The 72,089-nt window shown below is 36.0% G+C and overlaps 2 protein-coding genes across 2 annotated transcripts; one reads left to right on the top strand and one right to left on the bottom strand.

Annotated features, from left to right (window-relative positions):
• Positions 1–36,876: 36,876 nt before the first annotated feature.
• On the bottom strand, positions 36,877–37,428 carry LOC114404949. The gene has a single exon (XM_028367664.1). It carries the CDS (start codon positions 37,426–37,428, stop codon positions 36,877–36,879), a length of 552 nt encoding a protein of 183 aa, XP_028223465.1.
• A 12,459-nt stretch (positions 37,429–49,887) lies between these two features.
• LOC114406167 (auxin transporter-like protein 4) lies at positions 49,888–56,319 on the top strand. Its single transcript, XM_028368764.1, has 9 exons — positions 49,888–50,177; positions 50,419–50,644; positions 50,777–50,962; positions 51,758–51,870; positions 52,007–52,190; positions 52,311–52,408; positions 53,527–53,734; positions 54,440–54,697; positions 55,878–56,319. Exons 2-9 carry the CDS (start codon positions 50,462–50,464, stop codon positions 56,166–56,168), a joined length of 1,521 nt encoding a protein of 506 aa, XP_028224565.1. The 5' UTR covers positions 49,888–50,177; positions 50,419–50,461; the 3' UTR covers positions 56,169–56,319.
• The last annotated feature ends 15,770 nt before the right edge of the window (positions 56,320–72,089 follow it).

Below are 72,089 nucleotides of genomic sequence, written 5' to 3'. Positions count from 1 at the left end.
CGTGCCATGGTGGCGTTGTTCCATGACATGATGCATAAGGAAATAGAGGTCTACGTAGATGACATGATTGCCAAGTCTCGAACTGAGGACGAACACCTTTTCAATCTGCGTAAGCTGTTTGGAAGGTTGCGGAAATACCAACTAAAACTAAACCCAACCAAATGCACCTTCGGGGTAAAGTCGGGGAAGTTGCTAGGATTTATCGTAAGTCAGAAAGGGATAGAGATAGATCCTGAGAAAGTAAAGGCCATTCTTGAGATGCCGGAACCACGCACGGAGAAGCAGGTTCGAGGTTTCTTGGGTAGGTTGAATTATATCGCGAAATTTATCTCGCAACTCACCCCTACATGTGAGACCATTTTCAAGCAATTACGTAAGAATCAAACAGTCCTGTGGAATGGCGACTGCCAAGAGGCCTTCGAGAACATCAAACAGAGTCTCGCAAACCCCCCGATGCTCATGCCACCTGTGACAGGGAGACCTCTTTTCCTATACATGATCGTGTTGGAAGAGTCTATGGGGTGCGTGTTGGGTCAGCACGATAATTCTGGGAAAAAGGAGCAAGCCATTTACTATCTAAGCAAGAAGTTTACCGCATGTGAGATGAATTACTCAATGCTGGAAAGGACGTGTTGTGCTCTGGTATGGGCATCACATCGGCTTAGGCAGTACATGCTCAGCCATACCATGTGGCTTATCTCCAAAATGGATCCCGTGAAATACATCTTTGAGAAACTGGCCCTCACGGGACGAATCGCTAGGTGGCAGGTACTACTATCTGAATTTGATATCGTATACGTCACCTAAAAGGCGGTAAAGGGAAGCGCCTTGGCGGATTATTTGGCCCAGCAACCCCTCCAGGATTATCGGCCGATGCACCCCGAGTTCCCAGATGAAGATATCATGGCCCTGTTCGAAGAGAAGCGAACGCACGAAGACATAGACAAATGGATTGTTTGCTTCGATGGGGCATCTAATGCTTTGGGCCACGGAGTAGGGGCAGTCCTGGTATCCCCGGATGATCAGTGTATTCCTTTCACGGCTAGGCTAGGTTTTGATTGTACCAACAATATGGCCGAGTACGAAGCATGCGCCCTCGGGGTTCAGGCGGCCATTGATTTTGATGTAAAACTACTCAGGGTGTATGGAGACTCAGCTTTGGTGATACGCCAGTTGAAAGGAGAATGGGAAACTAGGGATCCGAAGTTAATACCCTATCAAACTCACATCTTGAGGTTAGCCAAGTACTTTGACGACATTTCTTTCCACCACATACCTCGGGAAGAGAATCAAATGGCTGATGCATTAGCCACCCTGGCATCCATGTTTCAACTTGCCCCACACGGGGATCTGCCGTACATCGAATTCAAATCTCAGGGCAGGCCGACATATTGTTATGCAATAGAGGAAGAGCGGGATGGGAAACCGTGGTATTTCGACATCAAACAATATGTCGAGAACAAAGAATACCCACCAGGGATTTCTGACAAAGAAAAAAGGACGTTGAGGAGATTGGCTACTGGTTTCTTTGTAAGTGGTACCATCCTGTACAAACGAAACTACGACATGACCCTCCTACGATGCATAGATGCCAAAGAGGCGAACTTCATGATTGAGGAGATCCACGAGGGTTCATTTGGGACACATGCCAAGGGGCATGCCATGGCCAGGAAGATCCTTAGGGCCGGTTATTACTGGCTCACCATGGAGAGCGATTGTTGCGCCCATGTAAAGAAGTGTCATAAATGTCAGGCATACACAGACAATGTCAATGTTCCGCCACATCCTCTGAATGTTATGTCCGCCCCTTGGCCTTTTTCCATGTGGGGAATAGATGTCATTGGGGCCATCGAACCCAAAGCGTCGAATGGTCACCGCTTCATTCTTGTGGCGATATATTACTTCACCAAATGGGTCGAAGCGGCTTCTTATACTAATGTCATGAGAAGTGTGGTAGTCAGATTCATAAAGAAGGAGTTGATTTGTCGATACGGACTCCCCAGGAAGATCATCACTGAAAATGGCACCAATCTGAACAACAAGATGATGCAGGAAATATGCGAGGATTTCAAGATCCAGCATCATAACTCTACCCCTTATCGGCCAAAGATGAATGGGGCTGTAGAGGCTGCAAATAAAAATATTAAGATTGTTCAGAAGATGACCGTGTCATACAAAGATTGGCATGAGATGTTGCCTTTCGCCCTACATGGATATAGAACTTCAGTGCGAACTTCTACTGGGGCAACGCCGTATTCCTTGGTTTATGGGATGGAAGCAGTACTCCCATTTGAGGTAGAGGTTCCTTCTCAGAGGATAATAGAAGAGTCAGGCCTAGAAGAGTCAGAATGGGCTCAAGCACGCTACGACCAACTCAACCTTATTGAAGGTAAGCGTTTGATGGCCATGAGTCATGGGCGCCTATATCAACGAAGGATAAAGAACGCGTTTGACAAGAAGGTACGCCCGCGCAAGTTCAACGAGGGGGACCTTGTGCTGAAGAAAATGTCCCATGCCGTTAAGGATAATCGAGGCAAGTGGGCCCCAAATTATGAAGGACCTTTTGTGGTAAAAAGAGCTTTTTCTGGGGGTGCTCTGATACTCACCAACATGGATGGCGAGGAGCTGCCCTCGCCTGTGAACTCCGATGTCGTTAAACAATATTATGCTTAATGTCTGGGGCAATCCAGAGGACCGTTGCATGTTTTTATTTTTGAGTTTTTTCGTTCTTCTTGGTTTCCTCTAGGGATTCCCATTCACTGTATTTGTCTCGTTTCATTAAAAAGAAAAGATGGGCGAGGTTTCAGTACTCCCTTTGGTTTCAAACCTTGTGTTTAGTTTGTAGTAACCTGAGCCCTCTTTGCACGGTTCATGGGGTGACCCAAACGCTTATTTAAAATTGAATTTAACCAGCCTTCACTAAGAAAATCATCGCATTAGAAACATTCATACATGCACATGCACATGCATATCTTGTGGTAGCAAGGAATAGAATCGTCTCAGGCCACGGTCAGAAGTCAAGACAAGTCAATGGCAGAAATCAACCAAGGTAAGACGATGACCGGTCATGATTGGCTACGTATTGTTTGTCTCCTACTTGCAGGTACTTAGGGATGGAGGCAAATAGAGGATAGGGTCACGGCCGACCGTCGTCTCTTCCCGGCACTAGACAAGCAGAGAACGTCACTGCAAGGCAGCCCAGTATCCTTTGAATTCACAGTATTTTATTACTATTGTTTGTTTTAAATAAGTAATCGACGCCTAACTCTAACTTAAGTAGGTTCAAGTAGGCAAACGCTAAACCTTAAAAAAAAAATTGTGCAGGTTAGCTCGCCTGGGCGAGCAACCCCTGAACCCAAAATATAAAAACGAGGGAGGGGAACGTTTTTATACCCAAAAACATTCCCCCCCCCCCCCCTCATTCAAAAGAGAGAATTCACGAAGGCTTGCGGTTTTTGCTCCCTCAAGTAACTTTTGGTTGCATTTTGCTTTCATTTTTGGTGTTTCTACTCACTCCAACAAGTAAGTATTCAATCCTTGAGTTTTTAGCTTCCCATTTGTCATACCCTAATTTCGTCCGGAGATTATTATTTGATGATATACAACCTTTGATTGGCCGCTTCGAGATACTTGACACCCTTTGTTGCAGAATATGTGAAGTCCCGAGACGTGCCGAAAATCAAAAGGAAGCAGGCTTACACAATCCGTGAAAATTCCGTAATGTGACGGAAATCGAAAGGAGGTGTTTTTCGCAATCCGTGAGTTTTCGTAACTTCTTCGAAAGCTAAAAAAGAGTAAATACATAATCTATGAAGATTCATAACCTTGCGGAAGGAAAATAAGTATCGTTACGAAATTCGTAAAGTTTCGTAACGTTACGGAAAAAGAATTACCAAAAAAAGGTAAAGGGGGTGCATTTAGTAAAATGGGGGTGCAAATAGTAATTTTTGAATCTAGGCCCTTCTAGAGGTTTCTGGGCAATTTCTTGCTTAAGGTTGAAGCAACCTATCTCGCCTGGGCGAGCTAGGTGGCCACCACACCCCCCATTTTGTTGAAAAATGGGATTCCGGGGCTTCCGGGACACCCGTAATGCTTCCGTAAAATTCTCATAACCCTAAATAAGAATATTTAACTTAATACGGGTGAGAGGGAAGAGAAAAAAAGGAAAAAATCAAGTCCTATATGCTTCCGTAACTTTTCCGAAAATTACGAAAGAAGGGGGTGAACTTATCAAAATTGTGGGGGTGCATATAGCAATTTCGTAATTTTAAATTGGGCCTTCCAGAATGTTTTTTTGAAGCTGGATTGCTTCTGGAGGAAGCAACCCAGCTCGCCTGGGCGAGCTGGGCGGCAACCTCCTCCCCCTTTTTCCTATAAATAGGCTGAAGGGGGCTGTTATAAGGATCCCGGATGCCCCTGGTGAGGTATTTCAGCTGTTTTGGGTGAAAAAAATTGTTTTCGTGAAGAAAATCCAAGTCGAGGTGTTTCCGTAACGCTTTCGAGAGGTTTCCGTAAGCAAATCCGTGAAGGTTTTCCTCCGTTATTCACCGTTCTTCATCCATTCTTCGTTCTTCAACGGGTAAGTTTCCAAATCGAGCTTTTCAATTCATTCTATGTACCCGTGGTGGTCCCCATTTGTTTTGTGTATTTTTATTCTTGTTTTCATTCGCTTTCTATTCCCCCTTTTGACGTGCTTCATTCATTTATTTGAGTTGTTTCTCGCCTAATCTAAAAATAAAATAAATTTCCACCGATCATTTGAATTGTATCATTCGTTAATTTCTGTTAAAATGAATTCCGACCGTTTGGTCATGCTGTAACCACGTCGGAAATCAAAAAAGAGGTAAAATAATAATATAATAATCGGAAAAAATACCTTTTAGTAAAATGAAGCACAAAAATCAATTGGACGTTTTCTCTTTGGGATTTCTCATTCTTAATTGAATTGACTAATAACTAAAGCGAAACTAAGGCTAAAATCAATTCGCCAAGTCAAGCTCGTCCACCAAAAAAATCACTAAAAAAGGATTTGAAAGTTTTATCTCAGATTTTTCCTTATCAAGTAAATGGATCATTTTTAAGGTCCAACGCCTTAAAATGATCACCTTTCAAGTAAAAGAATCGCTTGATTCATGCTTAAAGAAAGAACTACGTAGGTCTGATTTCCTCTTTGATGGAGGGTACGTAGGAGCAAGAGCCCCGCTTTTGTCGACCTCAAAAAATAAAAAGAAATAAAGTTAAGGCAACACAATTTCCACAATTCTAAAAAATAGGCTGTTGTCCTTTGAGACAAACGTGAGAGGTGCTAATACCTTCCTCAAGCGTAAATACAACTCCCGAACTTAGAATTTTCATTTTGACCGATTTCCTTCTGTTTTTCCGACGTTTCCCACAAATAAACGTTGGTGGCGACTCCGCGCATCTTTCCTCCTTTGGAAAGCGCACCCGTGAGCCTCGCCTCGCTCGCCCGCAAAAGGGCACGTTGCGACAGTTGGCGACTCCACTGGGGACTATTTTTGTGAGTTAGGCCTATTTTAAGGAATTGTGGATTTGTGAAACTTCGTGTGTGCATTTGTTAAACTGTGTAAAATGTAAATAACTGTTGTCTATTTCTCATTCTTTACACTGCATTCTAAGCACCCACGGGTTTGAGTAAAAAAGGGGCCCTATACCCGGGTTCATGGGAATTTAAGGAGTGGAGGTGAATCTATCATCATGCTAGGTCTCCGACTTGCTTGATAATAGTGAAACCTCGTCTAGAGCTTTCTCTCTTTATAATGTGTTGTCGCTGGTATTCCATACCGCCACAATATTATTATCTTGAGTGATGATACCTCTAGAAAACAGCCGTGTGAGTTATGAATTGTTGGGGAGTAGTTATTAGAGACCCCTAGATATTGTCCTATAGGTTCCCAAATAGGGGCAAAGAGCAAACACGCTCCGTGCCATTCGTTCTCATGCATTTTTTGGTAAATAGCACTAGTTTATAGTTTTGCTAGTGATGTTTGGTTTCTTTAGAGTAATACGTAACCTTTTTAATACTACGTTGAGGCGCCATCATGCCCAAAACGTAGCATTAAAGTTGGATCTCTGCAGTCTCGTATGTGTGAATTACCCCTTTGTGTTGTTTTCTTTCTATTTCATGCATGCGCATCTGCATCATACCGTCACACATGCGTTGTATGTGGGTCTCGTCTTTTGTCATGGGAAGCCGGAAGATCCATATCGTCTTCTTAACTGCACACATGGGGCACTGCGCCCCCCAAATGCGCAATAAGGAGAGATAATTTTCCGGGCTCTCGTGTCCGTAAATGCATTCATATCATGCACCGCATAAACATCTCTTCAGCATCATAATGAACATATCGTTCCTGCATTTGTCCGTTATCACATTCACATTTTGCATGAGTCATTGCATCATCATGCATATGCGTTCAACAAACTTTTTTGATCTACAAATTGCATACTATTTGTTTTCATGTTTGCTCATGCGTGACCCTTGCGTTTTCCCCTGCAAGACAAAAACAAAAAAGAAAGCGCGAAAATTCACACTGCATTCTTAGTTGCATGTGTTAGGTACCATGAGCCAACCATGTTGGGATCATAAACCCATTTCTAAAATTGAAAAAAAAAACACAAACAACAAAACAAAATGATTGAGCATGGTACCTAATGCGTGGTTAATTAAGAAAGGATGTCTCTTCGAGCATCTCAATCTCATAATTACATTTTCCATGCATAGCATGCGTATTCTCGAGTCTTTCATCCCTATGAAATGTTGTTGAAGTATTGGCGATCAAAATTGCCATTCCCTGGGTTATGGGGTTGAACCAAGCTCGTGCTTTTATGAAAAGATTCATCGAGTCAAGTTGAAGTATGGAAGTAACCATCTTGCAAAAGTTGGGGCAAAAGGTGGATTGTGTTACATCATTGCTTCGGCTACTGTCAAACACGTTTAGGATTGTTAATATCCTTGTTACTTCCAGTTTAACCTTGACAAAGATGTCATGGACCAAGTTGAAAATCTAAATTGATTCAACCCCATGTAAAAATTCGCAATACTTCAACTATGCATCATTCGCATACATCCATGCTTTTCATTGGTTGCATTGCTCATTGCATTCTTTCCTTGAAAAAAAAAGAACTTAATCATTGTTATAAAAAAGAAAAAAAAAACATGCTTTACGGTGCCCTCACCGAACTTGTGCTAGAGCTAGAGTAATGGGTGAAGTAAAGGAGATACAAGAGAAGATGAAGGCCGGCATGGAGGCCATTAAAGAGAAAATGGCCACAATGATGGAGGCCATGATGAGCGTGAAGAAGATAATGGAAGCCAATGTGGTTGCAATTGCTGCTACCAGCGTTGTTGCTAAGGTGAACCCAACGTCCCCATCCGGCATCAATGAATCATCCAACCTCAGATATGGTAGGCAAAGATTTGGGAAGTATGGGCGGCCCCCATGATGTGCAAATTCAAAACGAGCATGCCTTCTCGCCATATGGCTTGCCTCTCAACTATACGCCACCCAATGTGGCGTACACTCCCAATAAGAATGTCAATAACTCCACTCCTATACCCATTGAGAGCCAGCAACCCCAAACTGATCATGCACATGTCTCTTAAAACCGTGGGGGAGACACATGAAATTCCCCATCACAATCTAGCCGACTTCGAGCCTTGGCTCGGATATGCCACTGAAGGGCAAGCAGTTGCTGGTATACCCCTACAAAACCCTTTGGAGGGCCCTCAATATCACCCACAACTACACCTCTTGCATTCCACGATAAGTAAAAACCCTCATGCTATGGCAGAAATAGGAAAGATGGATCATCTAGAGGAAAGGCTCAGGGCCATTGAAGGAGGTGAAGATTATTCCTTTGCTAACCTAGAAGAGTTGTTCCCAATACCCAATATCATCACCCCTCTCAAGTTCAAGGTGCTAGACTTTGACAAGTACAAGGGGATTACTTGCCCCAAGAACCATCTAAAGATGTATTGTCGGAAGATGGGGGCATACGCAAAAGATGACGAATTGTTGATACATTCCTTCCAAGAAAGTCTTACTGGGGTAGTTGTTACCTAGTACACTAACTTGGAACCTTCCCGAGTCCATTCCTGGGAGGACCTAATGGTTGCCTTCGTTAGGCAGTGTCGGTATAATGGCTTCGGATAGGATGCAACTACAAAACATGTGCAAAAAAAGGGGGCACGAATCTTTCAAAGAATGTATTTTGTAGCGAGAAAGCCTGTAGAATTTTGCAGCGAGAAAGCCTGTAGAATTCACCCCAATTCCAGTGTCCTATGCTGACTTGCTCCCATATCTACTTGATAATTCAATGGTAGCCATAACAGGTTCATCAATCTCCATTTCTCCTAGAATACGACTCGAACGCAACGTGTGCTTGTCACGGAGAAGCCCCGGGGCGTTCCATTGAGCATTGTAGGGCTCTGAAGCGTAAGGTGCAAGGTCTAATTGATATGGGCCGGCTGAAATTTGAGGAGAATCGCGTGCCAATCCTGACATTGACAAGAGATGCCACACATGGGGCAATTTTGAAAGCTGTTGTTAGATGTCTCTAATGACTCATCAGGATTTTCAACTTTCACCGGAAGTGGGTGCAAGCCATTGGTCTGTTTGCTCAAGCGACCTGTGCTCCTGAGTTTGGACTTCCAAGACCATTTGATCAAGGCCGTACCCGAATCAAATAAACATGAAAATGCAGTAACTAGGAAGTGATCCTAGGTCGTTTCCCAACGAGCAGTGACAAGCCAAATGTTCATAATATACTTGCAGTAACAGTAACGATGGGGGGGTTTGGTTGTTTGGTAATTAAAGAGCAGAACAAATAAAATGGAATACGAAACTACTAATATTAAAAACGGGTTGTTTCCTCTGATTCAGAAGCCACTCTCTTATCCTGGGTTATGGAGAATTCATCCCTAACAGTCAACCACTTAATCCAACCCTATTTCAATTTACTAAGCAAAAATCAACTTAGGGTTTTCAATACGTGATTAGGCACCACATACACCAGTTAGCCCTTCGTCCATTAAACATGAACGCAAGTTAGGCTCAGAGGCAATTAATCGAACACGAAGCGTGCACTGATTAATATTCACGAAATTGGGATAACTGGTGAAGGGAAAACTGCCAGGAAACCACATTACAAACGAAATCTCAAAGAGAGTTGGGCTTCGTTCTCAAAAGGAAAAAACACCAGAAAATCTAGCCTTCCGTGGATTCAAACAGAAAACGCAAATGAAGCATGAAGCAGAAACATAAATGAACAAGAACGTAAATGAACAGAAACGTAAATGAACAGAAACGTAAATGAAAGTAGAAGAAGAAGCAAGAATGAACTCGTAATTAGAAGCAGAAAACGGAAATTTGCATTAAGAACGAAAACTGTAACAAGGGAACAGAAAAACGTGAAAACCTAAAACCAAAGCTCTGAATAATGAAAATAGCATAGCAGAATAGAATGCCCTGCACGAATCCCAAGGCATCTATTTAAAAAGAGTCACTCAAAGTCACTGGGCCCTATTACAATACTCTGGCCCAAAACGAAATAAACACTGAACAACATAAAATAAAATTGCGAAATTTCCTAATTAGAAATTAACTAAGGTAAGCGTTGCTTTATTTGCCCTCTTCAAGTCCACAACCAAAATCTGGATTAAGCCCAATGTTTCATTAATTCCTGAAATTAGATTAAAAACATCAAATTAGCTAAATGAGCCCAAATAATAAAACTGCCTAATTAATTGACAATTAAGACCAATCAATAATTAAAATGGTGCAAAAAGGGTTTAGAAAATAGAAGAAAATGATGGCACATCACCGTTCAATCAGAGATTACTCGTCTTGCACGTTGGTGGGGCTGTCGTAAAACAACAAATAAAGTTCAAAACAAATAAGTTTCAGAATAAAAATAAAAATAAAAATAAAGAGAGGTTCAAAAAAAAAGGAGAGCATTTGATTGACTGTGTTTTCAAGACATTCATGTGAGCTCATTTTATTATTCCGGAAAGTTTGTCTTTTTTGAGAGAAGTGAGTTATCAAGAATAGGATGTTGGATAAATGGCCTTAGTTACCTTAAGAAAAAGGGGGGTTGAATTAAGATACGAAGACTATTCCCCAATTAAACTTTCACTCTCTTCGGATTAACAATGCACCCTTAACATGAATTACTCAAAAGACAATTCAAAATAAACTTCTTTAAAGCAAAAGATAAATAGCTATAAATAAAAGAAGTTTAAAGGAAGAGAGGAATGCAAACTTGATTTATACTGGTTCGGCCACTTCCCGTGCCTACGTCCAGTCCTCAAGCAACCCACTTGAAATTTTCCATTCTCTTTGTAAAACTCTTTTTACAAAGTCTGAACCACACAGGGACAACCCTTCCCTTGTGTTCAAGAATCCTCTACAACAAGAAACCCACGGTCTCTTAATCCCTTTTCAGAAATAAGAAGAAGAGAAGAAGAAATCTCTCTTAAAAGAGATAGATTGTACAATGAAGGTCAATCAAAATTCCTTATTGAATATGCAAGTGGTTGACCAAGGAATCTTTTTGAGATGATAAGACAGTTCAGTTCAGAAAAAACTCTTAATCTTTTGAAAGGATAAAAATTTTTTTGGCAATGAAAACTCCCTTTAAGTTCGTGTTTCCAAGTCACCTTTGATGGTCATTCATAAAACATTTGAATAGGTGTGACTCTTGGCAATTATTTTCTGAAAATCCCCTCTGGTAATCAATTACACATTATAAATTTTGAATTCAAATTTCTAGTGACTGTGATAAACATTTTCAGCTGCTGGTAATCGATTACCAGAGAAAAAATCTCAATTTGAAATGATAGAATTCTTTGGTCAAACCTTTTGTTTGGAAACTTCTTCCTAAAGATTCTAGAGATCAACTTGATCATGTATCTTGATTTTTCTTGGATTCTTGTCTTGAATAAAACTTAGAAGCACTTGATCCTTTAGCATTATCAAGACATCCAAACATCTTGCTTCTACATAGGAGTCATTTGACTTAATCCATCAACTGAAAAATCCTTCAACTATTTCTCGTCCTTGGAAAATTCTTTTTGCAAGAATCAACTACATCTTTCATTCTTCCTCACTACGAGGTTGTGAAAACAAGACAACGATTGTACCTTAAAGCCCTACACTGGGGCAATGAAAGGCACCATGCATAAACCTCAAACGAACCTAGGGGCAGATTAGAAGTTCTCACCCAATAGGTTCCTTGCTACAAGGTCATGATGAAAGACAACGATTGTACCTTAAAGCCCTACACTGGGGCAACGAAAGGCACCATGCAAAAACCTCAAGCGAACCTAGGGGTAGATTAGAAGTTTTCACCCAATAGGTTCCCAACTACAAGGTCATGATGAAAGATAACAATTGGTACCTCAAAGCCTTACACTGGGGCAATGAGGGGCATTGTGCATGAGCCTCAAGTGAACATAGGGGCAGATCAAAAGTTCTCACCCGTCGATATTTTTAAACAAGAAAAAAAAAGGGGGGACAAGCCCTGGAATTTCAATAAATTGATTAAACGTCAAACGGCTCCATTCCCGTCACTCCAAAATGGTCAAGTGACTAAATCAAACAGAACATACACTCTGAGGGAGTTCCCGGAGAGATTTGCAAAAGATAGGATAGGGTTGCATGAATTATCACCTTTTTCAAAAGGACAGTCAATCTGTGTTTTCCAAAAAGATTAAATCAAAATCAAAATCACAAAATAGGGAAAGAATGTCATGAAAATTGTACAACTTTCCATTGCATTGCATTGTTTCATATGAGGTCAGCATTACCAAATTTCACAACAAAGGTTGCATGCGTCCGTATCCCTAAAAATCATGTTAACTGCATAGATTTCCTACATCTCGTGTCCAATCTTGTTGGATGACCGGCCCTCTCGATGGGCCGACCTCTTGTTTTCTCATAAAGGTGGACCCTTGGGTACTAGTACCTATCACCTTTAGAGGACCATATGTCCTCGCCATCAGAGGACTGCACATCCTCGCTTGCAGAGGGCTGCACGCCCTCGCCTTTAGAGGGCTACGCGTCCTCATTTTCAGTGTGTTCCATATCCACACCTTAGAAGAATATAAGGTCCTTTGCCCTTAGATGCTTAACTGAGACTTGCGCTCCCGGTTAAGGGGCCAGTTAGTTTCCTTTTATCAGTTCCTGGGCCACCCCCTGATATTGGAGGGCGACCAACTATGCGAGCACATCCAGAAAGGGAGGCTATCACGCATCTAGTATGCATACTGGGGCAAGATTTCACCCGTGCCGCTGCAAAAAGACGAGTGCGGATCACGCGCACCAACATGACCACTCTTACATGGATATGGATGACGTTGTTATTTAGCAACATTCTTCCCAACGACCACAATGCCAATCTCCCCCTGCAGATGTATCAGTTGGTTTATGCCGCCATGACATAGGTAAGTATGCACATGGCTCAATTGATTTCTGATGTCATCTATTGTTTGTAGGGATCGTGCCCATAAGACGCCCAATGGACCCGAAGAAGTCCAACAGGGCACTGGGGTTTCCAGCTCTGGTTACGGGCCTCTGTCAGTCCTACAGGGTGCCCGTTCCCCCAGCGAGGTCATGCCATCGTGACATAGGTAAGTATACATATGGTTCAACTGATTTCTGATACCATCTATTGTTTGCAGGAATCGCAACCACAAAGACACCCAGTGGACCCGGAGAAGTCCAACAGGGCCCTGGGGTTTCCAGCTCTGGTTACGGGCCTCTGTAGTCCTACAGGGTGCCCGTTCCCCCCGACAAGGTCACGTCATCATGACATAGGTAAGTATGCACATCGCTCAACTGATTTCTGATTTCATTTATTGTTTGTAGGGATCGTGCCCGCAAGACACCCAGTGGACCCGAAGAAGTCCAACAGGGTCTTGGAGTTGTCATGCTCTAATTACGGATCTATGTCAGTTCTACGGAGTACCTGTCACCTCCAGCAAGGGCATCAGGCCCCCTACTAATCGAGATTTCATCAAGAAGTACGGCATCCCCAGGCAGGCGCAGGGTGAAACACCACAGCAGCCTGGGGATGGCCAACAGCGGGCAATAGACGCACCGCCATCACCTCTAGAGTTCACCTCAGCTCATCCACAAAAAGGTTAGAGCGTTGCTTACGACCCATGGCTGACCAATAGGCAACCAAGTCCAGAGCCAAAGGTAAGCAAAGTACTAGGTCCGTGACCGACAAGCCATCAAGCGTCCAGCCAAAGACGTTAAAGAAACGCTACTAGGAGGCAACCTAGTACCTTTTAAATCTCTGCTTGTTATTTGATCACCTTTGTTTCTCAAGTCATAGCAGGACACACCTAGTTGCTCATGATCCTAGGAATTTAAATAAAACAAGCACAAGCTTGGAAGGTAGTCATACCTCACAAAATATGTATATATATATATATATATATATATATGTATGTATGTTTAGGTAGAAAGATACCTTGAATATGCATGAATGTAGCAAAAATACTTCACAAAATATATATATGTATGTTTAGGTAGCAAGATACCTTGGATATGCATGTATATAGCAAAAATATCTCACAAAACATATATATGTATGTTTAGGTAGCAAGATACCTTGGAAACACATGTATATGGCAAAATACCTCACAAAATATACGTATGTTTAGGCAACAAAATACCTCAAAAAAAAAGAGTAAAAAGAGAGCGAGCAAGAAAAGAATAAGAAAAAAAAAAAGTTGTCAAGCTAAAAAACAACATGCTTGTGAAAAGAGATAATTTCCGACTTTTCTTTGAAAGATTTTACTGATCTTAACCAGTTTTTGAAAAAAAAATGTGTGTACACATTTGAAGGGTAAATGCTGTGAAAAGTTTTTCGAACACCCAAGATAGACTCGGATGAATGCACAAATTGATAGAAGAACATATTTTGGAAATACTGGGTTGACTTAAAATAGGGAAAATAAATCCTGAGCCCTAGTGTCACATGACCGTAAAAACTTGATGCTTGAGTGTCCACATGGGTGCATGCATGACCAGTTTTGCATAAAATTTCCTAATCATCATTTGTTGCATGTGTATCATGGGAATAATGTGGGGACATCCCCTTTATCCCCGAACCGCTGGCCAAATCCTGACATGTATCATGACCAGCCGTTCCACAATCCTTGAGCCAAAATCCCAACTCACCATAATCCTTACCCTCGGAAGAAAACACAAAGAGAAGGAAAATTCCCAATCCAAGAAAGGGAGAAGACACAAAAAAGGAAGAGAGAATTCCCAATCCAAGAAAGGGAGAAGACACAAAACAGAAAGAAAATTCCCAATGAAAGAGTGGGAGAAAGCAAAAAAAAAGAAAGGAAAATTCTCGATCAAGGATCGGAAGAACACAGAAGAAATATGCAGAAAGGTCTTCGGACCAGACAATATCTGAATAATACAGAATTGTCACCAAGTAAAAAAAAAGAAAGGAAACCACGACCCAAAGTGGCCCTCTCCCTTTGATTGCCAACCAAAATCCTGTGCGCTAGCAACTTTCTCGCCACGCACTAAACAAAAACAGAAAAGGAAAAGGCAAAAACACTCAAAGCCAAATTCCCCACCTAAAAACCATTCCCAAAATAAGTCCTATTGATCCATGATCACGCATGTAATCTTTGATTTGATAGGAAATGATTTGCAAAATCAAGTCATGACATATCTATGGTTCGAAATTAGGATAAAACACTTACCTGTGTGAGATTGATACACTTTGAGTGATTTTCTTCTATTTTTGTTGAACCCAGTGCTTCCTTTAAATGGTCATTTAGAAACGAAATGCTAATATCCAAAATCTCATTTACGGTTATGAGAAAATTTCATCAGCATACTCTCCTTCCCCGATAGACACATCATTTTTCATCCAAAAAACATTTGATGCTCTCATCAGTTTGAAGTTTTTTGTCTCTTTACTAAAGCATGTTCGCATTTTGGTAAAGAAAACACCGAGACTATTTTTAGTCTCACAGTTATCAAGAACTACGTAGGTCTGAGTTCCTCATCACAAATTGAGGATACGTAGGAGCAAAAGCCCTACTTTTGTCGACCACCCCACTTTTTGTTACCGTGACACAAGAGTCCGGTGGCATGCGGAGCCACATGACCGTGGGATCCCCAGATTCATGTTCTTTTATGTTTCATCCTTTATCATTTACATGACTTGAGGGACTAACGTTTGTTTTTTGATGTCGCGATTGTCATTTGTTTTGTGCATATATTTTGTTTGGACTATTGCGTTAGTGCTTACTTGTTGTTGTCAATAGTGTTTGTTGAAATTCCGGAACCGTGTAGAGTTTTTCATTTAGGAACGTCGTCCTAAAAATAAAATGAACCAAAAATCCTAATAAAAAGAAAGAAGCGTTGTGAATAAAATGTCTGCATATACAAAGAAAAAGGAAAGTGTGTATAAAAGGATTTTTTGTGTGTAAATGATGCGTGGAAAGGAATTCTTGTGTGTGTGAGCAACGAGTGTATATGAAGAAACTTTTGTGTGAACCATAAGTGTGTGTTGGGAAAAATAAAAAAATCTTTGAACGTAAATAGGGTTTGTATATAGACCGTGTGACGTAAAGAGAAAGAGTTCCAATGCGTGTACAGAAAAAGTTTGTCATGTATAAGAATATAGATGTACAAAGAAAGGTTTTCCTCATAAAGGACCACAGGTGTATAATTTTGTGAATGAAACAAAAAGGAAAAAGAAAGAAAGACCGCGAAGGTCGACATGTTATAGTTAAGAAGTATAAATCATTCGTAAAGAGCAAACGTATCTTCTAGAAACAAGGGACTGATGCTAAGAGTTTATTTTCCGGAATAACCGAGATAAGGATGGACGAATTCATTGAACTGATAAAAGAACATAATTGGGAAACGTTGGGTCTGTTTGTGTAAATTCTCAACCGTAGTATCACAATGCCATAAACGGGATGCTTGAGTGTCCACCTGGCTGTAGCCATGACTAATTTTGCACATTGTTTTCAAATCATCATTGTCACGCGTGCCTTATGGAGTAATATGGGAGTTTGGCCCGAGACCGACACCTTGACACCCAAATTTGTTTTGCCCCAGATATCAAGATTGGGTTCCCACGATAAAAGACCCCATTGAAACACAACCTTAGACCTTTTTGAACCTTGGCCTGTAAAAAAGGAATCCTCATTCTTTCCCCCAAAGCAAAGGACAGCGGAATCTCCTCAAGGGAGAGCGAATAGAATGCTAAAACCCAATTTCCCAAAGAAAGGGATGGGGGAAGGAGAAGAAAAAAAAGAAGGAAGAAATGGGAAGAAAGAAAAAGAAAAAGATGAAAGTAAAGAAAAGAACAATAAAAAAGAAAGAAAGAGAAGGATTCCCGATCAAAGGTCGAAAGGAAGTAAAAATGGAAAAGAAGCAATTCTCAATCAATGGGAGAGAGAGAACATAAGATCTTCAGACCATATAAATTTTCGGCAGGGTAAGTGACTGCCGGCGAAGGAAAACCCATTTTTGGTGTCTTTTCCTTTCAGATTGCCATTCAAGGTCGTTCTCGACTGGCGATATCCCACCCAATCTGAACAAAGAGGAAAAGACCGAAACACCCAGCTTCCTCTCCAAAAAACACTACCCTCGAGAAAATCCTATTGGTCCGGGATCGTACGTTTGATCTTTGATTCGATAGGAAGTCGTGTGCAAAATAGAGTCATGGTGCAGTTATGGTTTGGGAATAGGATAAAACACTTGCCTTGTGAGTTTTATACACTATGAGTGATTTATTTTCAGCTTAGCCCGATGTTTCCCCTGCATGTTCATTTAAAAGCTAAAAGTTGACGTCCTGCCCTTCATTCTCGGTTACAAGGAAGATTACCCTTGGCACAAGTATATTGTTTCTCTAAGATATGGTGCTCTCGCGAATGATTTATTTTTCTTTACAAAAAGCATATTTGCCTTTCAGGTGGAAAAACCCGGTGGACCGTTCGGTCCTGCCAACCCCCTTTTTCGGAGCCCCATGAATGTTATTGCCTAGCGCTGTTCATGTGTCCTCCACCTGCGAGTTTGGAGCTATGTTTCATGATTGCCTAAGTGCGGACCCTCAAGGCAGTCCTCCATTCTCCCCCTTTTTTCGGAGCCCCATGAATGTTATTGCCTAGCGCTGTTCATGTGTCCTCCACCTTCGAGTTTGGAGCAATGTTTCATGATTGCCTAAGTGCGGACCCTCAAGGCAATCCTCCATTCTCCCCCTTTTTCGGAGCCCCATGAATGTTATTGCCTAGCGCTGTTCATGTGTCCTCCTCCTTCGAGTTTGGAGTTATGTTTCATGATTGCCTAAGTGCGGACCCTCAAGGCAATCCTCCATTCTCCCCCTTTTTTGGAGCCCCATGAATGTTATTGCCTAGCGCTGTTCATGTGTCCTCCACCTTCGAGTTTGGAGCTATGTTTCATGATTGCCTAAGTGCGGACCCTCAAGGCAATCCTCCATTCTCCCCCTTTTTCGGAGCCCCATGAATTTTATTGCCTAGCGCTGTTCATGTGTCCTCCACCTTCGAGTTTGGAGTTATGTTTCATGATTGCCTAAGTGCGGACCCTCAAGGCAATCCTCCATTCTCCCCCTTTTTCGGAGCCCCATCAATGTTATTTCCTAGTGTTGTTCATGTGTCCTCCACCTTCGAGTTTGGAGCTATGTTTCATGATTGCCTAAGTGCGGACCCTCAAGGAAATCCTCCATTCTCCCCCTTTTTCGGAGCCCCATCAATGTTATTTCCTAGTGCTGTTCATGTGTCCTCCACCTTCGAGTTTGGAGCTATGTTTCATGATTGCCTAAGTGCGGACCCTCAAGGCAATCCTCCATTCTCCCCCTTTTTCGGAGCCCCATGAATTGCGTTTTTGTTCATGCGTCCTCCACCCACGAGTTTGGAGCCATGCCAAGTGATTGCTTAGTGCAATTCTCCATCCTCAACCCTTTTTCGGAGACCCCATGAATTGCGTTTTCGTTCATGCGTCCTCCACCCACGAGTTTGGAGCCATGCGTAGTGATTGCTTAGTGCAATTCTCCATTCTCAATCCTTTTTCGGAGCCCCATGAATTGTGTTTTCATTCATGCGTCCTCCACCCACAAGTTTGGAGCCATGCGTAGTGATTGCTTAGTGCAATTCTCCATTCTCAACCCTTTTTCGGAGCCCCATGAATTGCGTTTTCGTTCATGCGTCCTCCACCCACGAGTTTGGAGCCATGCGTAGTGATTGCTTAGTGCAATTCTCCATTCTCAACCCTTTTTCGGAGCCCCATGAATTGCGTTTTCGTTCATGCGTCCTCCACCCACGAGTTTGGAGCCATGCGTAGTGATTGCTTAGTGCAATTCTCCATTCTCAACCCTTTTTCGGAGCCCCATGAATTGCGTTTTCGTTCATGCGTCCTCCACCCACGAGTTTGGAGCCATGCGTAGTGATTGCTTAGTGCAATTCTCCATTCTCAACCCTTTTTCGGAGCCCCCATGAATTGCGTTTTCGTTCATGCGTCCTCCACCCACGAGTTTGGAGCCATGCGTAGTGATTGCTTAGTGCAATTCTCCATTCTCAACCCTTTTTTGGAGACCCCATGAATTGCGTTTTCGTTCATGCATCCTCCACCCACGAGTTTGGAGCTATGCGTAGTGATTGCTTAGTGCAATTCTCCATTCCCATGAATTGCGTTTTCGTTCATGCGTCCTCCACCCACGAGTTTGGAGCCATGCGTAGTGATTGCTTAGTGCAATTCTCCATTCCCCTGAATTGCATTTTCGTCATGCGTCCTCCACCCACGAGTTTGGAGCTATGCGTAGTGATTGCTTAGTGCAATTCTCCATTCCCATGAATTGCGTTTTCGTTCATGCGTCCTCCACCCACGAGTTTGGAGCCATACATAGTGATTGCTTAGTGCAATTCTCCATTCTCAACCCTTTTTCGGAGCTCCATGAATTGCGTTTTCGTTCATGCGTCCTCCACCCACGAGTTTGGAGCCATGCGTAGTGATTGCTTAGTGCAATTCTCCATTCTCAACCCTTTTTCGGAGCCCCGTGAATTGCATTTTCGTTCATGCGTCCTCCACCCACGAGTTTGGAGCCATTCGTAGTGATTGCTTAGTGCAATTCTCCATTCTCAATCCTTTTTCGGAGCCCCATGAATTGCGTTTTCATTCATGCATCCTCCACCCAAAAAGTTTAGAGCTATGCTTCATGATTGACTAGTGAGGACCCTCTAGTGCAATCCTCCATTCTCCAGAGTTTTTCATCGTCAAGGGCGGATCCTCTTGACTGGGAAATGTGATCTTTGTTTATTTTCCCGATTGGTTCCTTTCCCAAATGTGCATATGTATATTATTTATTTATTGTTCTTGTAGTTGTTTGTATTTTGTTTTGTGTTGTACAGCAAAAAAAAAAAGGAGTAGAGACGAGAATCGTCATCACGGAAAGGGCAGGACGGACGAAATCAGTGTCATATCTTTGTTTTCCTCTTATCTCCGATGAGAGGTAAGTAAAGAGGGGCAACTGTCATACCCTAATTTCATCCGAGGATTATTATTTGATGATATACAACCTTTGATTGGCCGCTTCGAGATACTTGGCACCCTTTGTTGTAGAATATGTGAAGTCTCGAGACTTGCCGAAAATCAAAAGGAAGCAGGCTTACGCAATCCGTGAAAATTCCGTAATGTGACAGAAATCGAAAGGAGGTGTTTTTCGCAATCCGTGAGTTTTCGTAACTTCTTCGAAAGCTAAAAAAGAGTAAATACATAATCCGTGAAGATTCGTAACCTTGCGGAAGGAAAATAAGTATCGTTACGAAATTTGTAAAGTTTTGTAACGATACGAAAAAAGAATTACCAAAAAAAGGTAAAGGGGTGTATTTAGTAAAATGGGGGGTGCAAATAGTAATTTTTGAATCTGGGCCCTTCTAGAGGTTTCTGGGCAATTTCTTGCTTAAGGTTGAAGCAACCTAGCTCGCCTGGGCGAGCTAGGTGGCCACCACACCCCCCATTTTGTTGAAAAATGGGATTCCGGGGCTCTCGGGACACCCGTAATGCTTCTGTAAAATTATCATAACCCTAAATAAGAATATTTAACTTAATACGGGTGAGAGGGAAGAGAAAAAAAGGAGAAAATCAAGTCCTATATGCTTCCGTAAGGCTTCCGTAACTTTTCCGTAAATTACGAAAGAAGGGGGTGAACTTATCAAAATTGTGGGGTGCAAATAGCAATTTCGAAATTTTGAATTGGGCATTCCAGAATGTTTTTTTGAAGCTGGATTGCTTCTGGAGGAAGCAACCCAGCTCGCCTGGGCGAGCTGGGCGGCAACCTCCTCTCCCTTTTTCCTATAAATAGGCTGAAGGGGGCTGTTCTAAGGATCCCAGATGCCCCTGGTGAGGTATGTCAGCTGTTTTGGGTGAAAAAAATTGTTTCCGTGAAGAAAATCCAAGCCGAGGTGCTTCCGTAACGCTTCCGAGAGGTTTTCGTAAGCAAATCCGTGAAGGTTTTCCTCCGTTATTCACCGTTCTTCATCCGTTCTTCGTTCTTCAACGGGTAAGTTTCCAAATCGAGCTTTTCAATTCATTCTATATACCCGTGGTGTTCCCCATTTATTTTGTTTATTTTTATTCTCGTTTTCATTCGCTTTCTATACCCCCTTTTGACGTGCTTCAGTCATTTATTTAAGTTGTTTCTCGCCTAATCTAAAAATAAAATAAATTTCCACCGATCATTTGAATTGTATCATTCGTTAATTTCTGTTAAAATGAATTCCGACCGTTCGGTCGTGCTGTAACCACGTCGGAAATCAAAAAAGAGGTAAAATAATAATATAATAATCGGAAAAAATACCTTTTAGTAAAATGAAGCACAAAAATCAATCGGACGTTTTCTCTTTGGGATTTCTCATTCTTAATTGAATTGACTAATAACTAAAGCGAAACTAAGGCTAAAATCAATTCGCCAAGTCAAGCTCGTCCACCAAAAAAATCACTAAAAAAGGATTTGAAAGTTTTATCTCAGCTTTTTCCTTATCAAGTAAATGGATCATTTTTAAGGTCCAACGCCTTAAAATGATCACCTTTCAAGTAAAAGAATCGCTTGATTCATGCTTAAAGAAAGAACTACGTAGGTCTGATTTCCTCTTTGTTGGAGGGTACGTAGGAGCAAGAGCCCCGCTTTTGTCAACCTCAAAAAATAAAAAGAAATAAAGTTAAGGCAACACAATTTCCACAATTCTAAAAAATAGGCTGTTGTCCTTTGAGACAAACGTGAGAGGTGCTAATACCTTCCTCAAGCGTAAATACAACTCCCGAACTTAGAATTTTCATTTTGACCGGTCTCCTTCGGTTTTTCCGACGTTTCCCACAAATAAACGTTGGTGGCGACTCCGCGCATCTTTCCTCCTTTGGAAAGCACACCCGTGAGCCTCGCCTTGCTCGCCCGCAAAAGGGCACGTTGCGACACCATTGATGTGTTTTCTTCATCTTTCGGTGCTCTAAATTGTGAGAACGTGCTTATATTTGTGAGGCAGTTTTGGGTTGCTTTGATGCTTGATTTGTTGAGTTGAGGATTTGTGTGAGAAGGCCTTGGGGCTGTGTTGTATTCTGAAGCAATGGGGCATGCCACATTGCCCCCATTCTCTTGCAATTTATGTCCAAACATGCACCCACCAAGTGCTCGGTGAAATGCCCCAATGATATATGAATATGATTTTGTAAAATTGGGAGAGTGGGACTGTTTCATATATGTAGGTACAACATAGGAGATTCAAAATAGGTGCCCAAATGCAATTCCAAGCTTAGGAACCCAAACTTGTAGCTTCAATGCAAGGAAACATACTTATGGCTAAGAACCTGAATTTTGGTTTTAGAAGTAGAAAAGCATGAAAATTAGGACTTGCTTGTGAGAGTTTTTATTTGAATTTGGGCTGCCCCATGTTTGATACTTTGCATAGAGGTAGCATGGAAAACACCTTGCAAGAGTGTGCATATATATGTAAGTATAAGGGGCATGAAATTCCTAGCAAAATGTGAGGGATTATCTTCCTAAATGAATATATGATAGCGTGGAATTCCCTTTTGAATGCAAGTGTGTGCAGGATATAATTAGCTTTCCAATATGCATATAAATAAATGTGAGTGAAACAATAAAATTTGTATGATATATATTTCAAATATGTGTAAGTAGTTTGTAAATAGCAAATATTTAGGATATAATTAGGTGTAAAGTTTGACGCAACGCCTTGAGCATGGGAATGTGTGTTCTTTTCAAGATGCACATAGATGTATAGCAATTAGAATGTGTTGGGTGTCCTTGTATGTTGACATAAATAGTAGGATATTTTTACACGTACGCATGTGCATAAATATGTTACTTTAAACGTGCGCATGAGTTCGTTCTAAATCGGAGGGATTAGCATGTCTTTTTTGTGGTAAAATAAGCATCATCTTGTAAAACTAACTTCCAAATGTTTGTTTTCACAGGAAATGGCCCCAAGGAAGCTTGCCTCAAAGAGATCCAGGAAGGATAAAGCGACTGAAGGAACCAGTTCCGCTCCCGAATATGACAGCCACCGTTTTAGGAGCGCTGAGCACCAGCAGCGCTTCGAGGCCATCAAGGGATGGTCATTTCTCCAGGAGCGACGCGTCCAGCTCAGGGACGACGAGTATATCGACTTCCAGGAGGAGATAGTTCGCCGGCGGTGGGCATCACTGGTTACCCCCATGGCCAAGTTTGACCCAGACATAGTCCTCGAGTTTTATGCCAATGCTTGGCCTACAAAGGAGGGCGTGCGAGATATGCGATCATGGGTGAGGGGTCAGTGGATCCCGTTCGATGCGGATGCTCTCTGTCAGTTCCTGGGATATCCTTTAGTGCTGGAGGAGGGCCAAGAATGCGAGTATGGCTAGAGGAGGAACCGGGCCGATGGGTTTGATGAGGAGGCCATCTCCCAATTGTTGTGTATACCGGGGCAGGATTTTTCCCGGACTGCTGCTGGAAGACGGGTGCGGATCATGCGCACCAACATGACCACCCTGACTCAGATCTGGATGACTTTGCTGGTCAACAACATCCAGCCCAACGATCATAATTCCGACCTCCCCCTGCCAAAGTGTCAGCTGGTGTACGCCATCCTGACACGGATGAGCATTCACGTGGCTCAGTTAATCGCTGATGTCATCTATCTATTTGCAGGTATGGCGCCTACCAGGCACCCTCTGGACCCGGATAAGTCCAACAGGGCCCTGGGATTTCCCGCTTTGATCACAGGACTCTGCCAGTCGTTCGGAGTCCCCGTCGCACCTAGCAAGGTGATTCGGCCGTCCATCACCCGAGCTTTTATTGAGAAGTATTGCACGCAGAGACAGGCCCAGGGGGATGCTCCGCAGGCCACAGACGCGTCACCACCTCATCGGGCTGGCCCAGCTGGATCATTTGATACGGAGCAGTATTTACGGCATTTGGTTCGCCAGCAGGCGGCCAACCACCGGGCGCATGTACAGACCCATGATTGTCTTTACCAGTTGAGCCTCAACCTGCAGAGCCAGGGTTTTGCTTCTTTTCCGTGCCTTACTCCGGATCAGTTCAGGGCAGAGGTCGCATGGCCCGGAGATTGGTCTGAGGCCCGGGCAGGAGAGGCACCAGCAGAGGCTCCTGACGAGGCAGATGAGGCCCGCGAGGACGAGGAGATGACCGATTTATTTGATTTCTTGGGAGGGAGCGGAGCCACATGATTGGGAGATCCCTAGATCCGTATTTCTTTTTATGTTATGTTTATGTTTCCATTTTTTCCTGTTACATATCATCTTATTTTTGTTTAACTAAGGGACTAACGTTTGTTTCGTGTTGATTGACTTTTGTTTCGTACATACATATCGTTTGAGTCGTTACGTCAGTACTTGTTTCGTTGTTGCCAATAGTGTTTGTAGAAATTCCGGAATCGCGTAGAATTTTTTCATTTAGGAAAGTCGTCCTAAAAATAAAATGAACCAAGATCATGATAAAAAAGAGAGAAGTGTTGTGAATAAAATGTCTGCGTATATAAAGAAAAAGGAAAATGTGCATAGAAGGGTTTTTTTTATAAAAATACGTGTAGAGAGATTCTTGTGTGTGTGAACAACGAGTGTATATAAAGAAACTTTTGTATGAACCATAGGTGTGCGTTGGAGAAAAAACGAAGAAAGATCTTTGAGTGTAAATAGGGTTTGACCGTGTGACGTAAAGAGAGAGAGTTCCAATGCATATACAGAAAAAGTTTGTCATGTATAAGAGTGTAGATATACAAAGAAAATTTCTTCATAGAGGACCATAGGTGTATAATTTTGTGAATATATAAAAATGAAACAAAAAGGAAAAAGAAAGAAAGACCGTGAAGGTCGACATGTTATAGTTAAGAAGAATAAATCATTCGTAAAGAGCAAACGTATCTTCTGGAAACAAGGGACTGACGCTAAGAGTTTAGTTTCCGGAATAACCGAGATAAGAATGGATGAATTCATTGAACTGATGGAAGAACATAACTTGGAAACGTAGGATCTGTTTGTGTAAATTCCCAACCGTAGTATCACAATGCCATAAACGGGATGCTTGAGTGCCCACCTGGTTGTAGCCATGACTAATTTTGCACGTTGTTTTCAAATCGTCATTGTCACGCGTGCCTTATGGAGTGATATGGGAGTTCGGCCCGAGACCGACACCTTGACAACCAAATTTGTTTTGCCCCAGATATGAAGATTGGGTTCCCACGATAAAAGACCCCATTGAAACACAACCTTAGACTTTTTAAACCTTGGCCTATCAAAAGAATCCTCATTCTTTCCCCTGAAGCAAAGGACAACGGAATCTCCTCAAGGGAGAGCAAATAGAATGCTAAAACCCGATTTCCCAAAGAAAGGAAAGGAGAAAGTGGGAAGAAAAGGAAGAAATGAAAAGAAAAGAAAGAAAAAAGAACAATAAAAAAGAAAGAAAAGAAGGATTCCCGATCGAAGATCGAAAGGAAGTGAAAATGGAAAAGATCGGAGGAAAACAGAGTAATTCTCAATCAATGAAAGAAAGGGAATGGAAAATCTTCAGACCAGATAAATTTTCGGCAAAATAAGTGACTGTCGGAAAAGGAAAACCCATTTTTGGTGTCTCTTCCTTTCGAATTGCCATTCAAAGTCATTCTCGATTGGCGATATCCCACCCCACATGAACAAAGAAGAAAAGACCGAAACACCCAGCTTCCTCTCCAAAAAATACTACCCTCGAGAAAATCCTATTGGTCCGTGATCGTACGTTTGATCTTTGATTCGATAGGAAATCGTGTGCAAAATAAAATCATGGCACAGTCATGGTTTGGGGAATAGGGTGAAACACTTGCCTGTGTGAGTCTTTATACACTATGAGTGGTTTATTTTCAGCATAGCCCGATGTTTCCCCTGCATGTTCATTTAAAACCTAAATGTTGACATCCTGCCTTTCATTTTCGGTTACAAAGGAAGATTAACCTGGGCATAAGTATATTGTTTCTCTAAGATATGGTGCTCTTGAGAATGATTTATTTTTCTTTGCAAAAGGCATGTTTGCCATTTAGGTGGAAAAACCCGGTGGACCGTTCGGTCCTGCCAACAAACTTTTATTCGAAGCCCCATGAATTCATTGCCTAGCGCTGTTCATGTGTCCTCCACCTTCGAGTCTAGAGCCCCGCAAATTGATTTCCTAGCGTTGTTCGCCAATTCTCCATTCTCCACTTTTATTCGGAGCCCCATGAATTCATTGCCTAGCGTTGTTCATGTGTCCTTCACCTTCGAGTCTGGAGCCCCGCGAATTGATTGCCTAGCGCTGTTCGCCAATTCTCCATTCTCCACTTTTATTCGGAGCCCCATGAATTCATTGCCTAGCGTTGTTCATGCATCCTCCACCAAAGAGTCTGGAGCCCCGCGAATTGATTACCTAGCGTTGTTCGCCAATTCTCCATTCTCCACTTTTATTCGTAGCCCCATGAATTCATTGCCTAGCACTGTTCATGTGTCCTCCACCTTCGAGTGTGGAGCCCCGCGAATTGATTGCCTAGGGCTGTTCGCCAATTCTCCATTCTCCACTTTTATTCGGAGCCCCATGAATTCATTACCTAGCGTTGTTCATGTGTCCTTCACCTTCGAGTCTGGAGCCCCGCGAATTGATTGCCTAGCATTGTTCGCCAATTCTCCATTCTCCACTTTTATTCGGAGCCCCATGAATTCATTGCCTAGCGCTGTTCATGTGTCCTCCACCTTCGAGTCTGGAGCCCCGCGAATTGATTGCCTAGCGCTGTTCGCCAATTCTCCATTCTCCACTTTTATTTGGAGCCCCATGAATTCATTGCCTAGCGTTGTTCATGCATCCTCCACCAACGAGTCTGGAGCCCCGCGAATTGATTTCCTAGTGCTGTTCGCCAATTCTCCATTCTCCACTTTTATTCGTAGCCCCATGAATTCATTGCCTAGCACTGTTCATGTGTCCTCCACCTTCGAGTGTGGAGCCCCGCGAATTGATTGCCTAGGGCTGTTCACCAATTCTCCATTCTCCAATTTTATTCGGAGCCCCATGAATTCATTACCTAGCGTTGTTCATGTGTCCTTCACCTTCGAGTCTGGAGCCCCACGAATTGATTGCCTAGCATTGTTCGCCAATTCTCCATTCTCCACTTTTATTCGGAGCCCCATGAATTCATTGCCTAGCGCTGTTCATGTGTCCTCCACCTTCGAGTCTGGAGCCCCGCGAATTGATTGCCTAGCGCTGTTCGCGAATTCTCCATTCTCCACTTTTATTCGGAGCCCCATGAATTCATTGCCTAGCGCTGTTCATGTGTCCTCCACCTTCAAGTCTGGAGCCCCGCGAATTGATTGCCTAGCGTTGTTCACCAATTCTCCATTCTCCACTTTTATTCGGAGCCCCATGAATTCATTGCCTAGCGTTGTTCATGTGTCCTCCACCATCGAGTCTGGAGCCCCGCGAATTGATTGCCTAGCGCTGTTCGCCAATTCCCCATTCTCCAATCTTATTCGGAGACCCATGAATTCATTGCCTAGCGCTGTTCATGTGTCCTCCGTTATCAAGCGCGGAGCCTCTGGTGACTGGGAAATATGGTTTTTTGTTATTTTCCCGATCGGTTCCTTCGCCAAACATGTGTATATGTGTATATTATGTTATCGGTGTTCTTTGTTGTTTGTGTTTATTTTGTGTTGTGCAAAGAAAGAAGGAGAGACGAGAGTCATCATGGACTAATCATGGAAAGGGCAAGACGGACGAAATCAGTGTCTTATCTTTGCTTTCCTCTTATCTCTGATAAAAGGTAAGTAAAAAGGGGCAATTGTCATACTCTAATTTCATCCGGGGATTATTACTTGATAACATGCAACCTTTGGTTGGCCGCTTTGAGATACTTGGCATCCTTTGTTGCACAATATGTGAAGTCCCGAGACGTGTCGGAAATCAAAAGGAAGCAGGCTTACGCGATCCGTGAAATTCCGTAATGTGGCGGAAATCGAAAAGAGGTGTTTTTGCGCAATCCGTGAGTTTCCGTAACTTCTTCGAAAGCTAAAAAAGAGTAAATACATAATTCGTAAGGATTCATAACCTTGTGGAAGGAAAATAAGTATCGTTATGAAATTCGTAAAGTTTCGTAACGTTACGGAAAAAGAATTACCAAAAAAGGTAAAGAGGGGTGCATTTAGTAAAAGGGGGGTACAAATAGCAATCAGGCCCACTTGGGCCTTCCAGTTTCTTCCTCTAGAAGGCAGTTGCTTCTGGAGGAAGCAACCTTGCTCGCCTGGGCGAGCTGGGTGGCAAGCTCGTCCCCTATTTTGCTATAAATAGGGGAAGGAGTGAAGAGGAAAGGGTTCAGCCTTCTTGGCACTTCTTATTCTCTCGAAATTGCTGAGGAAAATTGTTTCCGTGAAGAAAATCCAAGCCGAGGCGCTTCCGTAACGTTTCCGTAACGTTTTCGTGAGTAATTACGCGAAGATTTTCAACCGTTCTTCGACATTCATCGTTCGTTCTTCGTTTTCTTCGGTCTTCAACTGGTAAGTACCCCAAACCAAGCTTTTCAATTCATTCTATGTACCCGTGGTGGTCCACATTTTGTTTCATGTATTTTTATTCTTGTTTTCATTTACTTTCCGTACCCCCTTTTGACATGCTTCAGTCATTTATTTAAGTCATTTCTCGCCTAATCAAAAAATAAAATAAATTTCCACCGATCTTTTGATTTGTAATATCCATTAATTTCTGTTAAAAGAATTCCGACCGTTCGGTCGTGCCATAACCACGTTGGAAATAAAAAAAGAGGTAAAATAATAATATAATAATCAAAAAATACCTTTTAGTAAAATAAAGCAAAAAAAATCAATCGGACGTTTTTCTCTTTGGGATTTCTCATTCTTAATCGAATTGACTAATAACTAAAGTGAAACTAAGGCTAAAATCAACTCGCCTAGTCAAGCTCGTCCACAAAAAAGGTCACTAAATGGGGTTTGAAAGTTTATCATTTCAGTTTTCCTTATCAAGTAAATGGATCATTTTTAAGGTCCAACGCCTTAAAATGATCACTTTTTAAAGTAAAAAGAATCACTTGATTCACCCTTAAGAAAGAACTACGTAGGTCTGATTTCCTCTTCGATGGAGGGTACGTAGGAGCAAGAGCCCCGCTTTTGTCGACCTCAAAAATAAAAAGAAAATAAAAGTTAAGATAACACAATTCCCACAATTCTAAAAAATAGGTTGTTGTCCTTCGAGACAAACGTAAGAGGTGCTAATACCTTCCTCAAACGTAAATACAACTCCCGAACTTAGAATTTTCATTTTGACCGATTTCCTTCGGTTTTTCCGACGTTTTCCACAAATAAACGTTGGTGGCGACTCCGCGCATCTTTCCTCCTTTGGAAAGGGCACCCGTGAGCCTCGCCTCGCTCGCCCGCAAAAGGGCATGTTGCGACACTGTCAATTACTCTTCAAATTTTGGTGGTTACACAAGAATAAAACCCCTTAATTCTTACTAACTTACACCTCTTCGTTTTTTAACAGTAACTCACAATCCTTCATTTTATAATTATTATTTCTAACATTAACAACACCCTATATGATATCCTATTATTTTCTTTCCTCCCATTTACTATGCCTAAGTACCTTGCAATAAACAATTAACAATACCAAAAATTCCCTCACTCTATGTGTAGGGTTTAATGCTACTATGGACATTTGCATTTCAACACTTGATACGGCCTATGCAGGCGTATGTTTGACATTTTAGCAATCTTAATAAAATACCAATAAACACCAAAAACATATTATGTTAGATTATCAAGAGGGGTTGTAAAAAATACCTGGATCCATGATAAGCAGCGGAATTGATGAGTCTGAGGAACTGTTGGTTTTTTGTTCTTCTTCAACCAAATCACCATTTTCCTTTTGGGACCTTAGGTTTCTCGTCAGATGGAGAAAAGAGAATATAATTTCTGATTTGGTGTATTGGGGACCACAACCTTGCTTTAGGTTTTAACCTATTAAAGTTCTCATTACTCCCTAACGGGCCAAACTGGTTTCCGCTTATCAAGCTCATATTAATTTCTGATGATAGTCCAATATGCTCACTAAATTAGATCACTTTTATTGAGCCCATAAATGTAAATAACTAATATAAATGATAAATATAATATGTAGCCCACACTAATTAATTAATTAGGAATTATAAAATGTGGAAGCAATGTTTTCCAAGATTATTTTGATGATGCCAAAGACTAAATTCAAGAATCAAGAGTCAAGCAAGTTTCAAGAATCAAAGAGTCGTTCAATCAAAGCAAGGTTCAAGAATCAAAGAGTCGTTGAATCAAGATTCAAGATTCAAGTAAAGAATCAAGAGAAGACTCAATTAAGATAAGTATTAAAAGAGTTTTTCAAAATATTGAATAACACAATTTTTTTCAAAATAATTTTTCAAAGAAAAATCTTTTACCAAGTGTTTTCCTCTCTGGTAATCGATTACCAGAAGGCAGTAATCGATTACCAGTAGCCAACATTCTTTTCAAACTGATTTACAAAGATGTAATCGATTATCATAATCATGTAATCGATTACCAATGTTTTAAAATGTTAGATTTCAAATTTAAGGAGTCACAACTTGTGATAAAACATTTTCAAATCATTTCAAACTTGTTTAATCGATTACACAATACTTGTAATCGATTACCAGTGTTTCTAAACGTTTTGATTTTCAAATTTAAACATGAAGAGTCACATCTATTGATGAGTAATCGATTATACTATGATGGTAATCGATTGCCAATGACTTATTTTGAAAAATAAATTACCAAAAGTCACAATTCTTAAAGTGACTTGTTTCTGAAGATTTTTTTCAAAAGTCACAACCTTTAAGTGACTAGTTTTCAAAAGAGTCACAACTTTTAAAGTGACTAGTTTTCAAAAGAGTCACAACTTTTAAAAAGTGACTAGTTTTGAAGAAATTACCAAGAGTCACAACTTTTAACTTGTTTTTTCAAGAGCCATCAAATGGCTATAAATATGTGACCATGGCACGAATTTCAAGTGATTGATTTCATTCAATTATTTTCAACATCTTTCTAAGAGTTTTTGTTCAATACTTTCTTTATTAAAGAAAAGTTCATTGGCCAAAAACTTGTGTTATTCTTTTTCTTCATTCCTTTTCTCTCTTGCTAGAAGAATTCAAAGGACTAACCGCCAGAGAATTCTTTTGATTCTTCCTTCTCCCTCTTGCCAAAAGATTCAAAGGACTAACCGCCTGAAAATTCTTTTGATTCTTGCTCTTCCCTTTAAACAAAAGATTTCAAAGGACTAACCGCCTGAGATATCTTTTCTTTCCCCTTACAAAGATTCAAGGGACTGACCGCCTAAGAATTCTTTGTCTTAACACATTGGAGGGTACATCCTTTGTGGTACAAGTAGAGGGTACATCTACTTGGGTTGTAATACTGAGAACAAGAGAGAATACATCTCTTGTGGATCAGTTCAAGTGGAGGGTACATCCACTTGGTTGTTCAAAGAGAACAAGGGAGGGTACATCCCTTGAGGATCTTTTCTTATAAAGGATTTTACAAGGTTATTGGAAATCTCAAGAACCGGTGGTTACTTGGGGACTGGATGTAGGCACGAGTTGTTGCCGAACCAGTATAAATATTATGTTTGTCTTCTTCTTCCCTACACTCTTTACTTTTCCGCTGTGTACTTTTATTTCCGCTTTACTTTTGTCTAAGTTATTGTTTCTGTTCTTTACTTTCTCATGACTTAGTAGTAAAGCCTGATAGAATCTAGTAATATTAAGAAGGATAAATTTTTAATTAGTCAAGACACATTAATAATTAATTCAACCCCCCCTTCTTAATTATTCCGAGGCCACTTGATCCAACATAAAATTCCTAACAATCTCCCACTTGAGCTTTATATTAACCTTAATCATTTATATTGTAAAAGTCTTTAGGCGCACAACCGTATGTTATTTACTTTTAGACTTTCCTTAAACAATCTGGTTCATCTTATATAGTAACACAGAACCATTGCAGTTTTCCTCACAATCTAACGTGATTTTTCCCCAAGATCTCTTGTAAGAAGCTTATATCGTTGCTAGCAAGCAGTATATCATCGACATATAACACCAAGAATGAGTATTTACTCCCACTAAACTTGTGGTATACACAATCATCAACTGCATTTGCCTCAAAACCATATGAGGTAATGACTTGATGGAACTTGTAATACCATTGATGGGAAGCTTGTTTCAAACCATAGATGGATTTATTTAGTTTACAAACCATAGACTTTGAGTCACCTGATACAAAGTTTTCTGGTTGCATCATATAAATTTTTTCTTCAATGTCACCATTTAGAAACGCATCCTTAACATCCATCTGATGTAGCTCTAAATCATAATGAGCTACCAGTGTCATTAGTGTTCTAAAAGAATCATTTGAAGATACTGGAGAAAAGGTTTCTTTATAGTCAATGCCTTCCTTAATTTTGGGTAAATACTTTAGCGACTAGACGAGACATATATCTTTAGACATTGTCCTTTGAATCCCTTTTGGTTTTAAATATCCATTTGCAACCAATAGGTTTCACACTTTCAGGCAATTTGATGAGATACCAAACCTCATTGTCTTGCATAGATTTCATCTCATCCTTCATGGCATTGATCCAGTTTTGAGAGTTAGAACTACACATGGCTTGACAGAAGTTAATCGAAACATCCTTTGTTAAACCAATGTCATCCTCATGTTCTTAGAGAAAGATAATATAATCATCAGGGATTGCACTTCTCCTGTCTCTATCAAATCTCCTTAAGGGCACTTCTTGAGGTTGTTGAGGTTGTTGTATAGGTATTTGAGGAAGAACCTCATCGTTGTCTTGTTCTTGAACAATGTCATCAACAATAGTTTGAACATTGTTTTCTATTACTGGAGTTGTTTCTTTAACAACAATAGGTATGAAACTTGAGCACTGTCAATAATAGGTTCTTCCTTAAAGACAACTTTCCTTATGTTATCTTCCTTCCCAAACTCAACTTCCTCAAGAAATCTTGCATTTCCTGTTTCAAATATTGATCTTAAAATGGGATCATAAAACTTATAGCCCCAAGAGCATTCAACATAGCCAACAAAATAACAACAAATTATTCTTGAATCCAGCTTTCTTTCATGTGGCCTATAAGGCCGTGCCTCAGTCGGACAACCCCAAATATGCAAATGCTTAATGCTTGGCTTTTTGCTAGTCCAAAGTTCATAAAGGGTTTTATTAACTACTTTAATTGGCACCCTATTAAGGATGTAAGCTGTGGTCTTTAAGGCTTCTCCCCAAAGTGACTCTGGTAAAGAAGAATGACTGACCATATTTCTCACCATATCCTTAAGAGTTCAGTTTCGTCGTTCTGCAACACCATTCATGCTAGGTTTTCCTGGCATAGTGTATTGCGGAACAATTCCACACTCTTTGAGAAAAAGAGCATAAGGTTCTGGACGTTGTTCTCCTGATCCATCATATCTACCATAGTACTCACCACCACGGTCAAATTTGACAGTCTTAATTTTCTTTCCAAGTTGAAGTTCAACTTCAACCTTGAAACTCTTAAAAACATCTAGGGATTGAGACTTCTCATGTATCAAATAAAGGTAATCGTATCTAGAGTAGTCTTCTATGAGCGAGATAAAGTACTGTTGCCCATTCCAAGAAGGTGTTGGAAAATGACCACAAATGTCTGTATGTACCAGATTTAAGATGTCTTTAGCTCTTTCAGCACCTAATTTCCATATGTTTGTTCGCTTTCCCTTTATGCATTCAACACAGACTTCAAAGTCTGATAAATCTAAAGGTTCAAGAATTTCATCTGACACAAGTCTCTGAATTCTCTGTTTAGAGATATGACCTAAGCGTTTGTGCCATAAAGTGGCTGAATTCTCTTTTAATTTCCTTTTTGTACCACGTGAATTTGTTTGCAGTATTTCATTATAGGAACAATTAGCATCCATCATATATAGATTATCAATTAAGGAACCGAAACCAATCAAATTCAAATTTTGATAGAGACTAACTTTATTATTTCCAAATGAACAAGAAAAACCAAATTTGTCCAAACTAAAAATAGAAATTAAATCTCGTCTAAAAGATGGTACAACAAAAGTTTCAAACAAGTCCAAATAAAATTCAGTCTTTAGCTGCAATCTAAAAGTTCCTATAGCCTCCACCGCAACCTTTTTGTCATCGCCAACAAATATGAATCTTTCATCATCACTTGGCAATCGGATCCATAGGCAACCCTGCATGGTTACACTTATGTGAGTAGTAGCACCAGAATCTATCCATCAAGTATCTTTAGGTATAAAAGCTAAATTAACTTCAGAATAAACAAGAACAAGAGATTTACCTTACTTTACACATCATATGGCGTGTAACACCCTGATATATATATCTACATATTATTAGTAATTATGTTTGATGTTTGATTATATTTGTTGTGTTATTTTTATCCGTAATTATTTTTAAGGAGGTGAGTTTAGTTATTAAAAGGGTGTTACTAGTTAAAGCGTTAGCTTCTCAAAGAAGCCTCTTGAGAAAGTTTTTCAAAGAAGCCACGAGGAAGCTTCTTGAGGAAGCCTCTTAATGAAGCTTCTCAAGGAAGCTACATGAAGCTGCCTCGATAAAAACGCTGCCCAGCCTTCGTTAGTCATTGGATCGTCTCAAAATTTGGTTTGCAGCTTTAAAAGACACTTGTCCATGATCTGACCATTGGGATCTTTGAGAAGATGCTTGGAGTATGCGCGAAGTTTCCGTGTCCAAGAGCATTGCTCACTTAAGTGTTTCAGCCTTTGCTTTCGTGTAGCTTAGGAAAAACGTCATTTCTTCTCCTTTCTTTCTTCCAAAACCATTTCCAGCGTTCCAAGATTTTTCTCCATCACCCACAGCCATCATTAGCCACCACAAATCGCCGTTGGTCTCCGTTGAAACCCCACACCGACAGGAACCCTTCAACCGAAGCGGAATCTTCTAACTTGGCTTGCGGTTTTGGTAGAGAACGAAACCCTAATCTAACCTTCCATTTTCCTTCGAGGTAACTATGGTTCTATGCTTGTTCCTTGTTAGTTTTAGCTTGTCTTTGCATCTTTTCTGACTTTGGAACCGTCATTGCATTTTTTACGCTTCCTTTGAAAAACCCTAGAGCAAAGAAACTTTGTAAACGTTATCCTTTCATGAAATGCCTGTTATTTTCGTAACCTACATTGAACCCCGGTCACATTGGCGTGGTCGGAATTTCCAAATGATATCCCTTTGTACAACCCAAAATGCTCTCAGCCCTTTCATGTAGTGATGTGGGTGTTTGAGAGCATTGTTATTAGCTTTGTTTTTTGAAATCCATATTAAGTCTCCTTCGTTTTGATATGGTAAAGGATTTCGTGGAACCGACGAGCGGAGACGAAAAAAAATCTCCAAGTGACGTGACGAGGAACCCGGGGGTAGCTCACAATAGATGAGGGGAATTTATTATAAAATTTACCATTTTAACACCATAGTTAGGGTCAGGGAACCTAGCTATGAGGATAACTGCTTGTCCCTGTTGCATGCTGATTTTTCTTTTATAGAAAACGATGTTTTTAACTAATGGGATGCGATGAAATTGTTATTGATATGCATGCTGGTCTTTCAGGAAAAACTATGTTATGACGAATGGGATGCGATATATATATACGTGTGTGTGTGTGTGTGTGTGTGTGTGTGCGGAATGCGATTTGTTGTTGATGTCGCTATTGAGGATTCTAATTGATATGTGATGATAATGATAATTATGATGATATTGATTTGAGATGACGTTGTTAATAAAGACCATGTCAACATGAATTGTTATTATTGTTGATGAATATGTGAATATGAAATGAGGTTGTTGTTGTTGTTGATAACGTCATTGAGATGAGATGATATTTATGTTGAGAATGATACAGATATAGAATGTTGATTGATGTTGGATATGCATTGGCATGTGTATGTTGTGTATGTTCGTGGGGGGCACTGTGCATTGACCTTGTATTTGGCACTAGCTTTGGGCCATGTTCATACGTCGTATGTAGTGTATGTCATGGGGGGTAGAGTGCACTGATCTTGTCGGATGGCCCAGACGTGGGTGACTAGTATGGTTAGAGAATCTAAGCATTTCTAAGGGGATGCTTAGGCGCTTTAATTGGTTCATGGTCTTTGGCACTTACTTTTGGTCGTGATCATAGCTCATACGACACAAGAAATAGAGTAACTGTGGCCGAGTGTACTTTGTACTGAGGGGGTTTGTCACCTGGTAGGGAACACCTTTGGGCTCCCAGGCTGATCACCTATGGGAGGGAGGCTGTTATGTGCACAACCGGGTGGTCTCGACGAACTCAGCATGGTTCCCTAAGTGAGAGTGTCGTGTGGACATGCTTAGGCTATTTCCTGATATTTAGTTGTTGTTGGTACGTACCTCATTGCATCTGAGTGTTGAGTCAGGTGCATGCATCATTCTGTGCAGTCTTGATTGGATCCATGGATGGATGATGAGTAATTGTTGAATGTGGATTGATGAATAATTATTGGATGTGAGTGTTGAATAATGAATGTTATGTACGCTCATAATGTTTTCCTATGTTCCTTGCTAATTGTGGTTATTTGATTTTGGTATTGGTTCTTTTTATAATGAACTCACCCTTGCAATTTTGTATCATGTGGTTGATACCTATGATGATCACGAACATTGTTTGTGGGAGCAGAATGACATTGGCAGGGTGCAGGAAGTAAGATTCTGGTGAGGAGTCGCCGAGCCGACGTGATGACGTTGGCATTATTTTGGGAGAGAGTTGTGTTTTGTAATCAACTCTTCCGTAGTTAGTTTTAAGCTTTATTTTGTTGAGTTAAAGATGTAAAACTTGGATTTTAATTATATTTATGAACAAATTTAATTTTCGTTTATGAGTATGACGTGTACCGAGTTACTGTTTCTATATAATTATGTATATAGACTTAAGTAATGGCGCGTTGTTGGATGAATGTATGTTGTGACAAAATTACTTCTATTTTATAAGCAAAAATTAAGGTAGTGCTTTTTATAAAAATTGAAATCATCGCATATTGGAGTGTTGATATCATAGCGACGAGGCGGGTCGTTACATGGCATACTTGGGACACTCTTTCTTCATGTGTCCAGACTTTTTGCAGAAGTAGCAGGTAAATTCCTCATCCTTCTTTTTTGGTTTCTTTTGCTAAGAAAACCCTTCAGCAGGACCCTTAGTTTTCTTTCTTTTCTTATTCTGAGAGGTGAAGCTTAAATGAGCACTTTCAGATCTATCTCTCAGCAGCCTCTCTTCCTCTTGCACAGTGAGATATAAGCTCATTAAGGGACCATTTGTCCTCCCGAGTGTTATAACTCACTTTGAATTGCCCAAAGTGTGCAGGAAGTGAGATCAAAACTAAATGCACAAGCAAGTCTTCACCGAGCTCTAACTTAAGTGCTTTCAGTTTAGATGTCAAGTTAGACATTTCCATTATGTACTCCCTTATGTTACTTTTGCCCTTATACTTCATGGAGATGAGTTTAGCCAAAAGGTTACTCGTCTCCACCTTCTCATTTTTGACAAAGTACTGTTCAATTTCATCAATAAATTTCTTTGCATTTTCACCCTCAGAAATAAAGCCCTGAAACACTTCTGGAATAGAGCGCTTCATAATCATAATGTACATTCGATTGGAACGATCCCATTTCTCAAATTTTACCTCATTGGAGGCTTCCGGAGTGGAAGTGGGTTGTTTCATTCTGAGTGCCAAATACAAATCCATACAACCAAGAACAATTTCTACGGCTTCCTTCCAGATCTTAAAATTTGTCCCATTCAGCATAGGGATACTGTTCACTTGAGCAGATACATTTGCAGCATTAGCAACAGAAACTTAATAATAATAAAAAATAATTACATGCTCACAAATAAGCCAATAAGTTATATAAAATATATATATAACAAGACATGTGCAAAATAGTTCACATAATAAACCCATCACAAGATACCTAACACAACATTAATTCATAGTCTTTGAACAGAGAAATTAATTTGTAATTGGTACTCTCAACGCAATGATCAAATATTGACGATAAATTCTGTCAAATTATAGTCTTTCTTTGGACCGACTATAATTCACATGAAAATACCTTATAATTGTCACACATTTATCATCATAGGTACAAAATTATTTGGCCAAATTGCATCTTCCTTTGGGCTTAGCACAATTCGCATAAATAAATTTATACTAATATCTATGCAATTTTAATTAAATTAATTTGTGCAATAGAGATTGTTTTGACAATATATTGTTTCAATAAACTCAATCAAAATTACCAAACATAAAAAAGGAACAATTTTGAGGGTTTGTAATTTCTGAATTTACACCAAAACATAATGGGAATCACCCGTTAATACACATGATTCACAAATAAAACAAGAAAAACAAAAATAAAATGCAAAAGCCAAATTGCATTTAACGATATGCAACAGGGGTTTTCTTATGATGATATAATAAAGTCAAAGATTATGTATCACATGTATATCATGTCATGGCATATATGGCATGGATTCATGGCATGCATAAGGAAACGAAACCAACAGCCATAAAAAAAAATTCAAACACGTGAAAGAGAAACAAAAATGGATGACTATTATGGAGCGAGAAAAAAGAATTTTTCTCATGGAATCCGAACGCAAAACATGAACGCGCATATGATGATTATTATATCGTGATCGAAAAGAAAAAAAATTTCAAACTTACGATCATAATTATAATTGCAAAGATAAAATCCCAAAATAAAATTAGGATTCATGTAACAAAATAATACAGGTAACACAAACCAAATAACTTTAATTCCCAATAATCTAACAATAATGGTGATTCTGATACCACTTGTTTGACATTTTAGCGATCTTAATAAAAATCAATAAACACCGAAAACACATTACGTTAGATTATCAAGAGGAGTTGTGAAAAATACTTAGATCCATGATAAGCAACGAAATTGATGAGTCTGAGGAACTGTTGGTTTTGTGTTATTCCTCAACCAAATCACCATTTTCCTTTTGGAACCTTAGGTTTCTCGTCAGATGGAGAAAAAAGAATACAATTTCTGATTTGGTGTCTTGGGAACCAGAACCTTGCTTTAAGTTCCCATTATTCCCTAACGGGCCAAACTGGTTTCTACTTATCAAGTCCATATTAATTTTTTATTATAGTCCAATAGACTCATCAAATTAGATCACGTTTATTGAACCCACAAATGTAAATAACTAATATAAATGATAAATATAATATATAGTCCACACTAATTAATTAATTATGAATTATAAAATTATTAATTATGCATTATAAAATTACTAAAAGCGTATTCTTCCTTGCATTAGGGAAGAGTGGTCAAAAGCTTTTAGAAAAATTCCTTGAATATCAGTTGCAAGAGAAAATTAAAGAAAGAAACGAAAGAGAACTAGAACATATGGATACAATTCTTACTAATATCTGGTTGTTCGCGCCATTGGTTGTTGGATATATCATAATAGTATTTACTGCCTTTGAATTTCACAATGCGAAGTACGAGCAAAAATTTCGATTTGCGGCACTTCTCATGGGAGGGACTTATCTGTTGTTCCTCTTTGGTTCTACCTGGTATAGCCGCGAAGACTTGGCTGTTGAAAGCAATATATTAAGATCGTTAAAATCTGCAACGCAGCTTTTGGGAATCTAAGATCAAAATATCCAAACTCAGCAGATTGTTATTACTGGAAGGATTATAAGCAGGGCCATTTTTACAAACACGGCATAGGACTAAGGTTATCACCTCAAGTTTTCCGGCTATTCAGGAAGCACAAAATTTGAGACGGACACTTCGATTAATGTCTAAAATTTAATTAGGACACCGAGACACAACATATATATACACACGGCATATATTCATCTTTTTAAAACCAATCTTTTATATTTTTTTAAGTGTATAAGTTATGTAAAGGTGACAACATAAGTGTTCAAATCAATAAAAAAAATTTAAATTAGGCGCTTAATAAAAAATGTTAAATAAGTGTTGGTATTAAAAACATGTTCAACATGACGACACGAGGAACAAAAGAAGTGTCTTGTACTTCATAGTTTAGGTGGTTGAACAAAGCACCTACTTCGTTAAGTGAATTGGTGATTGGCAGTGGCAAACTCCTCATTATACCACTTGTCTTATTTATCCCCAGCTAGTTCAAGGATAGTGTCAACTCTAGTCATTTGTACATGTTCTATCTGATGTTGGAAATATTAAACGCTGTATTCCTTCTTGATTTTGCATACTACTATTTCACATATGCATACAAGGAATTAAGGGAACTAATTTAGTTGATTGATTAGAATGTCTAAGTGTTATAATTGTAAATCTTATAGTATTTTGTTAAAAAAATGCATACAAGGAAGCATATCCAGTGGATAAAAAAGTTACAAAGTCGTGAACCAAGGTAACAAAGGCTATTACAGTCTTACTTATTGTGTCCTCTGTACCTCTATATCTATATGTTTTGTTCTGTTCTCTTCTTTATTTATTTTTCTTAAATTAAATATGATAAGAAATAGAGAAAATGGTAAAAAAAAAAAAAGTGGATAGGAGAAGAAATAAGATGAAAGTTAAAGAAAATAGTGGTATCATAATAATAACCTACAAATAAAATAGTGGTTTTAAAAAGTGATAAATATAGTAATGTAAGAAATAAAGAAAACGATAAATAGTTGTATTAACTGATTCTACTTATAAATTCTGTGCTACTAGTTATTGTGGGATTGACTAGTAAGTGGGTATTACTTTTGGAAAATGTTTGATCAACACTCAATAACCTATCAAATACCTTAAAAGTGAGATGAAAATTAGAGAAAAATGATTGAAGGTCGTTTATAACGTTGGAGACATCGAATTGTATCAAAGTACACTTGTAAGAACTGGAAAACACAAGATTGATTGAATTGTGTTTCAATAATTTTAGCAAATCCTTTCGTAAGAAGCAGTTGACTTAAGAATAAATTATTACCTCCGACCTTTTATATATATATATATATATATATATATGATAAATTCATAAATTTTAATTTTATTTCAAATCCGTCCATTATATTAATGATTTAAGAGGAGTTGTTTTTCAAAAGATATTTTTTCAACCAATTATCTTCTTTGGTTGACAAGTCAAGTATACCCACTTTTATGTGAAAATAAGTGTAATAATTAATAAGCCTTACAATTAATTAGGGACAAAAACAAAATTTAATTAGGATCGTTGTCTTTTTTGTTCCATATATATAAGATTGGAGGTAATATATGCTAAAAACTTGTTTGGGGAGACTAAATCCAAACAAGATTGTTTGATATAAATGATACTTTTTCCAAAAACAAGGAAAACAAAACTTTTGAAACTCAAGGTTAGATAAATAGAAAATTCCTCATATTTTAACATCTCCAAATATTAAACACTCCATCAATAATCCTAATTTCTCTCTATCTTTTATTTTCTTTTTATCATATCACATCATCTATCCTATCAATATTTTTCTTTCTTCTTTTTATATCTCTCTCATGTTGTCAATTGATTTAGGACGTTTAAAGATATATATTTTTCCTAAATAGAAGATAAAAATACACAAATATTTTTATACTGGTTCGTCTCTATTATTATGACTTCATCTAGTTCTTAGCCAGCACACCAACTTTCACTATATCTTTTCAAAGATACAAAAATTATAAGATTAACTTAGCAGTTAAAGAAAGAACTAAGGAGAGAGAAGTTACTGGTTTAAATCTCTTAATAACAACAAAAATTTCCACTGACTCTTGGGTATGAAATATATCATGTTGGGAGCATAATAGTCACCTTGTGTACATTCATGATTTTCAACAAAAATTAATTATTACTTTTAGTGAAACTATTTGGTACCAATAGGTACCATAGTCGGGATCAAAAATCATAATAATATATAAGATCATAGGAATAAAATAAACAGAAAAAAAAAGATAAAATTAAAAAAAAATTAAGTACTAAATAAAATAGGTATCAGGTTGATGCAAAAGTTAATATTAAAAAGTATAGATTACATCATCCATCGGGTTGGTTCAAATAGAAAAAAAGATAAATTTGAGAAGCAAATTGGTTATAATTGATTTGATTTAACCAACAAAATAATAGGAATTTTTTGTCTTCTTTTTTAAAAAATGAAGTCACGTAATACTTCAGATCATATAAGAAACTATATATTTATTGATAAAAAAGAATACATTTCAAAATAATAATAAAAAGATGACCATATATAAATTTGTAATTGAATGATAAAATATATTTATTAAATTAGTTATAAATATAATTTTTAAATATAAAGATGTTAATATAATTACTATGCCGAAAAACATAAAAAAAGAAAAGAAAAAGAAAATAACATAAAAAAGAAAAAAGAATGAAAGAAAAACAAAAAAGTAAGAAAATAGAAACAAACAAACAAGACGTAAAACATGAAAAGTAAAAAAATAATAATAAATAAATAAATAAACTGAAAGAAAGAATCATAAAAGAGAAAAATTCAAGACAGAAAAAAACTACCTCAATGCAGGACAGTGTCCCCAATAGGGTTACCTTTCTCATATAGAAATAGGTTTCCATTAACCTTTAATAGATTTTTGTCCTTCATCTTTATTAATTCTAATTCAAATTCAAATTCAAATTTTCTCTTCACTATGGAAAGCCTAGCTAACTTATTTGAACCTGTACACAAATAGTTTCACTCAAGCTATCCTTTGTTAAACAGTGCAAGTCTGGATGATTATATGTGCCTACAAAATTGACGTAGCAGATAACTCATTTTTTAAAAGCATTACTCATAGGACTATAAAGTAAATTTTTTAATGACATAATAAAAACCAATAGACCGGCCGAGATGAGTCAATTATTTGCTTAATTGGAAACAAGAAGTCACATTTCTCTTTTGAATAATCGACATGCGATGACATTTATAATTAATCAAATTCTTCTTTTCTAGTTAACTGTTGAAGAAATTATCTTAGTCACCGCAACCAGCAGTAGAAATTGCAAATGTTTTACAAACCAAATTAAGGGACTAGGAAGTTGTCCAGTTAAAATTTGTTAAATAAGAGTCTGACTGCTATGCAGAAAGGTCCTACCAAGATCGAAATTCATTCAAATAATCTGTCAAAAGTAAGAACAAGGTCATGTGAGACGGTGATGAAGACGGTGGTTTATTGGGCAGCAGTCTTAGAATTGGGGGCACGTGATGGTCACGAGGGTCCCCCACGAATGTCTGTCTTAGCCTCTCATGGCCTCTCCAAATATTTAATCAACAACAATCTTAACCTCTCATTGCTTCTGTTAGCATCAGTTAGTCGCTTAGGCTACATTAGTGCATGAAAAAAGATTGCCTAATTCCAACTAGAAAAATGGCCCTAGAGCATAACATTAAACGCATAAACAGAGGTGGATGGAACTATACCACTCAGAATATTTATGCAATTATCCTGCATACTGTTTGGTGCTTTGGTAAATTAATTGAATCACTTATTGGCAATGGGTCCTTTCTGAGGGTTATGGAGAGGGAGTGTTGTGATCGATGTTGTCCATTCACATCTAACCTTGATAGGACCCAACTTAGCTTGGGAGTGAATCGAGATGAATTATTAAAAGTAGACATAATAATGCCTAACGTAGCATGCTATTAACTCCAAAATCGCCCTAAATTATCTTCCATATCTAAGTGGTACTCACCTTATACTATAGTTCCCCAAATGGGTCCCCTTAATCTTCCCCACCATCCATTAGGCCACAGTTTGGCAAAGGCCTCTCCTTTGACTACAGAATATATATTCTGATCACCCTCCAGGCTCCATCCAAATAATTACACTCGTATTAAGGCAATGGACCTTTGACAACCTAATGCATACCCACAATGGTCTTAATAAAGGTAAAATTGAAGGGCTAGTCATGGCCACATAAATTCAAGTAAAATTTCAAAACGTTCTCATCACCCACCGTATGACTAATCAAGGTGATGTTATAGCAGGTTGCGGCATTGAATAGACTGGTGGGAAATGAAATCTGAGTATTACTATTATCCCATTATGCATTTGAATTCCTTAGTTTGTAGATCACCAGTTGTTTCATTGATGTAGCTAGGTGCAATAAATTCTCTACCTGGCAAACACAGATAAATAGCAGTGCAGACCCCATTGGTGATGCAATTTGCAGGGAACCAAGTGGGAAGAGAATAAAATTAAATTCATTGATGTAGGAACTGAAAGGTTCTCGAATTAAATTCACGCCTTTTGGCTGAAAGTGATTGTGTGATCAACTATCGTAGGGATCAAAACACTGGCATTGTATATTCCCTTGGCATTCTAATTCTCCAGTCAGATTTTGTAATAAATTTTCAGTGCTAGATTTTATGAACTCTATGTCTATGTATGGTTAAAATTTTCTGAGACAAAAAAAAGGAACAAAGAGAACTGTCCAAATTAAGAATATTAAGTATCGTCAATGAAGTAGGAAACAAAAGGAATAGTGAAATTTTGCACCAGATTTTGGTAATTATGCACATCTGAGAAAATAAATCTCAGCCAATAAGCATGATTTATGATGAGGAAGCATAGCTACCAGTACCCATACATATATAGTACCCACGTTAAGGGACCTGCATAATATTATATAAAAAATGTATCAAAATAGACATGGCGCATGGCTCTATTATTCCCAAGCCATAAATACAAGTACTCGTAAATTCTAATTACTACTTGTGCAACATAATTTTATCAATTTCTTATAAAAAAATTATCAATTAAATGTGAAGCTTCAAGTTTAGGTCTTTACAACCAAATCCCGTATGATCATCTTAGTATATCTATGAATATGTAAAACCACCTATTTATTGCTCACGATCGTTCAGATTCAAAGTGTTAAATAAGAAGGTTCTGATTTTCAATTAGAAAATTTTGTAGACAAACCGAATCAGATTTGCAAGAATCCTATGTATTTGTTGGTTGTGTTAGGCTGCCAATGCAAGAAATGCAAGGTGCAAAATATTTTTAATTGTAAAACCAAACGAAGTCTGAAATCTAACAGAAGTTTCTGAATTTATAAAGAAAATGATCAAACAAACAATAGTAATGTTTTGGATGTTATAAGCCAAAACAACGTGGATTACAGAGAATGGACCACGTGCTTTTTAAAGCCGATATATTCGATCTCTGACCGTTTTCTGTTAATACTGAAGGACGTAATATGATTTTTTAGTGCCAGATTTGCTTCTCTCAAATTACGTTCATACCATTTTTGATCTCTCGTCACTCACTCCTATAAACAAACACAATATTATTATTGTTATAAGATAGGATATATCTATTCTAACTGCAATTATGTGGAAAAGCCATGCCTCAAGGTCCTGGTCCTGGACCATGACTCGCCTCACATGCTATTGTATCCCTAAAGTTATGGAATGACAATTTTCCTTAACCCAACTATCTTTATCAAATTATCAATATATAAAATTAACTTTTAAGGGCTAGTCAAATTAGGCCGTGTAACCCAACTGTCTTTGAAAATATTAATATGAATAATGATTAGGGCTAAAAATAGATCAAGACAAATTAGATTTTATTAGTCTCAAGTTTGACTTGAATTAAAAGTATAAGGTATGAGTCTAGTCTAATTACATGTCAATGATTGTTTTTAAGAACTAATTGAGCTTAGTTTACATAAAAGTCTGATCTCACCTACAAATTTGTTTAAAAGTTTTGTTTGTGATAATATAATAAGGAGATAGAGGTAAATATATGTACATGAGACTTTTTAAGAATTAAATTTAATTTATTTATATGATATAAACATATTTTTCAGGTTTAATATAACATTAGTGAAAATTTATTTTAAAATATATTTTACAATAAGATATTTAAATAAAACAAATTTATTTTTCAATAAACTTTATTATAGCAAATTTTATATGCTAATAATATTAATAACAAATATTAATTTGTAATTTTTTAAATAGACTTTTTGAATAACCTATAGGGTATGATCAATTTAATTAAATAGATTTTATTAAAAGTTTTCATTGCTTGACTTATTTTATGAAAAAAATTACTTTGACCTGATTCTAAACTGATGTAGACTGGATCATAGATCCATATCGATCCACATAACCTATATTTTCACCTCAATCTAATAATAATGATATATGAATATTTTAGTATTATAAATTAACACTCTTTTAATACTTACTATTTTTCTTTTTATTTCTCTTTAGTGTTATCGCTTATCTTATATGTCCTTATCTCTTTGTGTGTCATCAATTTCTAATTTCTAATAGCTGAAGAATCTAAGTCTAGAATGACATCCAAATCCTCTCTATTACCTAAAGAAATTGATATATATGTTTTGTTTTCCACATCTATGTAACACGTGATGTAAAAAACCGTACGTTGTCACTACTTGTGAACTACAAAACAGACATTGCAAAAGACTAGGCTTTATATTTAATAAAACTTCTTTAATTAGTTTTCTTGTTAAAATATTGGTTACTTTATTACATTTTTAAAACCAACAATTTTGATATTTCATAACTTCAAAATAAACACAACACATATATGTATCATATAATCAATCAAATACAATTATCTGGCTTATTTCACCACAACATGTTATTAACATATACAACCTCAGAGACTCAACAATACTTAACACACAATGGTACAATTAACATCATTATAGCAGACAAACATTTATCACAAACTACCACACTCCTGAAAAATTACTAACTTAATTTTTAACTAAACTTTTGTTATGAATAGAGATTCAAAAATAACAATTACAGAGCAAGACACAAAAACAAATGAGCAAGGAGCAGAACCAAATGAAGAAGAAGAACAAAGGACAAAAAGAAGAATTAATAGGCCACGATACCTGGAAGACTACGTAGCAAGGTAAAGCTGAGTTAGCAGCCAGGTCAGCAACATTCTAGAAGCAATCCAAGATTCCTTGCCATTATGGGTTGTCCCCTGCTAGTAGTGCAAATTGAATTTCTCCAAGGCACACAATGCCAAAATCCGTTAGAATTGTATCTTCTAGAATTATAGCAGAATATCTATAAATACAGAATTGATGTAATTCTAAGGGAACAAACAATAACATTAAGAATTTCCTCTCCTTAACCTCCCTTTCTGGAGGAATCCTAGGCCTCGAACTCTAGAATCATAACAACTTGGTGCTTTCATTGAGAGCATCAATGGTTGCCTTTGCTTCTTCCACGTCCACTATGGACCGCATCGAGGCCGCCACCGCGGAACTCACCTCCGATCAAACCATGTCCACCAAAATGGACGAAATTCTTCAGAGGCTGACCCTTCTTGAAATCTACTATTAGTTTTCCAATGTGCTTCACTCCCAACCTTCTTCGACCCCTTCATCTTAGGAAACCGCCGCCGGCGCGGTTCCTTAGTCGAATACCAAAGATGGAGCCACGAAGTTCGAACCGAGCTTCGCTTGCTTAGACAAAAAGGTGCAAAGCTTCATGGAAGAGTCCCTGAACTCGATTTCTAGTCAAGGGAGGGTTGCGGAAAATCAAACCATGGAGGAGGAAGTTCATGGTGAAGATGGTTCCAAATTCGCACTGGGAGGCAATGAGAAACCAGTGTTTGGATGAGGTTGTGAATTCGGCAACTACGATGACCAGTGTCTTGTCGCCAAGTGCCCCACACGCCATCCTCCATCTTCAACCAGCTTGGCCACGCTTATGTCGTTGTTTTCCTCGACAACCTCTTAAGTGTTGTTGTTCATTATGGTTGTGCAGCGGTTCCGCATGACAAGCTCTTGGAACATGGAGACATGACACTGTTTGAGAGGGGAGTTGAGTCCTATGGGTTTGCCATGGTTGCAAGCAAGTGCCAACTAGCTATTTTTGCGCTATGGATGGCTGCTAAACCAAGTGAGTTGCGCTGAGACAGACCTTGGGATCCTGGAGGATTTGGGTGGACTCGTAACACCTTGAGGATAAGGTGTTACAAAGTAAGACACAAAAACAAATGAGCAAGGAGCAAAACCAAATGACGAAGAAGAACAAAGGACAAAAAGAAGAATTAACAGGCCACAATACCTGGAAGATTACGTAGCAAGGTAAAGCTGAGTTCGCAACCAGGTCAACAACATTCTAGAAGCAATCCAAGATTCTATGCCATTATGGGTTGTCCCTTGCTAGTAGTGCAAATCAAATTCCTCTAAGACACAATGCCAAAATCCGTTAGAATTGTATCTTCTAGAATTATAGTAGAATATCTATAAATATAGAATTGATGTAATTCTAAGGGAGCAAGCAATAACATTAAGAATTTCCTCTCCTTAACCTCTCTTTCTGGAGGAATCCTAGACCTCGAACTCTAGGATCATAACAACTTCTATGAAGGATAATCATCTCATATCGAACACATAAGTTTGCTTATAAAAAATGTTAAGATTTCAAGTCATCACAATATTTGAAAACGTAAGCCATTAATACAAACATTATTACATATAAAATTTGAGTATTAATTGTTAAATTTTTTAAGAAATTCAAAATAGAAATTAAAGTTTTTGTTGGAGTACGTTCACATTGGGTATGCATTGAAATCATGGTAAAAATACATTAACGACACTTTGTAACGTAACTATTGTTCTAAAAGTACTAATAACATTTGTCATGAAAACTAATTTATTTTATTTATAATATGCAAAATAATTGCACGAAAAGAGAGTGTATTATCATCCGTAATTGATTAGTTTGGGACTCTTTTACAAATTAACTATCAAAATGAAACAGTTTTGAAATTAATTCTCAACACATAATGTTTTGAAAACTATTGACAACTATTTTATTTATGGTCTTAAAATGTCGTAAAAAATTACTCTCACTTGATGGAATCGTTTGGGAACACCAGTTTACTGCGACGGTGATCGCATTCGCTGCTAAATTATGGCTCATGAATTATTTTAGATGGGAATAAGTGTGCGCCACGAAGCATGCGGACAATGGAGTCACTATCTTGCAACCGATTAGGGAACATAGGCAAGTTGATGATTAAACCATCATCAATTAAAAACTTCCTTCCTTTCTCTATGAGATCTAGAGATACTAAATACAGGGAAATAGTTGAAGGGATCTTTTAGAAATTTCCCTGAGCTAAAAGAAAATAATTAATCGGGATTTCAATTTTTGAAACAATGAAATTATTGATTGAGATTCGGATCTCAGCAATGGGGAATAGGTGCAGACAAACAATTAAGCAACATGTTCTGATCGAGTATCATGACTATGGTGCTCTATTTTAGGATGAATTTAGATTGGAAAAAAAAAAGAAAGAAAGAAAACAAGCAGTTAATTTGTTTGATATAAAAAAATGAAGAGATACACAAGAAGAAAAAGAAAATTAGACATATATTAATAGTAACATGATTAAAATTGGGAGGTGCATGAGTCAAGTTCAATTGAAGGTTCTAAAGATCATATTTTCGATAAAAAAAGAAATTTATAAAGACAATAATAATAATCATTAAATCCCGATTAATCATTTTCTTTTATCTCAGGGAAGTTTTTTAAGTTAGTACTTATCGCATCTTTTACTTCTCTCTCTTCTTTGCCCTTTTTTTTTTATTTCTCGCTTGATGAACCAATCCATTCCAAAGACAATATTTTCCATAAAATTAGAGGGAATTAATCACTCCTATCCTTACTGATCAGAACAACCTACGTCTCAATACTTTGATATCTCTCGTCATCAGTCATCACTGCTAAGTGTCGAATCAGTATTTGGAACAATCATTGAATTGAGTTTTCATCCCTCTCACCTCTAGCTTTCACCGTTAAGTTTAGAAAGATAAAAAAAGATAGGCACAGAAAGTAACAAGACTAGGAAATTAATAATGATAACACCTTGGTTGCTTCACACTTTCACTGTCTACTATTCTTTTGGCGGTATATATTAGAGCAACTCTGAAGTATGTTGTTTTTTTATAATACAGAATTTGAATTCGCATCATGTGAAATATGACTCTAATCTTTATAATTTGTAAAAACTTTTGTGGATTTACGTTGGTTCTTATATTAACGTCTAAGTAAATTGAGAATATCATTGGAACATATAAGTTTCTTATTGTAAAAATTGTTTATAAAATTTTTTACAACCAAAGTTACTAAATCATTGAGGAAATATTTTTTAAAATCAAAATAGGAGGTTCTGGTATGAATATATTTCGGTCTCATGTCTCTGAACCAAAAACAAAAACTATATAGTTCATTTCCTCTTCCACAACCTACGAACGAGGGATTTATACTCTTCACAACTCCATCACTGGCAGTGTACAAAGCTCAACTGAGAGAGAAAAAAAAAAGTAGGAAGAAAAGAAAATAACAACATGCTACAAGAGCAAAGACACTCAGTAGAAGGGGGATCTATCATCTGAATTTTGTTCCTTCAAGCATTAAGAGAAAGAGATATCTCGACCAACCTAGGTTACTGGAAACCGATTATTAGTATCGAATTTTCTTCAACTTTGGCCCTCTTACTAGTGAGTAAACAATAAATAAAAGCTTTTTTTTTCAAAATGTACCTTTTCTTTCTTCCCCACATCTCTTTTATTTTGGATTTGTGTGTGGGGGAAACTGAAGTTTCTATCTTTGTTATTATTTTTTATTTGGATTTCTGCTAAGGAATTCAGTCATCTACATTTTGGGTCTTTCTTCATTTTCTTGGGACTGGATTTTTTGTCATGGTTTTTGTCTCATTTAGTGTCTCTTTGTTTATTTCAGATCCACCAGGATTTAGACACTGCTTTTGTGGATAGCAGAGACAATGTTGTCTCAGAAGCAAGGAGAGGACGCAATAATCACAAACCTCAACCACACAGAACATGAAGGTGGCAGCACGAGCACAAGGGAAGAAGAGGAGCAAGACCATTCCATGTTCAACTTCAAGAGCCTTTTATGGCATGGTGGTTCTGTTTGGGATGCATGGTTCAGCTGTGCTTCAAATCAAGTAAATAAATAAACACACCCAATAGACTCAAATACTCCTCACCAAAATACAAAAACAAGAAAATTAACTTTATAAAGTAACTCTTTTAATTTCTTAGTTGATGATTTAACAGTGAATGTTCTCATTTTATAGGTAGCTCAAGTGCTTTTGACACTGCCATACTCCTTCGCTCAACTTGGCATGGTATCAGGCATCTTACTTCAGATCTTCTATGGCCTTATTGGAAGCTGGACTGCTTATCTAGTCAGTGTCCTCTACATAGAGTACCGCACCAGGAAGGAAAAGGAAAATGTCAGCTTCAAGAACCACGTTATTCAGGTTAGTATGTTGTGTTGTGTCGTGTTACCTTCTCAACTCTGGATCTCTTTCTACATAGTGTTCTAGTTCCGATAAATTATTTGGTGATGCTGGATTATCAAGTGTCCGCTGATACAAATGAATATAGTTTATATAACCTATACATGATTATAAATTGCAATAGCCATCGCAGTTACAGTTGTGTTGTGGTAAGTCAGAAAATCTTTATATTATGCGAAAATGTGACTAATGTGGCCGCAATTATGATTGTGCAACACTATTTAAAACCATGAATCTATATTTAAATTTTAGGATTTAAACCAAAAATTATTAACACAAAAGATTGGACACTTTGGGTCTGACTTGAATATGGAATCGCAATTGAGATAGTATTTTTTTCCAAAATTGGCTGACCAGTGAATAGAAGATTAATTGGGATCAAATAAAAAGATTCAAATACCTCTTAGTTACAAAAAAATTATAATTTACGAAAAAATATTAATAACACTTAAACTTAATTATATGTCTCTAAGATACTAATATATCATTGGTTTGGGATCAAATTCCTTAAATAACATCTTGAATTAGAGTTTGAGCTAGAATATAAAAAACATTATTAGAACATGTGACTCTATTAGAAACGGTTAGTAAGATTTCGTACCAGAAATTAGTTACAGAAAACTCATCATTCTCTACACCAAATTTATGATGAAAAAATAATCATGTTAAATTTAACCTAGATCATTGTGGTGTAAAACCACCAAATATTTTATTTCTAGTGACTAATTTGAATTGCATTATTTTTCTCGATTTCAGTGGTTCGAGGTCCTTGATGGGTTACTTGGTCGATATTGGAAAGCAGTGGGGCTAGCCTTCAACTGTACTTTCCTCCTATTTGGATCTGTGATACAGCTTATAGCATGTGCAAGGTAACATCTTTGCTTCGATTATTAAGGCAACTTGAAGTAATCTAAAGTGGGTTCTCGTCTTGTTACAACAAATTTGATGCTTTTCTTCTTTCTTTTCTGTTGCTCTTTTTTTCTTTTTTTTTTTTTTTGAGAACAGTAACATCTATTACATAAACGACAAATTGTATAAACGGACATGGACTTATATTTTTGGAGCTTGCTGTGCATTCACTGTGTTCATACCTTCCTTCCACAATTACCGTATATGGTCTTTTTTGGGCCTTGGAATGACCACTTACACGGCTTGGTACCTTGCTATTGCAGCCATCCTTCATGGCCAGGTGATAAACACTTGTCTATAGCAACAGTTTTTATGGCATATACTTGAAATATTGAAACAACTAAACTACTAGTCAATTCTTGTGTTATGATATTCAACATGTTGCAAATCATGGTTGTAGGTAGAAAATGTTACACACTCCGGTCCAACAAAGCTAATACTATACTTCACTGGAGCCACTAACATACTCTACACGTTTGGAGGACATGCTGTGACTGTGTAAGTTTACCTTTTCCTTGGCAGCATGATTATCTCTCATCCTCTGTCTTCTTTCACTCGTTTTATTCTAATTTTTTACAAGGCTTCTGTTTGCAACTTTTGTCGTTTATCTCGGTTTTCGAGATCTGCCGGCAACAGCAAAATCATGCAAAAACTGCTTTCTCTTATTTTACTTCTTTTGTCTAGAAAAGTGTTACTTCTTCCATGGCATCACTCCTTATATATGTCTGAGAATATTCTGTACTTGAATGGTCTTCATTTTCTACTTTCTGACTGTACACTCCTTCCAAAATTAAGTAAACTTGGGATCGTGAAAAATTGCAGTTTTATTGGATGATTGGTTCATATTAATATCTTTTTTCCCTACCTCAAAAAAAAAAAATTAATATCTTTTGTCCCAACCTGCAGAAAGCCATGAATTGAAGTTCTAGTTGCAGTAAATTCCACAAACGTGTTCAAGTAATCCCTCCTGTCTCAAATATAAAAAAGAAAAAAAAATATTTTTACTCAAATTTAAGAAATTTTTAACTTTTTATTTTATTATCTTTAAAAATATCATTTATTTAATTGAAGTATTAGTTTTAATGATTTTTTTTATACATAATACTAAGTTCCATAAAAGAATAAGTTGAAAAAAAAATTACTCTTTAATTAAGATTAATATAATTAAACGATGTCAACTATGTAAATCAGTTATTTTTCTTATATTTATAACCAAGGAAGTCTATTGAAGTGGAAAAAGGTCTTGAATAGAACCTTTTTAGTAACTTTTAAATTATTGAATAAATGTCAATACAAATTGGTATAGGTAGATAAAGATCCAAAATTAACTCTCATTTTCCTTATGTGGTTTCATTTTTTTTGAAGTCACTGACATATTGGGAGTGCTTTCTACTAATTTCAATAAGAAAAGCATTGGTAAATAAATAAAAGTATTTTAAATATTTTGTCATTCAGATTTTATTTAATGCTTTTAGAAACTACTAATATAATTAATTATTTGAAAATATATCAGTCTCCATTTTTAGAAGCTTATATCGATGTATGTTGTGATAATTTTTCCTAGATCTTTTGTGCATAATAAACTGAATTAATATTAATGAGGACAAACATTGCAGGGAGATTATGCATGCCATGTGGCAGCCCCGAAAGTTCAAATCCATCTACTTTCTGGCCACTTTGTACGTTTTCACTCTAACGATCCCTTCTGCCGTCGCCGTTTATTGGTCTTTCGGTGATCAGCTCCTTGACCACTCAAATGCATTCTCTCTGCTCCCCAAGAATGTCTTCCGTGACGCCGCCGTCATCCTCATGCTCATTCACCAGGTAAAACCCAAGTCAAACCTTTCATTTTGTTGTGCTTTGTTCATTAAAATCATAAAATACAATTAGTAATTGTAAGAGCTTCCTCAAAAATAAAAGTGTAAGAGCTATTATTTTTATATTCTCACTTTTTATAACTAATTATTTTCATCTCATTTTATTGTATTACTTATTTTATCTTATACTTTTATTTTATTCTCTCTTATTGTGAAATAAATTATACACAAATAGATTTTTCTCTAAGAAAAACCTTTAATACGCACTTGTTCATGAGTCCTGTTTATTTGAAAGATTTTTTTTTAAACTTTCTGAAAAAACTTTGAAAACAAGTAATTATTTCTCTAAATTTAAATTAAAGCATACACATTATTCATCCTAAATTTTAACCCTTCTATTTTCGTTTCCCCCTACTCTGTTTGATCTAATGATAAGTGAATGACACCTTTCTGTATCAGTTATAACTTTAAATGATGCAGAAATTTTTTTTGCATCGAATCATCTTTCGGTGTAGAAAGTTCTCTCATTTTATAACGATGGAATCTATATTAGCCTCAGAGTTGATTTATTATTTCCATTTTAACCGACGTAAAATTTATCCTTTAACATAGCCTTCCAGACTTTCGTCGAATGATGGTTTCCTTACCATTCTTAAATTTTTATTACTCACAGTATATATATTTTTTTTCTTTCCTTAATGTCTGAATGCAGTTCATCACATTTGGATTTGCGTGCACCCCATTATATTTTGTGTGGGAGAAGGTGATTGGGATGCACGACACAAAGAGCATTTGGTTAAGGGCACTTGCACGGTTTCCAGTGGTGCTACCTATATGGTTCTTGGCCATAATCTTCCCTTTCTTTGGGCCCATAAATTCAGCTGTTGGATCTCTACTCGTTAGCTTCACTGTCTACATCATCCCTGCCCTAGCCCACATGCTCACTTATAGAAATGCCTCAGCCAGACAGGTAAATCTTCTTCCTCGTCCTAACCATCTCTTTGCATGCCCCATACCACCATCTTCAGCTATATCATTTGTGTCCCAGATTTTAATGAGTGGGCTCACACTAAGTAATAAGATATTAGTGTTGTTTATTTTAAATTTTGGTAGAATTGATTTAATGGAATTAATTTTTAACTACTAAATATGATTTAAATATGTATCTAAATTATTCATAATTACATATTTTATATTAAAATTTATATGACGGTGTGTAAAACTGATTTTGTGGGTAAAGAAAAGACGCACCTTGTTACCCAAGCTTATTTGTTTTCACCGTTATGAAAGAAACTTATAAGCTTTCTGAGTGTCCATTGTGTGGACTCAGAAGTGTATACATGCGAGCAATTAAAGATGGTGTCTTTAGATGAGATGAAAGAAAATAAAGAAAGAGAATATATGAATGATATACATTTAGTTGAAAAGAAAACAAATTAAAGGAAAAACAGCAAAAGAAAACCACAAAAATTTCCTTTCATTTTTTCTTTAATTTAAATTTTTACAGCGAGACTTAGAGATATAAAAGCATATAGTGCATTTGGAAATTATTGTATTGCACTATGCCTCTGCTGAGGTGGTAGAGTTGATTGATCTTTCTCCATAGTAACTCAAATGAGGAGGTGAGCAATGATATATCTTATCAAATAATGATTTGTGCACATTTGCGTGTTGATATAAACGCAGAGAGAAAAGAGAGAGAAATTAAAATAAATAATATGACCTTATAAGAAAATAAACTCACACAAAAAAATGTCAAATACGTGTTTGTATTTAGAGGTATGCATTTATTGAATGAAAAATAATATATTTAATTTTTAAAATATAAAAATATGCTTTCATTCTTAAAGTGTTTTAGAAGATCAATAAGAAGAGGTGTTCGAGAATTTAAAAATACTATTACAATATTAATGATGAAAGGGACAAAAAAATGTACATGGATTTGAACATAATATTTCGGCCTCCCAATATATCTTAGTTTAAACCCCGTACTACCGTTGGAAATCTTGTTAAATCTCTTTATTAATTTGCATTATTGCTACAGCATGCATTAAATCTCCTTTTTTGCGGATTTTTGTGAGTAATACATCAACAGTGTAGGGACATCCTAAGTTATCTAAGGTTTTTATTTTATTTTTCTCATTTTGCAGAATGCTGCAGAGAAGCCTCCTTTCTTCATGCCAAGCTGGACTGCAATGTATGTCTTCAATGCATTCATTATTGGATGGGTTTTGGTGGTTGGATTTGGGCTTGGAGGATGGGCCAGCATGATCAACTTGATAAACCAAATTGACACATTTGGACTTTTTGCCAAATGCTACCAATGCCCTGAACCACCGCCACCTGCTGGAGCACCACCCCCTCTTACCCATCCAGTGGTGGAGGGAGGGGTTGACCTTGTAGAACCATGGGCACCTCCAAACTTGTTGAAGATTATTTAAATTGCCATGAATAAATATATAATTTTCCTAAAATATATATAAGAAAATTATCTATCTAGTATATTTCTTTTTTCATGTTATTTGTATATTCAATACAATTATATTTTATATTAATAAGAAACGTTAGTAATGCATGCTGCAGTTTAGGGAATGTATGTTGTTTTTTTTTTTTTTATCTTTTTTACTTTTGTATCCACTAAAAGAAATTAAAGTATTACTAACAAAATTTTTGTTACTATTGGTAATTTTTGTAAATTGTTTTGTCACTAGAATTAGGAAGATGATGAATTAATTAGGGATTGAAGTTTCTTTTAAAATACATTAAATTAAAAATAAAAATATCAAATTTCCAAAAAGGTCCTTAGACTTTAATTGAGAAAACAAAAAATTAAACTTAATCAGATATAGCAAAATAAGTCATGTATATTATATGATTGAACAATACATAATACACAATGACTTATTTTAAAGTTAAACCAAAATAAAAATCTTGGATATAATGACACAATTTTTTGGTTAGATTGGATGATGCAATCAAATGATATTTGACCTATGTTGATTTCTCATTACAATGGGTAATGCTCATTAGGTAGGTTGTTAATTTATGTAATGACACACTTTATGTTTGCAGTGTCTTCATAGTTACATGTAAAGTACATTTGTGATATGTGAACAAATATCAAAATGTATATTACCAAATTCTAGGAAATAATGTCATGCAAAAAATGTCATATATAACATAATTATTCAAAATAAAAAATCAAAATGCATATACAATGTAATTATACGAAAGTCGTGAAAATATCATTAAAAAATGATAAGAAATTTTTTTATTTTTTTGGAATTTTAACAAATTCTTTTTTATGGTTTAATATTTAAATGATAGAGGGTACTAGTAAGTGCTACAATGCATAAACTTTGTGACCTCAAATAATATTATTTGATATAATTTGACTAATTTTGTTTAAATTTGTATAACTCATTATTGTAATAACTTGCAAACAAGATTGGATAGAAATGAATATTCAAAATAGAAAACTATAGCAGGTCAATTTCGCAATCTACATATAGCATTGTTTCTTCAAAGTTTTAGTACAATATTTCGCATAATATGATATCATACTAAGTGACATAGTTGTTCGCATATTACTTGACTGTTTTAAAAAAAAAATCTAATTTAAAAAAACAAATTTTATTTATACAATAAGCTTCCTTTCGTAAGAAATAGAATATAATATGATAACTCTACTCCTTTTTTAATTGAGAAACAAATATAGTTGGCAATATGATAATTTCACCGATACAAAATAAAAATAAAATACAATTGGATCGCAACCAAAATAACAAAATAAGAATTACAAGTTATATATAATATAAATATAATATTTGAAGACTAATTAAATTTTGATACTGTTACATTATATTCCCCATTAAAAAATGTCATATTGTTATATTTACAAATAAAAATAACTATGAAGGAGTTTGCTAATTTATCTATCAGTATATTTACATGATATTTCCTAAATTTAAATGAATATTAATGTTTCATATTCCAAAAGATGAAATATTTAAAATTAATGATAAAAATAAGATTATTTTACATCAAAAAGTTTCTAACTTCATATAAAATATATTTATTCAAATACTTCTATATTAATTATAAAGTCACGCAGGAATAATGGTCTTAAATATAATGACACAAATTTTTAGTTTATTGATTGTGTAATGCTATCCAACGATATTTGACAGATGGTGATTGCTCATTACAATGAAATGACACAATTTTTGTTTTGTTTGCAGTGTCTTCATAGTTACATGTAAATTACATCTGTGATATGTGAATAAATATCAAAATGCAATATTACCAAATTCTAGGAAATAAAAAAATGTCATATACAACAAAATTATTCAAAATAAAAAATCATAATCCATATAAAACGCAACTGAACGAAAGTTATATAAAAATATCATTAAAAATGGTAAGGAAAAAATATAAGTTTTTGAAATTTTAAAATAATTTTAAATTTAAGAAATTTATATTTAAAATTTTGACACAACCTAACGGCAAATAAGGTTTCAAACTTTTAATATTATTAATGACAATTAAATTATTTTATTTGGTTGATTTTATATATATATATATATATATATATATATATATATATATATATATATATATATATATTTCTCATTATTTCTTTTGACCGCTATTTTAATTAGTTTTAAAATTATTCTATTAATGAAATACTAAATTAATGCAATTTTATATCCTTGACAAATTACATATATAACTTATTTTTTCTATACATATATTTATTTTTCTATTTTTAGTCATTTTATTATGTTAAAACTTATTACAACTAACAATACACATTTAGACTATTTATTTTACATATATAATATATGTATCATATTTTTTAGTTAAAAGAAAATAAGTCAACATGATGTGATAGTAATCATCGAAAAGGTCAATACAATCTTAAGGAATTATTCTTATTTTAGGAACATTATTTTTTCTCTATAAATTAGTGTTCATTTTCCAAGGAAAAATCACAATAAGAAATCAACATCTATACAAAATTCTAAGTTAGACAGTAAGCACTTAGAGAAGAATAATGGTAAAAAATGAGATGAAACTGATTGGAGTAGTGGTTATGGTCATGCTTGTGATGGGTTTCGCACAAGCTTATTTTAATTTTCCATTTGTGCAAATTGAGTCAAATAACATGCCTAGTAAACTAACATGTGGTCCCAAATGTGACCTATCATGCTTACCTTATGCATTGGTTTTCATTTTGTATCCAATGTGTTGCGTCTTGTATGAAAGAATGACGTAAAGCACCCACAGATACTATCGACATTTGTCTTACTAGTTGTAACGTGGTCAAGTTGGTTTATGACAATAATGATATTCACTATTTTATAACATATATTGGTCTCGTTTTAAGATTTTATAATGATTTTTATAATTGAGTTAATTATATTTTTACATGTATTTGATAATTGACTTTATGTTTCAGATGCTCGTGGTCGTGCGGCGTACGTGATAGATTCTTTCTTACAGCAATGTCAGAACAAGAAATAATTTATTTGCAAAAATATTATATTCAAGGAAAAAAGATTGTTAGGATAGATAATACTAGTTCATGATTGCAATAAACAAATCTTATTCAATCAATAACATTTATTCTTTATTTTTCATAATTTCTTTTTGCAATTATTTGACTTTATTTTTCCTATGCTCTATTCATATTTTAGAGAATATTCAACAAATCAAATTAATGAGACTAATAAGTTATTAGAGTCAAATGAAAAATGTAATTGAGAAAATATTGATGAACAACATATCAAATTAAGCTTAACAAATTATTTTAAGAACCTGGCAAGACACTCCACATAACAAATCTAACTGGATTTTTATTTTAATAAATATGTCCACCCTTGTTTGGAGTAATGCTTTAAAAAAATCATTTTGTGAACTAAACAACAAAGCTATTTTACTATGAACAAATTCTTTTTTATGGTTTAATATTTAAATGATAGAGGGTACTAGCAAATGATCCAATGCATAAACTTTGTATCCTCAAATAATATTATTTGACATAATTTGACTAATTTTGTTCAAATTTGTAAGACTAGCTGTTGTAATAATTGCAAAGGAGAATGGATGGAAAGGAATATTCAAAATAGAAAACTATAGTGGATCAATTCCGCTATTTACATATAAGATTGTTCTTCAAAGTTTTAGGACAATATTTAGCATATGATAATTGTACTAAGTGACATATTTGTTTGCATATTACTTGTTTGTTTGTTTGTTTTTTTTTTAAAAAAATCTAATTTAACAAAACTTTTTTTATTTATACAAAAGGTTTTTTTCCGTAATAAATAGAATACAATATGATAACTCTATTCCTTTTTTAATTGAAAAACAAATATATTTAACGATATGATAATTTTCACCGATACAAAATAGAAAACACAAAATTGGATCACAATTAACCAAAATGACAAAATATAAATTACAAGTTATATATAATACAAATATAATATTTGAAGACTAATTAAACTTTGGTAATGGTACATGATATTCCCCATTAAAAAAATGCTATATTAGTATATTTACAAATAAAAATAGCTATGAAGGAGTTTGCTAATTTATCTATCAACATATTTGGATGATATTTCCTAAATATAAATGAATATTAATTTTTTTTATTCTCATTTTAACTAGAAAACATAAATGGATGTTTTTCTCATTTTATTGAAAGGTACTGCAACAGTAGGCAAGAGATTCTAATTCTCTTTTGTCAAAGGAACTTAATTTCTTTTTATTTTCTATTTTTCTATATGATTTTATATATTTTTTTGTAACCAAGCGTTGTTAGATTATTTTTGGAAAGAAAGGATTGATAATTTATATATTTACTATCACATCTCATGAGAACATAACATGTGTGGTGGGATCTATGGTGTCTGAATTATTAAAATAATCAATGCGTAAAAGCAATAATATATCTATTTCAGCCTTTTTGGTTATGTGGCATGGCATACTCTTCTTATTTTCACCACTTGTTATACACTTTAATTTCTTAAAACAAATTCATTTCATCAGTTACAAAACAGTCATTAGCTTTTTTTCTATAACATTCTCTCGGTCAAGGAGTTTAAAAGTCTGAAACAAATGTTATTTATCTGTCACTAAACATTCTCTCAAGTAACTAGATGTTGGTTTACACTTTTTCAACACTTATGAGTACATCCATGTTTTTTTAAATATAATCATAAAAATATTATTAAAATAATTTAAATATTTATATAAAGTGAAGGGATAAATAAAATTAAAAGTTTGAAATATTATTTTCTGTTGGATTGTGTTAAAATTTTTAATATAACTTTCATAAATTTAAAATTATTTTAAAATTCCAAAAAAATATTTTTTTTTCTTACCATTTTTAATGATATTTTTATATAAATTTTGTATAGTTTCATTTTATATGCATTATGATTTTTTTATTTTGAATAATTATGTTATATATGACATTTTTTACAAGTCATTTTTAATTTCCTAGAATTTGGTAATATGCATTTCAATATTTATTCACATGTGAAAAATGTAATTTACATGTAACTATGAAGACACTGCAAACCAAAATTGTGTCATTTTATTACAATGAGCAATTAACATCTGTCAACTATCATTGGATAGCATTACTCAATCAATAAATTGGAAATTTGTGTCATTATATTCAAAGCCGTTATTTCAGGTGACTTTATAATTAATATAGAAGTATTTGAATACATAATTATATTTTATATGAAGTTAGAAACTTTTTCAAGCAAAATAATCTTATTTTTATCATTAATTTAGAATATTTCTCAACCAATTAGGGGCTGCATGAAAAAAGTTACAATAAACCTTACACAAATATATTGAGGAAAGAAGATATTGATTTACCAATTTTCTATTTGAGCTAATGTCACTGAAAACTTTTCATCAACTACGGTTTTGCTTAGAGAAGATGGATTTGGACTAATCTACAAGTGACAAAGAAAACTGATATCCAAAACTTTTATTTTCCTTAAAAAAATTTCTAAGTTTCTATCTCTTAATTTTATTTTTTTTTCTCCTCTGACTATGGGTTAATCAATGGAAGAGAAGGAATAACAAAAGTTCCTAATTTCATGTCAATTTGCCAATGCTTAATCACGTCAACAAATAGTTTCTATTTTAACTAAGCTATATGTGAATTTTTTAATTAATATTAATGATGCTTTAATTGAAAAAATTGATCACACTTTCATGTTTAACGTAATATCAATTTTTTTTACATATTTAATTCATTGCATGCTATTTCAATGACTCATAAAATCCAATTTTTAGTTTTAATTTTTTAAACTTATCTAATTCATTGTATGTTACCTCAATGTTTCACAAAATCTAAATTTTCCGTGTTTCAGCATTTGCAAGGAAACACAACAAGTGATTGTTTTTTAGCACTTGAGAAGTGATTTTTATTCAGTAAAGCAAGGCTTTTATGTATCATTTTTTATTGAGTTATTTCCTCCTATATCTCTATATTGCGCTATTGGTGTTTTGAACTTACCTAATCGATTATATTTTTGTGTTTCAGGTTATACATAAATGTGTTTTTGCACTAATTTGCTAATTTCATTAGTTTATCAAATTCAATCTTTATAATTCTTTTTTTCCCCATTAGAAATTAACCTTGGAGTTTGGGCATTTTTATGAGTCATGACTCGGATTAAACAAGTGTCCAAACTATGCATGTTTATAATTATTAATATCTTTTATTGCTACTAATTTGACAAACAATTTTGATTAGAGCATCCTAAATATTGTAGTGTATTCACATCATATCAATTGTTACTTATCTTAATTTGAATATAACTTATATAATACTTTAGAAATTGATAGCACCACATATATTTTTTGGTTTATTTAAGGTGAATGTTTTTCTGCTTTCATATGCAATAAAATTTAATTGTGTATATTAATTTAATAAAGTAAAATAAATTCTATAACCCATAAAGAGGTACACATTTCACCACACACATTTTTTGCCTCATTTTTCTCCTTTTAGCAAGCTTTTTAAAATCTATATTTCATTACTAAATACTTAATTATCTGGCCAGTTACTAATATTCTTTTTAAACTAGCAACCCATTTTTTGAATTTGTAAATTATATCATTAATAATAAACTATTTATTTAAAATTTTGGTAAAATTGACTATTTTTTCTTTAAAAAAATCAACAAAATTTTTATTTATGAATCCTACCTTTCCTAACACACGAACTATTCCTTTTTTACACTAGTTCTTTTTTTTTTTTTTTTTTCACGAGATAACATGTATGATCTATAATTTATAAACTAAAATATATATCCACAACCTATCTATATAACAATATATAAAGGTATTTTTCAATTTTGGTGTACACAATTGTTTTGCCTCATTTTATGCCTTATAAAAGAGACATGTAACAAATATTTAGTTATCTATCTGTCATTCATGTCAAATATTTTTCTAGCCAAGTATTCAATGTTTTTGAAAATTGTCCATTTTGTAATTTTAAAAATATACTGATTAATAATAAACTTTTTAAAAACTGACCGTTTTAAAAAAATATAATTTTTTTTAATTATGGGTCCTATATCTTTCCTAACACCCAAACTACCACTTTTCTTTACTATCTACTAATTCCAAATTTTTATCTCATTTGTTCAATTTTAAGTTAGTTTACTCATTTGTAAAAACAATTAAGTTACCCAAAAATATTTTCCATCCAACAAATTCAAGCTACAAGTGATCCAATTATTCTAATTTTCAGTTTCTAATGATAGGCAGCATGCTAATACTAAATATTTTACACAAGTTTTGTCAATGCGATTGTTATTGTTAAATAAGTTTTGTCAATGCGACTATTATTGTTAAATAAGTTTTGACAATATTTTTTGAACACAAATCTTCGAATTAGATATATTGACTCAAATTTCATAATTTGTACGTAGGAACAAAATAGAATAGAATTGAACTGCCTATCATAAAAATTGATATGTTAATTGAGTTTTAAGTAGAAAGAATAATATTTTACTATAAATCAGTCATTCTTTATAATTTTAGAAATCAAAAAAATTCTTTTATATGTTTTTTTTTTCTATTTGTAAAAATTTTCAAGTACAAGATTAAATCCAATTTGTATACAACTAGAAAGAAATTTTTATGTTTTTATCTATACAATTTAACAAGTTTTTATGTATAGAACTAATGTCTTATCTCATCAAAATTGTTAAAATATGATTCATTTTACTTGAAATTCAAACCAAATCGATTATAATTATACAATAGTCATATTTTTATTTTTTTAAACCTGAACTTATGACCTAATCAATTATTTTAGATTAATAAGTTTGAAAAAAAAAGATAAAATTAATAAATAATAGAACTTTAAGACAAAAAAATAATTACGAAATAGGAATACGGACACACACACACGACAAAAAAGTAAATAGTGTAGTTAATACTAATAATTTTTTCATTAAATTAAAGAATATAAACATATTAAATCAATTAGTATAATAAAACTTGACAACATAATAGAAATGCAAACAGGCAGGTGCGATAGTGCCTCTGTTTCCACTAGTGAAACATAAATAAAATACATTAATGTAATGCCCTAATTTAGTATCAAGATTTTAAATTTCTTTTGTACTATTATATATTTGTCAATATTTATATTTAATATTATGCGTTAAATACATTTAAATTTTTAAGAATAAAATACCTTTAATTCATTACGAATAATAAAAATTTTCTTATAATTTGATAAAGTAATCAGTAAAATAATAAAAATAAAATTATTAAAAATGTTAAATGATTTATGTATCTCTAAAAAAATATTTTATTGCTAAATATTTAACTAATATTTAGAAACCAAGTTAAATATTATTTCTGTTCACACAAGTATTATTTTGTCGAAAATCATTTAAAACTCTTATAAAAATAAAATTTATTAAAAACAAATTTAATTTTATATATTGTAATACAATTTTTTATCCTATCAACTAATTTAAAATCACTTTAGATACCATTTATAAAATAATTATTAAAATGTAAATAATTATTTTTTTTATGAAATACAAATATTTAATCCATATTGTAACTTTATTTGTTTGGAAATAATTAATCACATCTATCTATATTTTTAACATTGTGATTTATTAATATATCTATTTTTCCATGACTTATTTTAATGGAAAAACTTAATTTATTTATATTGTTATAATGATCAACCACACATAGAATTGTTCCATCATTAACTAGTTGTTTTAGGTTCATATGGTCGTATTAAATACTAAAAAAAATTGTTATTGGCAAATGGCAATAACCTTACTTGACTCAAGCATGATAGTCACCCTTGATAGAAACATGTAATCTTGACAAAAATAAGGTAATTTATTTACTTTAAATTATATATTAATGACAATCAAATTATATATACTTTAATTAGTTTTAAAATTATTGTATTATTGAAATACTAAATTAATACAATTCATATCCTTCACAAATTACATCTATAGTTTATTTTTTCTATATATAAATTTATTTTTCTATTTTTTAGCCATTTTACTATGTTAAAACTTATTACGACTAACAATACACCTTTAGACTATTGAGTTTACATATATAATATATGTATTATATTTATAGTTAAAAGGAAATAAGTCAACATGACAAGATATAAAATCTTGGCGAAGGTCAATGCATTATTTGTTAAGGAATTAAACTTATTTTACAAACATTATTTTTTCTCTATAAATTGGTGTTCATTTTTCAAGAAATATCACAACAAGAAAACAACATCTATACAAAATTCTAAGTTAGACCATAAAGACTTAGAGAAAAGTCATGACAAAGAATGAGATGAAACTTACTGGAGTAGTCATTATGGTCATGCTTGTGATGGGCTTTGTAGAAGCTGATTTTAATTCTCCATTTGTGCAAATTGAGTCAAACAGTATGTCCAGTAAACTCACTTGTGGTCCCAAATGTGACTTATCATGCTTATCTTATGCATTGGTTTTCATTTTGTATCCAATATGTGTTGCTTCTTGTATGAAAGAATGTCATAAAACACCTATCGATATTATCTACAATTGTCTTACTGGTTGTGACATGGTCAAGTCAATTCATGATAACGTTGATATTCACTATCTTATAACATTGGTCTCTTTTAAAGATTTTATAATCATCTTTATAATTCAGTTAATTACATTTTTACATGTATTTGATAATTAACTTTATTTTTCAGATGCTCATGGTCGTGCGGTGTACGTGGTAGATTCTTGCTTGTAACAGTGTCAGAACAAAAAATAATTTATATAATATTATACTTAAGAAAATGATTGCTAGGAAGGATAATACTAGTTCACGATTGTAGTAAACAAATCTTAATCAATTAATAACATCTATTCTTTATTTTCTGTAATTTGTTTGTCCAATTATTTCTCTTTATTTTTCCAATGCTCTATTCATATGTTAGAGAATATTCAACAAATCAAATTAATGATGAGACTAAGTTATTAGAGTCAAATGAAAAGTGTACTTGAGAAAATATTGATGAGCAACATATCAAAAGCTTGACAATTATTTTAAGAACTTAGGAAGACACTCCACATAACAAATCTATCTAGATTTTTGTTTTAATAAATATGTTCACCCTTGTTTCTAGCTATGTTTTAACAAAAATCATTTCGTGAACTAAAAAACAAAGTTAATTTATTATGAACAAATTATTTTTATAAGATCACAGGCCATTGTTCATTGAGGAAAGGAAGAAGGATTGAGTCTCTAGGTGGATACATAGACGATGGTTACCTGAACGGCCAGTTAGGTGTGACTCATGCACTAGGAAACTGTCATCTCCAAGGAATGAAGGAAATTAATGGAAAGGGTGGACCATTGAGTGTTGAACCTGAACTTATATTAATCACATTGACAAAAGAAGATGAATTCTTGATAATTGGGAGTGATGGGATCTAGGATGTTTTTCGCAGCCAAAATGCAATAGACTTTGCTCAAAGGAGGCTTCAAGAGCACAATGATGTGAAGCAATGTTGCAAGGCGGTGATAAGGGAAGCAATAAAGAGAGGAGCAAGAGACAACTTGACAGTGGTGATGATATCATTGACTAAGACTGTTTAGGTGGACTAAGACCGTTAAGACCATTACTTTTTCCCTCAAAGATTTCTTTTTTCACATTTCACAAAAGCAAAAATAATAACAAAACGGCCAAATTACAAGCATGATGCATATTTTCTTCCAAGATGCCTAAAGTACTCACATTGAAACCTAAGTGAACAACATTGCCAACCATGTACCTCAACGGAATGTATCTTCGAGTAAGTGATGAAGAGGTTGCCAAGAAGAGTTTTTAGAAGTCCAAGATGCTCACAATCTGAAAAGAAGCAGCCACGTACCTCAACGAATGCTCACAAGACTTTTTAGAAGTATAAGGAATGCTCAAAATGAGAAAAGAAGCAACCATGAACCTCAATCTCGCGGCAACAGTGATGAACCCCAACTTGCAGAGCAGTTGCAGGTTCAACGGCGCCAATGGTGACGCAAAACAACTGGGGGTGACGAGGAGACAATGGTGATAGTTAGCAAAATACAGTGTCATGACGAGGAGACGGCGGTGTCACAAAATACTGGTGAGGGAGAAAGAGTTTGCGAGACTGAACATGCGGGGGGAAAAGGGTATGGGTTTTAATTTATGAGTAATACAACATCGATTTTTTAAAAAAACCGATGTTAACGTTCTAAACTTAACATCGGTTTCAGAAAAATCGATGTTAACGAATTAATGTTAACATTGGGTTTTGAAAAAAACGATGTTAACATCAACTAGTTAACATTGATTTTTTCAAAATCGATGTGAATTAACTCAATTTATTTACGAAAATGCCACCGTGCTCTTGTTAACATTGATTTTTTGAAATACCGATGTTAACCATGTGATATTAAATCTATAAATTATAGTAGAGTTATAAAGATAGAAAAATATTTATGAAGGAGTTTGCTAATTTTTCTATCAACATATTTATATGATATTTCTTAAATGTAAGTGAATATTAGTTTTTCATATTCCAAAAATGAAATATTTTAAATTAATGATAAAAATAAGATTACTCTACATGAAAAAGTGTCTAACTTCATATAAATTATAAAGCTTAAATATGTTTTTTCTATCTGATATTTACCCATTTTTATATTGCCACTTATTCAATATTTTTTATTTCATTTTCCTACCTGTCATTTGCTCGTTAGGTGATGACATGACAAACGGAATATTCTATTATTACTACCACTTAATTACTATGTCAGGCCTAATTTTTTTTTTATTGTTGTTACATGATAACTGCTAAGTAATTGTAAATTAATAGTAGAGAATTAGTCAAATTTTGGCCTGAAATTAATTATTTAGCAGTTATTTGTGATTAAAAGTTAGAAAATTAATTAAATTGAATTTTTGGTTGCAGATACGAAAACTGAAGCTACATTAAGCAAAAAGGCAACTGGAAGTGAAGAAAAAGAAGAAGTCTGAAGCAGACCCAGCCTAACACGCGCGCTAAGTGTGCGTCACGCGCTAAGCGTGCATAGCAGCACAGGCGCTAAGCGAGGCGTTAAGCTCGAAGATGCAGAATCCGTTACGCGTGCTAAATGCGAGCCACGCGCTAAGCGCACGATCCAACAGAAACACATGCTAAGCCTGCAGCGCGCGATCTAAACGCGCTAAGCATGCTTACGAAGGCCCAAAGCCCACTTCAACAACTATAAATAGAGAGTCAGTCCAAGGGAAACAACACACCTCGCCTTAGAGCACTTCTCTCAGCATTCCAAGCTTGAGCTCTCCCTTCTCTCTATATTCTTTGTTTTTATTACCTCCTTTCTTTCTTTCACCCCCAGTTGTAAAGCCCTCAATGGCCATGCGTGGCTAATCCCCTAGCTAGGGCCTGACAGGCCTAAAAAGCCAACGATGTATGGTGTACTTCAAGAGTTATCAATGCAAAGAGGATTCATTCCAGGTTTCATGTTCTAATTCTTTTCTTTTTATCTTGCATTTATGTCTTAAATTGCTTTTGGGTTTTATTCGCTCGGGAGAGGGTATTTCCAAGTAAGGATTTAAGAATTAATGCATGCATCAGTTTTAGGGGTTATACGCTTGGGAAAGGGTAACACCTAATAGAACATCTTAAGAAAAGGATCATCGGGTTAGCATTGCTAGGCATAGAATGATAACTCAATGCCCACGCATTGAGCAACATCTAGAATTTAACCTTAATGCATTTTAATTATTGAATCTTCGCAAAGGCATTTGGGAGATAGGTAGTTAAAATAGGCTTGTCATCGTGAGGCATCAGGGGCAAGTAAACTTAATAGATGTGGGTAGAACTAATACAATTGCATTGGTAATGAATATCATATTTACATGCATCGTAGGCCAATTGGGTTTTTCCGGTCTTGGCATTTTCTATCAATTATCTTTCTAAACTATTTGATCTAGTAGTAGCAATTTATTCTTGCGCCTATTCCTGTTTTTACTATTTACTTCTTACTTACAAATTGAAGAGTATTCGATAAAGTGCAATAAAATCCCTATGGAAATGATACTCAGACTTTCGAGAATTACTACTTAGAGCAATTTGGTACACTTGCCAAACACCTCAACAAGTTTTTGGCGTCGTTGCTGGGGATTTTATTTTCGCACTTAATTGCCATACTATATCAGTTTGTAAGCCCAACTCTTCTTTTCTTGGCTTATTCTTTTAGTATTCTTTCTCTTCTATTCTTTCTCCCATAAATTGCACGGGTAGTGCCTTTTGTTTTAATGCGAGGTAGAACTGCATCTGGAGACGTTGTCCCTATTAACTTAGAAATTGAAGCTACTTGTCGGCGTAACAACGCTGCAAGAAGAAGAAGGGAGCAAGACACAGAAGGAAGTAGTTACACCTCACCTCCTCTTTCTCCAAATCACACTGAGATGGACGGGGAACCAGTACGAAGAGCCACACTAGAGGACTTCTCTAATACTGCCACTCCTCAGTTCTTCACAAGTATTGCAAGGCTAGAGGTTCAAGCAGCCAACATCTCCTACCCGCACTCTCTTATTCAGTTAATCCAAGGGAACCTCTTCCATGGTCTTCCAAGCGAAGATCCATACGCGCATCTAGCCTCTTACATAGAAATATGCAACACCGTTAAAATCGCTGGAGTTCCAGAAGATGCGATACGCCTTAACCTCTTCTCTTTTTCCCTAGCAGGAGAGGCAAAAAGATGGTTGCACTCCTTTAAAGGTAACAACTTAAGAACCTGGGAAGAAGTAGTGGAAAAATTCTTAAAGAAGTACTTCCCAGAGTCAAAGACCGCGGAAGGAAAGATGGAGATTTCTTCTTTCCATCAATTCCCGGATGAATCCCTTAGCGAAGCACTAGACCATTTCCACAGATTGTTAAGAAAAACACCGACACACGGATATAGCGAGCCAGTACAGCTAAACATATTCATCGATGGCTTGCGGCCTCAATCTGAACAGCAACTTGATGCATCCGCAGGAGGGAAGATCAAACTGAAGACTTCCGAAGAAGCGATGGAGCTCATCGAGAACATGACGGCCAATGATCAAGCAATCCTTCGTGATCGTACCTATGTTCCCATGAAAAGAAGCCTCTTGGAACTCAGCACGCAGGATGAAACTTTGGCACAAAACAAGCTGTTGACGAGGCAGATAGAAGCCCTTACCAAAACCCTCAGCAAGCTGCCTCAACAATTACAAGCGGTAAGTTCTTCCCACTCTTCTGTTTTGCAGGTAGAAGGATGCCCCACATGCGGAGGAACCCATGAGCCTGGACAATGTGTAAGCTAACAAGACTCCTCTTGAGAAGTAAATTATATGGGCATACCGAATCATCACGGATTCTAGGGCTACAACCAGGGAAATTCATCCGGATTCCATCAAGGGGCAATAGGATTCAATCACGGTCCACCGAGAGTCAATCAAGGAAGAAACTTCACGCAAGGCTCTGGGTGGAGGAATCAAGGAAATCAATATAAGAAGCAAAGGAACCAACCACCATACCAACCACCTTACCAGCACCCTAGCCAAGGTCCGAATCAGCAAGAAAAGCCCACCAACGTAGAAGAACTGCTGCTGCAATTCATCCAGGAGACAAGATCACATCAAAAGAGCACGGACGCATCCATTCAGAATCTGGAAGTTCAAATGGGCCAATTGGCACAAGACAAAGCCGAATGGCCCGCCAGAACTTTCGGGGCTAACACGGAGAAAAACCCTAAGAGAATGCAAGGCAGTGCTGACTCGAGGGCAGAGAAGAGCACAAGAGGAGGGTAAGGTTGAAGAAGAAGACCGGCCAGAGGACGAGAGGACAGAGACGCCAGAAGAAGAAAGGACAGAAGAAGAAGAGAATGTGGCATCACCACCTAAGACCAAGAGCCAGAGAGCAAGGGAAGCCAAGAAGGAAGAACCACCAGCCCTACCACAGGATCTCCCATATCCTATGGTACCTACCAAGAAGAACAAGGAGCGTTACTTTAGACGTTTCTTGGAAATATTCAAAGGGCTGGAAATCACCATGTCATTCGGGGAAGCCTTACAGCAGATGCCCCTCTACTCCAAATTTATGAAGGACATCCTCACCTAAAAAGGGAAGTACATTGACAACGAGAACATTGTGGTAGGGGACAACTGCAGTGCAATAATACAAAGGAAGCTACCCAAGAAGTTTAAGGACCCCGGAAGTGTTACCATCCCGTGCACCATTGGGAAGGAAGCGGTAAACAAGGCCCTCATTGATCTAGGAGCAAGTATCAATCTGATGCCCTTGTCAATGTGCAGAAGAATCGGGAATTTGAAGATAGATCCCACCAAGATGACGCTTCAACTAGCAGACCACTCGATCACAAGATCATACGGAGTGGTAGAAGATGTCTTGGTCAAGGTACGCCACTTCACTTTTCTGGTGGACTTTGTCATCATGGATATCAAAGAAGACACAGAGATTCCCCTTATCTTAGGCAGACCCTTCATGCTAACTGCCAACTATGTGGTGGATATGGGGAATGAGAACTTGGATTTTAGTATTGACAATCAGAAGATCACCTTTGACCTTTTCAAGGCAATGAAGTACCCACAGGAGGGTTGGAAGTGCTTCAGAATGGAGGAGATTGATAAGGAAGATGTCAGTATTCTTGAGACACCACAATCTTCGCTGGAGAAAGCAATGGTAAATGCTTTAGACTGTCTAACCAGTGAAGAGGAAGAAGATCTGAAGGCTTGCTTGGAAGACTTGGATCGACAAGACAGTATTCTTGAGGGAGAA

The sequence above is a fragment of the Glycine soja genome, chromosome 3 (genome assembly GCF_004193775.1).
Source record: "Glycine soja cultivar W05 chromosome 3, ASM419377v2, whole genome shotgun sequence".
NCBI classification, from domain to species: domain Eukaryota; kingdom Viridiplantae; phylum Streptophyta; class Magnoliopsida; order Fabales; family Fabaceae; genus Glycine; species Glycine soja.
The sequence above is the reverse complement of the archived record's forward strand: the minus strand, read 5'-3'. Positions and strand labels throughout refer to the sequence as shown.

Excerpts from the sequence above, each read along its gene's own strand:
- LOC114406167 (XM_028368764.1), top strand. The coding sequence starts at position 50,462 with ATGTTGTCTCAGAAGCAAGGAGAGGACGCAATAATCACAAACCTCAAC. Across the intron at positions 50,963-51,757 it reads TCAAGAACCACGTTATTCAG|TGGTTCGAGGTCCTTGATGG; the intron begins GTTAGTATGTTG and ends TCTCGATTTCAG. Across the intron at positions 51,871-52,006 it reads CAGCTTATAGCATGTGCAAG|TAACATCTATTACATAAACG; the intron begins GTAACATCTTTG and ends TTTTGAGAACAG.
- LOC114404949 (XM_028367664.1), bottom strand. The coding sequence starts at position 37,428 with ATGCTGAATGGGACAAATTTTAAGATCTGGAAGGAAGCCGTAGAAATT.